Here is a 72089-nt window from a genome sequence, read left to right as displayed (position 1 = left end):
ACTTGCATTTTGCATTTTTAGCAAACTTCCAGCAGCCCTTTTTCCCCACTGTTCCAGCCCATTTTCCCCACTGTTCCAGCCCAACTCCACCTATCTTCCAGCCCTTTCCAATCTTCCCAACAACAAATTAATTTCCAGCCCATTCCCAGATTTCCCTAACCCGGCCCACTCCCCTCTTCCTTCACAAAATAGAACCCAGTAGGCAATTCCAGCTCCAGATGTTCTTAGACAGAACAGTGAGCAAACGGAAAGCAACACAGTACATCGTCAAATTCCAACAGCAATCTCACGGCATCCAACTCCAATTCTCTCCAACGTTCACAAGCCATCAGCAGCGGCGTTAATTTATACGGAGACAGACGGAAAGTAACGAGGAACAGAGAGGGTACGCTGTGATTTTGTCTCCTTCCTCACGTTCCTCTCGATCCGTACGTTAGCAGCAGCATACGTTTTCTCCCCTTTCCTCTTTCGGAATGGGGTGAAAAATTGGAGAAAAGTATGTCTTCCTTTAATGGTGAAATAATTTTCGAGTTTGAAATTTTGGAATTGGGCCCTTGAGTCCGTTTTTCATCGATTTCCCTCCCAAATCCGAACCCTAGCGTCCCTCTATATAAACTCTCTTCTTTCTCAAAAAAAGGGGAGGATTTTTTGGCTTTTGTTTTGGGAGTGAACAAAATTCTGCTTAAGAAAATTTAGGCATCTCTTTAGTTGAGAAAGTTTGGTGATTGTTCATTAAAAGAGAGATAGAAATAAACGATATAGCAAGGGATAAGAGAATACAAGTATATAAAAGGTTTTAAGTTGCTGTTGGTGGAGGAATCTCACTGCTCTGCTCGTTGCTTGTCCAGTCGCTGCCCATAGAAAAGTAATACTTCTTCCCTGCACAATACTCTCTTCGTCTTTGCTGTTTCGATACCATGTTGTTAGCTTTAATTATGCTCTTTTGTTGTTTGAGTTTTGGCGTCTTAACAAGTTTTGTTTGTCTCGAATGAGCTCTGTTTTTTATGCTTAATGCTGATGCTAAAGTCATATTGTGTCGTAGTCAATGCTGTCATTCCTCTGTTCTTTGTTTGGGGTTCATCTTGCCTTTCTAAATCTGTTATTCAGACATCGTCAACTCTATATTTTTGTCTTTCGTTTTAGCATCCTGAATATTAAAGTTCCATTCATTTTACTACTGTTGATGTTCTCTGTTCTTCCTTTGAGATGAGGGAAAATCTTGGAATCTTTAGTATGAAGTTATATGTTGTCATAGCTGTTGATCGGAGAGCATAAGTGGTCATTTTCTTCTTGATTAAATTCCATGGCCGTCTTGTTTTGTATTGCGAATGTGTAACCACCTATTTGGTTTTTATTCCTCTTCGTCTTTAGCATGTTTCCATAGTTCTGTTGAGTGTATTTGCCGTCTGCTTATTCTAGTTTGAAGCTAAATGATTATAATGATTTCGTTGGGTTGTTTTGAAAGGGGTTCATGTTTCTTATATATATATATAAATGCGGACTGAGCATCAATACTACTCTTTTCAAATGTTAAGTCATACTCGTTTTTTTTTCGAGGATTTGCTTTCGACTATAGTTTTGTTTTTTTTTGTGCGTGTGTTTGGAGGTCGGCATTTGGTTTTATACCAGCCTAGTTTTACATATCTCTTTCACTTTCATAGAAACCTTTGATGTTATAGCTCTACTTATCGGATTAAGTTTAAAAAAAATAAAATGAAACGCATCTTTGGTCTTCTCAAATTTGTTCCATGTTTTCTTGGTTTCTTTTTAAATGGTATAGCTGATTAAAATAACATTAGTTTAGTTCGAGATTTCCTTAATACCGTGTTGCTATTTATTCCATCTCGCATCTTATAACTCGATATTATTTGTCTTGGATTCTTTATGGCTTTTATTTCGAAAGTTTTGCCTTGCTATCGTGCCAATTTCGTGCTTGTTGTTTGTAGCTGCTTGAGAAAACACAAACGACCACTTTATATATAAAAAAAAAAAGAGTTAAAGTCAACAATGGGTTGTTGTTTGAATAATTGACCTTTAGCTTATTTTGCTCAAATTTTAAGTCACGTATGTTCCCTTCTTTTGTCATATTTGTGGGGACCTCTTATTCCTATACATTGTTATTCATTTATCATTTATTTTGGGCTAAATTCTACCTGCTATATTTTGTTTTAAGAGTTCAAAAGGTATTAGGAGTGTTTTCTTTCCAAGCTACTGACTATAGGATAGTTAGCAAGTTTCATTAAAGTCATCTAGATTCTTGCTTAGCGTAGCTTATTTTGAGTGTATGTCGATTACATGAGAATTTTAAATTATTTACTTAGTTATAGCTTTGAGACATTATTTTCGAATACTAATCCTTACCATCATTTTGTTGCATGTGATACCATCCGAGTCCTCTTGGACTCCGATCTTCTTTCCCTCATATTTTGAGAGAGCCATAAAGGCTCAAATTCCTTTGTCAAGTCAACCGGCCATTTAAAGTCGATGAACAGGTCCCGGAGTTGAAAGGACACGCAATAATTTGGAGAATTGAAAATTGGGCCAATCTTAATTTCAGAAGATTGTATTTTGTTATTTTTGGGCTTAAGCCTTTGTTATTTTAATTTCATCTTATTAGTATTTAGGACAGGTGGAAGACGGGCCTGAGGCCCAAAGAAATAACTTTTATGTTAGTTTAGGACAGGTGCAGATAACTCAAATGGGCCGGAGGCCCAAAACAAAAATGGACCCAAATACTGGTCCAGGCGGACAGAAACCAGATTTGGGTCCAACTCCCTTTCCCTCTTTATTTTATTATATTTGTATACTTGTTAATATTTGCCGTTGACCTTAAGGTCGAAAAATTCAAATCCCCGAGAGACGTTCATTTTGATTTAACAATTTAACTAAACCGATCATCTCTTACAAAACTTAAGTATAAGTTTACAAAATATTTCGCTTAGATGAATATTTCTGCATTTTATTTAAAATGGTCCTAACTAACAAATAGTTCAAATTTTGCAAGTTAAACTAAGTTAAAATTATTTTAGCCAAATAAATTAATTGTCGGATAACCGCATTAGCGGATATTCTAGGTGCTTTAAAAACCTTCCTAGATTATTAATAAGAACCTCGAACCCCTTTTTTAAGTTTTCATTAGATTCCTGTTTTAGTCTTTTGAAAACAATAGTTTTCTTGATTTTTCTTAAAAATTAAGTGGCGACTCTTAAACCAGTCTAAAATATATTTTCCAAATAAAACAGTCTATATGCTCCATTTTTTTAGATTATGGTAAGATGGTCAATAGTATATTCTCTTTTCTTTTCCAATAAAGTGTCGGTGGCTAGTTTACTATATGGTTTGTGTAGAAATTAACACTCTGTTTGTCTAACATGCATTTTTATTGTGCAGGTCATTACAGTCAATCAAATGGTAGAGATACTTCTGAAATACCCGAGAGGTGGAACATAGCGGATCTAGTTGAGGCTGTTATAGGAGACACTCTTCTAATTCCGGGGCACCTCCAAGATACCTTTTACGATGTTCTTTCAAAAGGCTGTTCTAGCTGGCTAGAAATCTGAAATCCTTTCAGTCAACAAGTACGGATTTTTAGACGGGCATCTTAGAATAAGAAAGTATTGTTCCTACAGAAGACTGAAAAAATTCATTATTTGAAATGATTCCACAAAGGAAAAGATGTGAGGGTGATAATGATGTTGAACGGGAAGAAGAAACGGAAGGAAAAGATGATCATGAATTTAAAAGACAGTGCATTGGGAGTTGAAGTTTCTAAAGCTTCCATTAGATACTATCAGGATAGCTGTCGGTATCATCTTGTTCTCTAGAACTTAATTATCCTGGCGAAACGGCAGTTTGTCTTTTTGAGAACATATTTGGCTTTAATTTTCTTTTTGCACTAACTGACTTTATAGCTTCCTCCTGTTGTTCCTCATATTTTTGGGTACATAAGCCTGTTGGAAAGGATAATTTTGTTGTGTTATGCTTCAGCAAACTTGAGATGGCAAACAGATAACACGTTTTTTTCTGGTAGATCTGATCAAAACAGTCTGTCCTAGCTAAACGTTCATCCTGCTAACATTTGCACTGTGTGATCCGCTGCAGCAAATTTATTAAGGCCCGGAGGGATAGTATACTACATAGATTAGGCTTGTTGCAACACTATTACTCCATCTGATGTTTGAATCCTTCATCACTACATATACTCATGAATGGAAAACTTGGTGTTTGATTGCTCTCAAGGATTTAGCATCAAAATATATACAAGTACCAACATTTGTATTACTACAAACTAAGAGCTACATTTTCTCTCTCCTACACTTTTCTCTCCGTACATATTCTATACTTAATCTATAACGGTTGTTTCTTAGAGAGTGAACTACATGCTCCACCCTATGGAGCCGCCAGATGGGGCTCCATCAGCGCGTGCTACTTCTCAGATTACTCTCCAGCTGCGACCATATCTGGCGAAGAAAACCAAGGAAAACCAACTTATGCCGCAACTGTTACCACGGCAAATCAATCAGCAAATGCTCCTAGACACCCCAGAGAATCAGTAATTGCAAGAATCACTACTCATAATGGGATTCCGGCAGTAATATTCAAGGCAAAAGACTACTATGGTATCATGGCGGAGGAATGTAATTTAACAATCGTTGGGAGATTCTTAAAAGTGAGACCCCAAATCGATCGAATTAGGTCAATTTTAAGGAATTAATTTCAATCAGGGGCTCATTCAAAATCGATGTGTAGGATAATCACAATGTATTCTTAGATTTCACAAATGAAGATGATTTTAACTTGCTATGGTTCAAAAGGGTTATCGAGATGGAGGGGCTTCAAATGTGGCTACAAAAGTGGACTCCCGATTTCAAACCGGAAGAGGACATCCCTATTGCACCCGTGTGGGTTCTTCAACCAGGTTTGCCCTTCCATATGCATTCATGGCATTATGTTAAACAAATTGTCAGCTCTATTGGAACTCCCTTAGCTATGGATGTTGCGACAAATGGAAGAACTAGACCGAGCATGGATAAGGTTCGAGTTGAAATCGGCTTGTTGAAATCTCACCCGGAAAATGTCTGGGTAGGTCTTGAGGATGAGGAATCACCTCTAAGGGGATACTATCAGAAGCTTGAATACGAAAACATACCCAAGTATTGTAAGCATTGTAGAAAGTTGGTTTACAATGTGATGAATTATTGGGTACTGGAAAAAATTAGGATCAATGAGGCTAAAGAGGAGGAGGATAAAAAGAACAAATCTGTCAATATAACTCAGGGGGAAGTAGACGCCAACAGGGGAAAATAGAAGCAAAATGAGAACAATCAGAGAACGGAAAGGAATGGTGAAGGCAATGAAACAAAAAACAAGAACAAGAACAAGAACAAAGGCAATCAGAATCTGCAAGACAAGGCCAAGGATCAACAAAATGGTAACACACAAAAGGATGATGATACTGCTGATGATAAATTGTTAAGGTATGAGATCACAGTTAGCTACTTGTGAAAGAGGACATGGTCAGTTAGCTACTTGTGAAAGAGGACATGGTCAGGCCGATAGGGGGAACTGGTGAAAGGGGAAAGAAGGTGAATAAGTTTGTTACCACCAAAACTTTGGGATCTAACAAGGGACCAGATCCAGGAAAGACTCGGTCTTCTGGTTTTGCGATTGATGACAGAGGAAATGAATGAATAAACTCAGTGTGAGGAATGTTTGTTTGTCATCATCAAAAAGGGGGGAAATGTTGTATTCTAGGTGTTTTGATGATCCTCACAAATGCAGGGACCTGGTCCCTGACAGAGTGCTGTCATCCAGGTTTAAAATGGTGTACAGCTGTAAAGCTGTCTTGTCAAGTTGGTTGGTAAAAAGTACAGCGTACTTCACCAATAGGAAGGGCAGACAAGGTTGTTTGTTTCAGTGGTCAAAACTCTTGTTGGTGATTGATATATTCAACAATAAACAAACAACATTATTCATTCAAAAGAGAGAGCTAGCAAGTCTTTTCAAGAACTCAAGCATCAAAGAACACACTGCAAGGGACCTGGTCTCGAAAAAACTGCGTACATGAAAAAGTCAAAAGACAACTGTCTAAAAGCTGTCACATCTGACATGGTTGGTGCACAACTTTTCAGAGTAGCAGGCTCTCAGCCAATGGCCTTGTCCGAAGGTTTTGTGTCCATTTGAATATATTCTCTTCTCCAAAGACACAATTTAAGGTTTGACAAACAAAGTTTTGAATTTCTGAAAATTCAAAAGCTCAAAAAGAAGAAGCCATCTTCAAGGAAGAACACTGCTCATGCTCAACAAAGGGACCTGATGGAGTGCTGAAGTGTCTTTGTTGTTTTTGAGCTTTGTGTCTTATGTGCTTATATTGTAAATCTACTCCTAAGTTATAATGGATAGTGGATCCGTTGCTTGTCTAAGCTTTTAGTTTGAGTTGTATTAACTAGAGTTAGTTAGTCGAATCATCTACGTTTTAGTCAAGCCTTTTTACATCATTGTTTTGATGTTTTCTTGGGTAGAGTTACCTAGGAGTGTCAACTAGAGTTAGGTGATGTCCGGTGCAACAGAGTTGATGCTTGTTTAGCTCTTATCGTCGAGATCGGAGTTGGTGGCTAGAGTTAGCCTTGTTGGGTTCTTAAAGTCTAGATCAACTAGAGTTAGTTGGTTTAGTGGGCAATAGAGTTATTTCTTAGGTTCTTTTGTAGTAGAGTTGCTACATTAAGGGGGAAGGGATTAATGAGTTTTAATTCCTAGGTTGCAAGAGTTTGTAATCTGAAACTTTGCTTCGTTTGAGTGAAATGGAGTTTGGGTTGAAATCCTATGAGTACAGGTCGTGGTTTTCACCGTCCTTGAACAAGGGGGTTTCCACGTAAAATCATTGTGCCTGATTTACTTTGAGCTATTTATTTTTCGCACTATTATCTGAAAGCATAAGAAAAAGAATAAAAATGCTCCAAAAAAGAAAAGCAAGGTCATGGTCAAACCGGCTATCTCTAGCATTAAAAAAAGAAAGAAACATAGACAAAATAAACAGGATCACGAGAAGGAAGAGGAAACAGGGAAGCAACAAACTCCTGAGTCAGAAAACGAGAGCTGAATTACAATGGCACCAAGCAGAAAAACACTATGTCTCCTAATAGCTCTGAGGAAAAAGTGGAAAACACCTACCCAAATGAAGAACTTGTCGAAAAAGTGTTGCCAAGGATCAATCTTATAAGCAAGTCTACTAGCTTACCTACTAAGATTAAAAATCAAGAACCTTTACAATTAACGGTGGAGCTGAATAGTGAGAAGGTAGTTGATCAACCCCCTAGGTCTCCAGACAACAATTCGAAAGATATTATCAACTGCAGAAAGGACAAAGATCTCACTGCATCCAGTTCTACAATCTCCAACAGAGAAAAACAGGGATCACAAGCACAACGAGAAAATACTCAGTACAAGGATGATGATACTGCATATACTAGAGGAAGAAGCAAACAAAGAAGAAGAGGAAAAAGATCCAACGCAAAGACTCGTTCTCCCAGTAAGAAAGGAGAGCAGAAACAAAACAAAAACCCCTCTGCTAGTATTCCATGATCAGTGCTATTTTTTGGAAAATTAGGGGAATGAGATTAAAAAAAGCAAATCACGGAATTAAATACTTGGTTAACATTAACAAAGTGGTCTACCTTTCTATTTGTGAACCACTTGTTAATATAACTAAGATTGAGGGATACAAGAGGTTTCTTGGATTCAAATATTGTATGGCTAATACAAATGACAAAATATGGTGTTTTTGGAATCACATTGATCAAGATGAAGTCATTGCGAATGAAGATCAACAAATTACTATTAAATTCAAGGACAAGAATGGCACCAATGGTAGATACATATATGCTATCTATGCCAAATGAACTTCCTTGGAAAGAAGAGAGTTATGAGATAGTTTGGAAAGTATGAGCAACTCCATAGATGATCCATGGTGTATTGGAGGAGACTTCAATGCAATAATGGATCCTAATGAGAAACTAGGGGGCATACCCCACAGGGCTAGCAGATGTTTTGACTTTATTAGCACCATGGAGACATGTGGACTATCTGATATTGGTTTTGTTGGTCCTAGGTATACTTGGTGTAATAACAGGAGACCCGGTAAAAGAATATGGAAAAGACTTGATAGAGTGTTCGTTAATGATCTATGGGCTAAAAACTATCAAACTAACACCATCAAACATCTGGCTAGAGTTGGATCAGATCACAGACCTTTACTGATGAAAAACCACTCTGATCAGAATGATTTCATCAGATACTTTAGGGTTTTAAACCTATGGACTCAGCATCATCAGGACTTCCTTCAGGTAGAGCAAGATTCTTGGAATATGAATGTCATTGGTAATGCCATGTGGAAATTACAAAGTGAGTTAAATGCTCTCAGCAAAAGATTCAGTCAGTGGCCTAGAAACACCATTGGAGATATTTATGAACAGGTTAACACTTGGGAAGCGAAGGTGCAGCTTGTGGAAGAACTGAATCTTGTCAATAATACTGAACAAAGCAGGGAGGAATTGAACAAGGAGCATGCGGAGTATGTGAAATGACTCAGTATGCAAGAGGCTCTTCTTAGGCAAAAGGCTAGAATCAGTCGGTTTAAAGATGGAGATTGTAATAGCAAGTATTTTCACAGTGTTATTAGAGACAGCAGGAAGAAACTTCACATTCACGGGATCAAGAACCACAATGATAGATGGATTCAGGGGGAAAACAAAATTGCCAAAGCTGCTATTAGGCATTACAGGAAACTTTTTAATTTGGAGCAGCCTGGTATGAATAACAACTTCCTGGAGTGTCTTCCGAGTGATGATAATGAAGCACTTCACAAAAATCCTATGGAGGAAGAAATCAAAGATGCAATATTTGATATGAGTGCTGACAGCAGTGCATGACCAGATGGCTTCAATGGTAAGTTTTTTCACACTTGTTGGGATATTATAAAATATGATATCTGTGAATTTATTGTTGAATTTTTCTCTGGTAAAAAGCTTACAAAATATTTCACTCACTCTTGTCTGGCCTTGATTCCTAAGGTTGACCCCTTCCAATTTCTCTCACCTGAGACCTATTAGTCTAAGCAATTTTTCCAACAAAATTGTTTCCAAAATTTTAGTGAGAAGACTGAATCCTATCCTGTATAGACTCATTTCTGTTAATCAAAATGGCTTTATTACTGGTAGGTTGATTACTGAAAATGTTATGCTTGCTCAAGAAATTGTTCATGGCAATTAGACATGGCTAAAGCTTATGATAGAATGGACTGAAATTTTCTTAGAGAAGTCTTTAAAAGATTTGGTTTTTCAGACAAATGGATCACTCTTATATGGAATCTTATTTCTAATGTTTGGTACTCCATTTTGATTAATGGCACTAGATATGGCTTCTTCTGATCCTCTATCTCCCTCTATTTTTATTTTGGGTGGAGAGTTTCTTTCCAGAACTCTGAACAATTTGCTCATGACTAATGATAACTTTACTCCTTTTTCCATGCATAAAAGAGGCCCCCAAATCAATCACCTTGCTTATGCTAATGATATTGTTATCTTCAGTAGTGGAAATAGTAAGTCTGTTAAACTTATTATGAAACAGGTGAAGAATTATAAAAGTGTCTCAGGTCAAAGAGTGAACAAGGACAAAAGTTACTTCCTCACTAGCCCTAAAGCTGGTGCTTACAAGATTAATAGAATGAGGAGCTGTGTACTGGTTTCATGGATAAAAACTTCTCTTTTACATACTTGGGTTGCCCCATTTATATAGGGGAAAAAATTCTTACTTTGATGACATGGTCACCAAGGTAGTCAAAAGACTCAACGGCAGGCAGGGTAAGATGCTCACCAATGGTGGAAGAATTGTTCTGATCAAAAGTGTTCTTCAATCTCTTCCTATTTATACTCTCATTTCCCTTAACCCCCTGATATCACTCTTAATCTGTTAGAAAAACATTTTGCAAGATTTTTCTGGGGTTTCAATGAGAATAAATTCAAGACCATTGGATATCATGGAAGAACTAATTATGTATCTCTAAAGATGAGGGTGGCGTGGACATTAGAAGCTGTATAAATGATATTTCTAAAACATTGTCCATTAAAAGATGGTGGAGGTTAAGAACTCAACCATCTCTTTGGGCTAGGTTTATGATGGCTAAGTACTGCTTCACAATCCACCCTGTATCTAAATCTTGGATTCGGGGTAATTCGCAAGCTTGGAAATGTTTACTTAAAGCTAGAGATGATGCAGAACACAACATTTGTGGAAGATAAATTGTGGCAATTGTAATATGTGGTGGGATAATTGGTGTGAGAAAGGCCCTCTTGCTAAACTATAGCCTGATTGTACGTACAATGTTGTGCATTCTGTCAAGGAGTACATTTCTAATGGTAATTGGAATATGGATATGCTTAAAGATGTGCTCCCTGATAATATAGTTCATCACATTGGTAACATCTCAATCGGGGATGAGAATCATTCTGATTATGTTATATGGAACCTTACTCAAGATGGTCTTTATTCTAACATCTCTGCTTGGCAAATCATAAGAGAGGTTAGACAGAAAAACCTCTTCTTAGGCAACGTATGACATAAAAATCTCCCTTTCAAAATATCCTTTTTCACTTGGAGATTAATCTTTAAAAAAATCACCTTATGATGAAGTCCTTCACAAGTTTGGAAAATGTTTAGTTTCTAATTGTATGTGTTGTACAACTCTAGTTGTATGTGAATCCTTGCAGCAGTTTTCAGTAATAGTGATATGGCCAAATACATAGGGAAATTTTTTGGAAACTCCCTTGGAATTAATCACCGAGGGGGAGATGTTCAAAGAATTTTCAGAGTTTGATGGAACTTAAGCACCACCAACAGTGTATAGAGTATGATGCAACAAATTACCGCTATTTGCATTTCTTGGGAAATCTGGAAAAGCTGGACAACTTATAAATATGGCGGTATAAAAATTTTGTGACTTAAAGTATGGAGGTGCATATCCCGTGGAATATCAAGGCAGCCATTTCCACTGCCTTGCCAAACTGTGACACTACAGGTACATGGGCTGAATTTTGTGCAAGAATTGAAAGGTATAAACCTATTGTGAGATGGAGACAAGTCAGGTGGATGAAACCTGAGATAGGTAAGATCAATGCCAACACAGATGGGAGCTTCATCAACGAAAACTCTAGAGTTGGTATAGGAGGAATCATTAGGGATGCTACTGGTAACCTTATCATGGCATTCTCAGTCCCTGCTTGACCAACAATCAAGCTGAAGCTATGGCAGCATTATATGTTACCAGATGGTGCAAGCAAGCTGGATACAACAAATATGACTTGGAACTTAATTCTATGTTACTGGCCAACATGATCAAAGATAAGGATACCAAAAATTTGAAGCCGGAAGGAATTATTCGAGACATTGGCCAGACCATGAATGGGGCAGAAGTAAATGTTTCCCACTGCTATAGAGAAGCCAACCAAATAACTTACTTCTTTGCTAAACAAGCCTCCTCAAGTGGAAGTGGTACTTTTTATTATTCTTTTCGTCAATTTCCTAAAGAGGTGAAGGGACTATTTCTATTAGATAAGTGGCAACTTCCTAGCAGAAGGAGAAGATACGACAAATGTAATTTTTTTGTTAGTTGAACCAGTGTATCTTGCTTATAGTATGAAAGTCTATGTCATCATAGTCTTTCTGTTAATTGTTTAGTTTATCCTCGTTGTTCTTTATCAGAGGTTAGGTCCATGTCCCCCTCTGTTTTTGTAACTCTTTGGATGATATAGACATGGTAGGGGTCAAGCCTAACCCCCCACACCGTTAAGGTGATGGCTTAATTTTTATTTTTTTTTTAAAAGCAATCACCAACTGAATACTAAAAATATACAGGCAGCAAAGTGTACAAACAGCCAATTAAAAGGGCCACCGTTTGGCTCACTTAAATCGAAGGAACATTCCTAAACTTCGCAAAGAGCTATAGTTGATTGTCAATAGGTCGCAAATTAGGTAACAGAGAAAGATAGTCTACTTTTTTCACTAATCTTGAAGTTTCAGCTAAAGCTCAATTCCTTCGGCAGATCAGAAACTAATCACTCCTTACTCTTTTCCGCAGGAGACTCAACGTCACTATCCACAGGAGCCACTGCACACTCATGAGAACTGCTTCCACTTGATGCATCCCCCTGCCTATAACTGTTGCCCATTGGTGGTGGATACACAAAATAACCATGGTGATGAGCCATTGGAAAATTAGGAGGCAGGTGATTGGGCATGAGGCTGTAGCCTGAAGCTGGATTAACCATTGGGCGCTTCAACGGCAAAGGATCTCCTCTCACGGATCCACGCTCACCACCATCCAACTCACGATAACGTTGCAAGTACAAAGTCAAGGGTTCAACGTAGTCATCAAAACCAAGTGCGTTCATGGCCCAAAGCAAGTCTTCAGCAGTGATTGTCTTGCGCTGCTCAAGCTTGCAACGATCGTTAGCTTCGCCTGTTACAAAGCTTATGAACTCAGAGACACATTCTTGGATGACCAGTTTGGATTCATCGGCTATCTTGGCTTGGGGAGGAAGGATCTTGCGCATGTTTCTGACCACGTTGGCTATTGGCATGAATCGGTCTTGCTCCCGAATGGTGCATTCAGAATCTTCTTCATTGGCAGCAATTTCCTGGTTGAGATGAGAAGGCAGCTCCATGCTTCTCTCCATATCTTAATTTCACACAACAACAAAGCATCAGAGTGAAATGAAAAAGAAATGTAGTATATATAATCAAAATATTCATCTAATTTCATCACAACTAGCTAGGCTTTTGTAGTTCAAATGTCCAATTAAACATTAGTAAATCACATTTGCTATTAACTAACTTTTCAAGTATTGAAGCAATTACAGAACTAATGGCGCGCGCATATATATGTTTCACTAATTATTAGCTGCATATGAGAGTAGTACTACTGTAAGACGGCACTATGAATTGTGGACAATATTCATGTAAACACCAAAAGCACATATTATTTCAACAAAAGAGATGGCCAGTGTGAAAACAGACTAATTAAAGTAATATAAAACACTTCATGTATAGTTTTCGTCATCTTACTTATTTTGTCTGATCTTCAACTAACTCTGGCATTTATCAAACCATCCAAATTCACTTCTGATCAAACGCCTTTTTATTTTATCATCAATGTGATAAAGGAATAAGACAAAATTGTATCGTAACGGACACTACACTACCCACTGTTTTCATAAACTCTATATTTGTAGTACTAGTTGTTCTTAAAGTTATATGCAATGCTTCTTAAGCTTTAGATAAATAAATGCTTGTCAGATTTTAATTATTTTCTTAAAATGACTATTTGTTCTGATGATAAATTTGTTCTGTATTTTAATTTTATGGCAAAAACAGGAGTAATAAAAATAAAACTTGTCTAATTTGTGTAATACAACTTGCTTGTTTTCAAACTTGCTAGCTTTACACAGTTTCTTTCTCACTCTCTTTTTATTAATTGCTTTCCACTTGTTCCCCTTTTGTCTTAAAAGTACCAAAATAAAACCAGAAATTGCCGTGTCGATCACCATTACCATGAATTGATCTATTGATCTTTGATATACAAACAACTAGCTTTGCAATTATGTATATGGAAAAAAATGCATATATAGTCCCTAGATAATTAAAGACGGGTGTTTAGTAGATGACGATACAACAAGCTAATAAATGTATACAAGTTGCAGCTCTCCATCTAAAGAAGATAATGAAAAATTCAGAAGAATGAATGAAAATTATTAGCTCTCCTGAAAAAAAAGTATCCTTTTTGCTATCTTTTTGGGGGCTAGTACTGTGTGTGCTTCAACATTTATAAAGCTTCACAAATATATGAATATTCAACAAACCTAGTATATATAAATTCACAAGTGATGTCTGAAAGAGTGATGTGTATGCATTTGTAGCCCTACCTTCTTGTGAAGATAGAGAGATTATTCTTAACAGACGCTCGGCTCGAGTAAGCATATAAAAATCAATTGTACAAAACAGACACAAAGTTTCATGAATGTTCCATGGAGAAGGGGAATGCATTTGTAAAAGTAAAATAGTAGTTAGGTAGCATACCAGGGGAAGGGGAACGGGCAGGGGTTGGTTGCGGGGATCTGCGATAGCTATGAAATCCTCCATTTCCTGAACCAACATGATTACCATTAGCCATCTCTCTGTACAGATATGTATCTCTCTCTAAATTTATAAAGTGGCTCTTGGCAAGTGATATTTATAGCTACAATATTTAGGAGAAAGGGGGGGACACATAGCAGTAGGGCGTAATGAACGAGGTGAAGGTATTCGCCCGGATAAATAGGTTTTCACAGTTGGGCAAATGAGAATTGACCGAAAACAACATAGTTATATACTACTACTTCCTCAACCCAAAATAAGTGTAATTTTATCTCATTTGACGTCCATTAAGGAAAATAATAAATTGAAGGTATAGTTTATTAAGCTACCTTTATTTATTAGATGTTCTTGAGAATTGAATACTATTAAGGAGTAGTTCTTTAATACGAAAGTATAGTTGGAAAAACATACAAATTTTTGCCTTGAATTCCTACGATATTTTGGGAAAATTTATTGTTGGCTAAAGCGACACTTATTTTGGGAAAGAGGGAGTATACGTTACTTACAGTTTAATTTTCAGCCATTTGGCCACTTAAAAACCACCCAAAAACAAATAAAACCCCGAATATGTCTGAATAGCAACTTTGTAACCATTTGTGAAATTTACCAACACTGAATGCAAACTTTTATCATCCACAATAGAACATCTTACATATGACAAAGCAAATCTGACTATAAATGGGACAACATCAAACACATAAAATAAGTAAATTTTGTGGCAACTTCCAATTCAGTTTAAGTATGACATCAACACACTTTTAAAAAAGAAGTCGTACGTAATACGCCACTGGGAAAACAGGTTGTAAATGAAGCTTAGCAGTTCCCTCAAATTTTCCTTAAAGTTTATGGGATTGCCTAATTTCTTGCACTGTTCAATGATCATCCTCACAAGTTTTGGAGAATGAGAAAAGAGGACTCTTATTAAGTACATTCCAGTACTTGATCCCTTGAATTTCCGCAACCTCACTGTTTGAATCAATCTCATAGCTTCATTCACATGGTCTTTTTCCATTGATAAGTAAGATAACAGTTCCGTTCTCTGACTCAATGTCTCATCAATCTGAAGACAAAGTCTCTTAATAGTCGACCTACATTACCAAAGTTAAAGATATAAAGTGTAACAATAAAACTTAATGGCAATATGAAAGTTTTAAAGATTTCGAATAAATAAAGAAAGGTGTTTATACATAGGACTGTCCTTATTAGGTAGGGTATGTCTTACCTTTACAACCTCGTCTATTTCAATTTCGTAAAAGTTAGGAGAAGTCCTAAGCAGGCAAACTACACAAGAAAATACTTTCAACTGAAATCTTAAAGTCACAAATTTTCAGGCTTTGCAGTTTTAGTGACTGGCGAGACCTGTCTGGCACATCAACCGAGCAATGTGTCTGAAACAAAAGATGCCAAAAAATGAAATTATGGAGTGTTGGTTAAAACAGCTACGAAAATAAAACGAGGCAGCATAATTTTGTTACCTCTAGGGATGTTCCATTCAAGCAAAGATGCTTAATGATTCTAAAGATTGGGTTCACATTAAAACACTCAAATGTAATTTTATAGCTGCCAAGGATAGACAAGTTCTCAAGTACTTGGAGAAACCAAATAAACGGAGTCAATATCAACACAAAATCTCAACTCCAAAATCTCGAGCATTAACTGATTAAGTGTTTTTTTTAATCCTATAGTACAGGCAATTGCAGAATCCTCGAACTGAAGACTAACATGATTGGGGAATTGAGTACCAACATGCTTAAGGATACATCTCAATAGCTTCAAATATGTCAATGTTTCACAAGTAAATATGCTATCAGGCAACACATATTTTTCATCATTGGCCATATCAAGATTAAGCTTCTAGATACCATAATTTTAGACAAAGATGTCTATCCCGGAGAGAAGATGCAATCCCAGAATATTTCCAGTATGTTAAGCATGAGAATTTTATGAATTATGCTAGCAGCATATAAGATACGTACTTAAAAAACAGGGGATCAAACACAAGATTAGGTTGTGTAGACCATAACAGCCTCTAATGTTTTGATAAGATTCTAGCTCTTGCAGCGTATTTGATGGACATTAGCTCTAGTACTCTATATAGTGTGTCAGTTGGTAATTCAGAAATAATAGAGAAGGGTCAACTATATGATTCGTCATTACATTTTTTTCTTTGATCTTCAAAATTCGGGGATCGTCACTACATTTCACTGACTATGAAAAGTTGAAAACAAATAATTACTGCCATAAGATTGTAGTTTATCTGCTTTAGTCATATCCTACATTGTTACAGTGATGTGCTTTTTATACGTCAGTGAGTTTGAATAAAGGGTATATTGGTACTGGACTAATGTAGCAGTCGGTAACAGACCCTCTAATATAGATATTAACAGTAAGCCTGTTTGCACCTGAATTAATTCATTAGAAGAACTGATTGGGATGAAGAATCAGTCGTATATGCTCTTCACTAGTGGAAGATCAAGAAATAGCATCCATCTCGGTGATATACAACCCTTTCAGAATTCATATTCATAAGTTGACAACAGATAGTAGTATAAAGTATAAAGTTGCCAGTAGAATGAAAGGAACGATGTGTTTTATTGATTGTAAACTAAGTATATATAGATTCTGTACAACTTCTACAACAAAGAGATAAACTAAGAAAAAGGTAAGACTTATCTATAACCTATATATAAGGAGGAAGTTACAACAGAGTCCTAAAGAGAAGACACTACTAAATCTGATCCGTTATTACGCTCGCAAGTTGGTGGTGTCAACAATACCCAACTTGGAAAATTACTGGACAAAAGAAGCTTTGGGAAGAGGTTTTGTGAGTATGTCAGCCACTTGATCAGCCGAGTGAAGGTGGTGAACTTCAATATCCTTGTTCTGAACTTGTTCACGAACAAAGTGAAAATCAATGGTGACATGCTTCATCCTACTATGAAAGACTGGATTGGAACAAATGTAAGTGGTGCTGATGTTGTCACAGAAAACCTGTGGAACTCCCTTAAGTGAAAGCCGAAGTTCATGAAGAAGATTTGTGATCCAGTTGGTTTCTGCAACAGCAACATCCACAGCTCTATACTCAGCTTCTGTAGAGGACCGAGATACAGAGCGCTGTTTCTTGGAGGCCCAGGAAATTGGTGTGTTGCCCAAGAAAGTGATATAGCCAGAGGTAGAAGTGCGATCATTTGGATCACCAGCCCAATCTGAATCTGAATAAACAACCAAACGGAAATATGGAGCTTTGGCAATCTGTATGCCATATTGGCAGGTGTGACGAAGATAACAAAGTAATCGCTTGATTGCTTTCCAGTGAGAGTGGCGTGGATTGTGCATAAATTGTGAGAGCTTGCTAACTGTGAAGGCAATATCAGGACGTGTAAAGGATAAGTAGTGCAACTTTCCAAATACCTGCCTATAAAGAGTACCATCAGCTGGAGGATCATTCACTGAAGGTGTCAAAATGGTAGTTGAGGTCATAGGTGTAGGGGCTCCTTTACTGTCTAGCATGCCAACATCCTCTAAAAGATCCATGATATACTTGTGTTGTGACAAAAAAAGACCAGCAGTAGAAGAGATAACCTCAACACCCAAAAAATAATGGACCTGTCCAAGGTCTTTCAAGGAGAAACGAGTGGAAAGACCATCGATTATATGACGAACCCCACAAATCTGATTGCCAGTGATGATTATATCATCCACATAGATAAGAACATAAACAGTGAATCTAAAATTATGTAAAATAAATAAAGAAGAATCAGATTGGGACTTGACAAACCCAACAGTTAGCAAATAACTTTTGAGCTCATTGTACCAAGCTCGGGGGGCTTGGTTCAAGCCATAGATTGCTTTATTCAACTTACAGACATGGGTGGAGAGACTTTGATCTTCAAAGCCTGGTGGTTGCCTCAAATAAACTTCTTCCTCAAGGCTTCCTTATAAGAATGCATTATTGACATCAATCTGATGGATTGGCCAGTTGTACTGCGTCGCAATGGTAAGCACCAACCGAACAGTAACTGGTTTGACTACCGGGCTGAATGTGGAATGGAAGTCTAAGCCTGGACACTGGGTAAATCCCTTTGCAACAAGACGAGCTTTATACCTGTCAATGGAACCATCAGATTTATGTTTTATACGAAATAACCACTTTCACTCAACCACATTCATCGAAGGAGTAATAAACCAAATCCCATGTTCGATTCCTAACAAGTGCATCAAATTCAGCTTGCATCGCTTCTCTCCAATGAGGGTGAAGACATGTTTGTTTGTATGTATGAGGAACAAAGGACGGGAGTGTTGAACACTGACACTAAACTGCTTGGGTTTGAGGCTATTTGTTTTGGAGCGTGTGACCATGGGATGACTTGAAGTTGTCACCACGGGTGAAGGATCATATGGAGTCAAAGCAAGTGCAGGTTGGGAAGGGTTATTGGCAGATGACTAAGAAGGTAGGTTGGTGGGAGGTATAGGGGAATGGAGTGGTAACACTGAGGTACTTAGTTGTTGGTGATTTTTGCGTTGATAGGTGATTAATGGTCTGGGTGACGGTGGAGGCTGAGTATTATCTGGTGGTGGTGTAATGGTGTGTGGAAATTAAGGAGAGGATAAAATCTGAGAATTACCTGATGCAATGGAGACACCTTCTGATCTGGCAGGCATTGAGTTGGGTAGTGGAGAGTGCACGGGTAGAGCATCTGGAAGGGGATGACAAGAATCAAAACTTGATGGTTTATTAGTCACAGGTAGAACATCAGAACAAATTTCCCAAGTGATATCAGTGCTCTGTTGGATTTTTAGATTCAAAAAAAATTTATGAAAAGGATAGGTGTCTTCCAAAAACTGAACATCCCTAGATAAGTACAATTTATTTTTGACTGGATCAAAACATTGGTGGCAGTAATGTTTATTAGAAAATCCTAAATATACACAAGGAGTCTATTTTGGCTCTAACTTATTTTTGGCATATGGTTTAAGCCACGGGTAACATAAACAACCAAAAACTCTAAGTGATTCATACTTTGGGGCCTCGTGAAATAAAATTTCATAAGGACATTTATTTTGTAAATTTGGAGTGGTTAGATGGTTTATAAGGTAGACTGCTTGGTGACAGCAAAACTCCAAAAAGATGAGGGCAAGGAGGCATGATGCAACAAGGTTTTGGCAGTCACAACTACATGCCTGTGTCTACGTTCAACTGATGCCACTCTTTGAGGCATGTATGGTGGTGTCACTAAGTGTTCAATACCATGAGTTTTGAGATATGAGGATAAACCTTGGAACTCACCACCACCATCAGTATAGAGAGACATAATTTTGGTTTGAAACCAACGCTCAAGTAAGGGATGTAAAGCTTGAAAGACATCAAGAACTTCCTTTTTTGATTTTATAGTGAACAACCACATGTATTTCGAGTACTGGTCAACAAATAAGGCATAATATCTCTTGTTATCAATTGACAAAACAGGAGATGGCCCCCATAAATCAGTATAAATTATTTACAATGGCCGTTGACTTTGTAATGAATTTTCAGAAAAAGGTAACCTGTGCATTATATTAGAATAACACAAATTACAAATGGAAGTGGTTCTAGAATGTGAAACTGGAACAGAAAACTGATGTAAAATCATGTTTAAAGTACGATGATTAGGATGGCCTAAACGACGATGCCACAGGTATAGATGAACGATAACATTGCATTGAGGGGTATGATGTGCACTGCCCGACAACCACGCATATAGCCCATCTCGATTCTCCCCGCGAAACAGAGCCGCCTCTGTACTCAGATCCTTCACACAATAAGAAAAAGGAAAGAATTCAATGGATGTATGGTTATCGCGGCAAAATTTGGAAACAGAAAGAAGATTATTTTTTATAGAATGAGAACATAAAGTATTGAGAAGCTTAAATTGCTGATTCGATGTACTTAAGTTAGTGTTACCGGTATAAGATATTGGAATGGTGTTACCATCCCCCATTGCTATCTCCTCTGGACCATGGTAGGTATGCACATCAGTGAAGTTTTACGCATTAGAGGCCATATGATGAGTGGCGCCTATATCTAAGGAGCCTGTTGAGTTGGAGATCAAGCAGCATAGTTTGCCCGGGCTTGTAGGTGATCGTGTGATTGTGATCTGCAAACCTTCGGAGAATGATCAGGACGGTCACACAACTGGCACTTCAGAGCGTGGTCATACCACTGCTGTTGGTTATTGTTGCCAGCACGCCATGGTTGAGCACGCCTTGACTGGTTGGTGTTGGGGGAATTTGCATTTGAACGCCTATTAGAGGTGTTTCCTTGGCGAGGATGCATGTTTGTTTGTTATGCAATAGCAGCAGTTATGGGTGTTGAGAGTGGCTTCTTTGCTTCTTCATGCTTGATGAAATGTTCATGGTCAAGTAACTTCTCATAAAGTTCTGGATAAGAGATAGTAGAAGCTCTTGCACGGATATCAGCTGATATTTCACGGAATTCAGGTCCAAGTCCAGTAGGGATTTTGACAATCAATTCCTCATTGGACACAGGAGCTCCAGCAGTGGCAAATTCATCATAGAGAGATCGAGCCTGGTGTAGATAATCAGAGTAATCAGCGATAGGAAGGATTTCTTTTGCGAGACGAGCCAGACGATCACGCAAACTAAAGATCCTTGTTTGCGATCTGTTGGCATACACAATGTGCAAAGCATCCCAAGCAGCCTGAGAAGTGGATACAGCGACAACCATAGCAGCAAGAGTTGGATCAACTGAGGCCAAGATGACATTTTGAATTAGTTGATCTTGGCGATACCATAAAACAAATGCAGGATTTTTGACATCCTGATTATTTTGAGCCACTGTACGAGCAGGGGCTGGGCGAGAACCGTCGAGATGGTCAAAACGGTTGTGACCACGCATAAGCATGGACACTTGTGCTTTCCAAAGGGAAAAATTGTGGCTGCCAGTTAATTTGATTGATAACTGGGTAACAGAATTACACTGAACAATCATTGTATTGGCATGGAGTTTGTTACAGTGATGTTTGGGGCTATTTTTATGGGAAGGGTGGGAGGGTTTCTCGACAGAAATTTACTCATGAGAGTTAATTGGCTCTTGATACCATATAAAGTATAAAGTTGCCAGTAGAACGAAAGGAACGATGTGTTTTATTGATTGTAAACTAAGTATATATAGATTCTGTACAACTTCTACAACAAAGAGATAAACTAAGAAAAATGTAAGACTTATCTATAACCTATATATAAGGAGGAAGTTACAACAGAGTCCTAAAGAGAAGACACTACTAAATCTGATCCGTTATTAAGTAGCAGTACTAACTCAAGTCTGCAGGTCAAAGCAATATCATACATTTTGGTGCTATACCGACGTTTCAGAATTCATATTCTCAAGTTGACAGCAGATATGAGCAGCAACAACTCAATTCTGTAGGTCAAAGCAATAACATCCGTCTCAGTGATATACCGACTTTTCAGAATTCATATTCTTATGTTGTAGCAACTCTTGAGAATCTTGCTCCACCAGGGCCGGTCACATCAACAGCCTTAGTACGACCATCACTGCCAGACTCAACCTCGAACTCAACTATATTGCCATCAAATAGGCTATGGAAACACTTAGATCTGATACTAGACTAGCGAATGAAGAGATCGTCACTAAGCCACTTGACGGTTCCCTTAGCCCTTTGTCCAATCTCACCCACCATTCTCATCACTAACAAACAGAAACCCTAAAAACCCATTGTGTGGTTCCTTTAGAATTGTCACCATTACAAGAAAACAATCTAATATAAGTAAAATGATGAACGACTATATTAGATTATTTTTTTGTCACGGTGACAATTCCAAAGGAAACACACAAAGGGTTTTTAGGGTTTCTCTTTGTTAGTGAGAATGACGGATGAGAGTGGACAAAGGGCTAAGGGAACCGTGAAGTGGTTCAGTGAGTATCTCTTCGTTCACTAGTCTGGTATCAGATTTGAGGGTTTCTGTAGCCTATTTGATGGCACCACAGTTGAGTTTAAGATTGAGTTCGGCAGTGATGGTCGTACTAAGGCTGTTGATGTGACCGACCCTGATGGAGAGAGTTTCTTAGGAGTTTCTACAACACGAGAATGTGAATTCTAGAAAGTCGGTATATCACCGAGATGGATGTTATTGCCTTACCTGCAGACTTGAGTTGCTGCTGCTCATATCTCCTGTCAACTTGAGAATATGAATTATGAAAGCTCACTATATCACAAATTAAGATGGATGATATTGCTTTGACCTGCAGACTTGAGTTAGTGCTACTCCTATCTATTGTGAACTTAAGAATATGAATTATGAAAGGTCGGTACCGAGATGGATACTTTTCTTGATCTTACACTGATAGAGAGAATATATAACCTATTCCTCACCCCAATCAATTTTTCTAATGAATTAATTCTGGTGCAAGCATGCTTACTGTTAATATATATATTAGAACATCTGTTACAAACTGCTACATTAGTCCAGTAACCAATACACTCTTTATTCAAACTCAGTAATGTGACGGGATTCTTAACTGCTCCAGTATCACTAGCTGGCAAGTAATCCTCATTCTCCAGCTTAGTGTAGTTCTTGAAGGAGTGAACTTCCCTTCAATTGTGTGTACACTCTGAAACAACACATACTAGTAGGCATCATCATCCTTAGCTACAATAGATCATTATCGTCCTTCGCTATGGAACATCACTAAATTCCTATAACCAGACTATGCCAAGTGGCATAGCAAGAGTAATATCAGTACAAACAACGCATACTAGTAGGCATCATCGGTCAACCCGAACCTACTACATAATATGAAGCAGACATTCAGAAGGGAACATACAATATGAAAGTTACACCACCCCAAGTGTCTATCCACATGCTTTCACCATCCTAGGTATAATACCCATAAACTAGTACGCTTTGAACTCAACCTCCTACCTCATTCCACTGTCAGCTCTAATATTTAAGAGTTCGACCCTCTTGTCATTCTATGGCTTCCCAAGTCTACATATTAGGTCACCATAATGTCAAATCATAGTCTAACCCTTCTATCACATTAATATCCACAAATATAAGACCACCATAATGCAAAATAATAGCCTAACCCTTCTACCATATTAATATTACGAATATCAGGTCATCACTAGCCCTATTAACCAACTTACTAGTCCTTCTCAATTTCTCATGCCAACTCCCTGACCCTTTTGGAATAGTACATGTAACTAACACCTTAGACAAACTCATTCATCTTGACTCACATCCCCATTATCATATAAGTTCTAAAACACTGGACAACCATAACCAGTCCCAAAAAGATGTTTCTGAAACAAAAGATGCCAAAAAATGAAATTATGGAGTGTTGGTTACAACAACTACGAAAATAAAACGAGGCAGCATAATTTTCTTACCTCTAGGGATGTTCCATTCAAGCAAAGATGCTTAATGATTCTAAAGATTTGGTTCACATTAAAACACTCAAATGTAATTTTATTGCTTCTAAGGATAGACAAGTTCTCAATTATTGGAGAAACCAAATAACAGAATCAATAGCAACACATATTTTCCATCATTGGCCATATATAAATTAAGATTCTAGATACCATGATTTGAGACAAAGATATCTATCCCGGAGAGAAGATGAACTCCCAAAATATTTCTAGTATGTTAAGCATGAGAATTTTATGAATTATGCTAGCAGCAGAATCCTCAACATAAGATACGTACTTAAAAAAATAGGGGATCAGACACAAGATTAGGTTGTGTAAACCATAACAACCTCCAATGTTTTGATAAGATTCTAGCTCTTGCAGCATATTTGATGGGCATTAGCTCAAGTACTCTATATAGTGTGTCAGTTGGTAATTCAGATATAATAGATAAGGGTCAACTATATGATTAGTCACTACATTTGTTTACTTTAATCTTCAAAATTCGGGGATCGTCATTACAACTCACTGACTATGAAAAGTTGAAAACAAATAATTACAGCCATAAGATTGAAGTTTATTTGCTTCAGTCATATCCTACATTTTTACAGTGATGTGTTTTTCATACGTCAGTGAGTTTGAATAGAGGATATATTGGTACTGAACTAATCTAGCAGTTGGTAACAGGCCCTCTAATATAGATATTAACAGTAAGCTTGTTTGCACCTGAGTTAATTCGTTAGAAGAACTGATTTGGATGAACAATTAGTCGGATATGCTCTTCACTAGTGGTAGATCAAGAAATAGCATCCATCTCGGTGATATACAACCCTTTCAGAATTCATATTCATAAGTTGACAACAGATAGGAGCAGTACTAACTCAAGTCTGCAGGTCAAATTAAAGCAATATCATAAATCTTGGTACTATACCGACCTTTCATAATTCATATTCTCAAGTTGACAACAAATATGAGCAACAACTCAAGTCTGTAGGTCAAAGCAATAACATCCATCTCGGTGATATACCGACTTTTCAAAATTCATATTCTCATGTTGTAGCAACTCCAGAGAAACTCGCTCCATCAGAGCTTGTCACATGAACAACCTTAGTACGACCATCACTGCTAGACTCAACCTTGAACTCAACTGTGTCGCCATCAAATAGGCTACGAAAACCCTCAGATCTGATACCAGACTAGTGAATGAAGAGACCCTCACTGAACCACTTCACGGTTTCTTTAGCCCTCTGTCCACTGTCACCCGCCATTCTCACTAACGAAGAGAAACCCTAAAAGCCCATTATGTGGTTCCTTTGGAAATGTCACCGTCACAAGAAAATAATCTAATATAGTCGTTGGTCATTTTACTTATATTAGATTATTTTCTTGTAACGGTGATAATTCCAACAGAAACACATAATGGGATTCTAGGGTTTCTTTTTGTTAGTGAGAATGACGGGTGAGAGTGGGGGTAGAGAGCTAAGGGAATCGTGAAGTGGTTAGTGAGGAACTCTTCATTCACTAGTCTGGTATCAGATCTAAGGATTGCCATAGTGTATTTGATGGTGACACAGTTGAGTTCGAGATTGAGTTTCGCAATGGTGGTCGTACTAAGGCTGTTGATGTGACCGGCCCTGATGGAGCCAGTTTCTTAGGAGCTGCTACAACATGAGAATATGAATTCTGGAATGTCGGAATATCATCGAGATGGATGTTATTATCCTACCTGCAGACTTGAGTTATTCCTGCTCATATCTGTTGTCAACTTGAGAATATGAATTATGAAAGCTCGCCACATCACCAAAATGGATGATATTTCTTTGACCTGCAGAGTTGAGTTAGTGATGCTCTTATCTGTTGTCAACTTAAGAATATGAATTATGAAAGGTCGGTACAGAGATAGATGTTTTTCTTGATCTTACACTGGTGGAGAGCATATACGACTGATTCTTCATCCCAATCAATTCTTATAACGTATTAACTCTAGTGCAAGCATGCTTACTTTTAATATCTATATTAGAGTATTTGTTACAAACTGCTACATTATTCTAGTGACCAATATACTCTTTATTCAAACTCACTTACGTGACGGGATTCTTAACTGCTCTAGTATCACTAGGTGGCAAGTAATCCTCATTTTCCAACTTGGTGTAGTTCTTGAATGAGTGCACTTCCCTTCAATTGTGTGTACACTCTGAAACAACACATACTAGTAGACATCATCGTCCTCAGCTATCAGAGATCATTATCATCCTTAGCTATGGAACATCACTGAATACCTATAACTAGACTATGCCAAGTGGCATAGCAAGAGTAGTATCAGTACAAACAACGTATACTAGTAGGCATTATCGGTCGATCCGAATCTACTACATAATATGAAGCAGACATTCAAAAGGGAACATACAATATGAAAGTTAGAACACCCCAAGTCTCTATCCACATACTTTCACCATCCTAGGTATAATATACATAAACTAGTACTCTTTGAACTCAACCTCCTACCTCATTCCACTTTCAACTCTAATATTTAAGCATTCGACCTTCTTGTCATTCTATGGCTTCCCAAGTCTACATATTTGGTCACTATAATGTCAAATCATAGCCTAACCCTTATGTTAAGATGTATGCATCCACTAACGATAAATGGACCAGGTCCCTTGACACAACAAGAACAATAATATAGGCACAACCAACAAAGTAAACAACACACGCAGTTTACGTGGAAACGCCCTTGCTCAAGGATGGTGAAAACCATGACCTGCACTCACAAGATTTCAACCCAACTCCATTTCTCTTAAACGGAGCAATGATTCGGATTACAACACTTGCAACCTAGGAATTAAACTCAAAATCCCCTCCCTCTCAATGTAGCAACTCCACTACAAAAAAAGAACTAAGCAATAACTCTATTGACCACTAAGCCACCTAACTCTAGATAACATAGACTTCAACTAAGCAACAACTCTGTTGCCCACTAAACCACCTAACTCTAGATGATTTAGACTTCAACTAAGCAACAACAATGTTGCCCACTAAATCAATTAACTTTAATTGATTTAGACTTTTTTCTTCTGAAACAAACAAAGATCTAATTCATTTATAGCATAGGAATAGATTTACAAGATAAGCACTGAAGTATAAACCCTAAGACAACTAAGACGCGAGCAGCTCTATCAGGTCCATGTTGCTCTAGAGGAAAATACTTCTCGAAATGAGTGGTTTTTTCTTGAGTTCTTGAATATTTGAGGAATACAAAAACTGAGGTTGTGTCTATTGAAAATAAACTTATAAAAGATAGACACAACCTTAGAGGCCAGGTATTGGCCGAGGATTCTGTCATGCTCGGGAGTCGTGCACCAACTTTTATACTTTTTCCAGCTGTCATTTTTCACGTATTGGCACAAAGGATCAGGTCCCCTTAAAAGATCCCTTTGTTTGTCAATCATCAAAACTAAAAATAACATTTTCCCTCTTTTTAATGATGACAAACACATACAACCACATCAATACCAATGCGTTCCCCCTCTTATCAATACTCTTCTCTCCCTTTTATGAACTAGTCAACTTTCTATCCTACGCAACCAATAATTCCCCCTTTTGGCATCATAAAAAAGAAAAACAGTAAACCAGGATTAAGAGTAAGCCTGTAAAGCAAGATCATAGCATATGGCAACACATTATAGCAGAAAAGTAGAGATATAAGATAAATCAAAACAAAACAGGAATCCATTTCATTGCAAAAGAGTAAGCATTCAATACATTAAAAATAAACTACTAACAGAACCCCGGGACACTTCCCACACAAAAACAAAAGGGAAGGAAAGAAAGGGACTATGAGATGGGAGGCTTTTGAGTGAGGGATTGGATGACAAGAGTAAGTCGATCATTGGTCGTGTCATGACCCTTGATCAGCTTCTCTTGAAGATCAACATTTTGAGCCAAGAGACTTGCATTCTTCATTCTTAATTCATTGACTTCTGCTGTACCAGGTCCCTCTGTTTTTTATTTTGCCAACTGAGCCTTCAACAAGGCTATCTCAGCATCCTTTTTGCTCACAGGCACGGTCATCTCCTCCAGTTCATACTTAAGTTGGCTTTGTTCTACCATTAATTGAGACATCTTTCTCAGTTGCCCTGTTTTGCCTTCTATGCATTCACACTCAACCAGAGTATTTAGGGAGAAGGATTGTTTCCCAGTACCTATAGTAGCCATACCCCATGCCATGCTTACCATTTTGTTTCACCACTATTTTATGCATATGCTCCATGAGGGCTGGAAGATTCAGAAGGCCAAACTTGCAAAGGGCTTCCATTAGAAATAGATCAGTCGTAGAGGCAACTGTTCTTTTCTCAGACCTTAGAAGAGTCACTTTACCGACGAACTCAAACAGTAATTGGTAGGCTCCCTTCATGAGTTTCTTTAGGATTCCCGTACAGTTCATCTTTGGGAGTTTGATACACTCATTTGCAAAGCTTTTGTTGCATGTTTGTCCTACCACAGATCTGATCCCTACTCTGGGCACATCCAAGATTTCCCCCAATCTCTCATCATTCAGATGAAAACTTTTGTTCCCAACCAGCATATTGAGTCTTCCATCCTCCGTGAACTCCACATTATAGTAGAATTCCCTCACTTGTTCTTCATCAAGATAGGGGATTTGGTCATGAACAAGTGAGTCCATGATTAAATCTCAACTATATCAGCCAATGTGCTCATACTAGGCTTCCAAATGATCTCAGGATAAAAAATTCTTCCACTTAGAACCTTTTGCATTCTCAGATTTGTAACAGTGTCCTTTTTGGTATCATCTTTTGCAGCTTTCTTCCTTTTGGTACTTGGTCCCTGTTTTGACTTGGGCTCAGAGTCGGGAGACACTTCTCTTTCCCTTTTGGATTTCTCATTTCTTTTCTTCTTTGGTGGCTCTTTCCCTTTTCCCTTTGTTGTAGTGTCAACTTTTATGACAAAAGATTTTCCAGATTTTGGTTTTCTCTTCTTCTTTCTTTGTTCCTTCTTCTTTCTTTGTACTGCAGCCAGAGTGATATCCTCCGACACTGTATCACTTTCCGAGTGCTCATTTGAAACATTCACAACACCTTCCACTGGGATCACAATCTCCTCATCTCCCGTCTCTCTTCTTCTTCAAATTTCAGTAGTGCTGGATTTATTTGCCTTTATGGCATCACTCATAAGTTTATGAGTGGCACCCCTAGTAGAGGGTTTCCTTTTTGGTGTCTCCTCCACGACTTTATCCTTTCCCTTTTTAATGACAGGGACTAATCTTCTTTGTATGGCCTAGCGTAAAGGAGTATTGTCCTCTTCATCGTCCTCTGAATCGCTAGATGGTGGTAGTCCAATATCAGGAGTTCTGTCAAATACTGGTTCAGTATCACCAAGAAGATCCTCTGCGAAACTACTCCCATCTTCATTTCTTGCTCCTTCTCTCATTTCTGTCATACTTTCCACAACTAAGTTCTCACTTGCAGCGAGAATATTTGATTCAGAGTACCTATTTTTTGGAAGATCTCATTCGAACAAATAGTTAGCTAACACAGATGGTTGATGACCAGGTTGAAACGAAGGGGATGGGTTATTTAGGTCTATAGGAGATTGTGGAGTAGGACTATGAGGTTCAATAATGTTGACCGGAGGGATGGTCGACATTTTGGTTGGAGATGGAGCATAAGAGGAAGTGTATAAGGAGCACAAGAAGATCTATTTCATTTAGGGAGTCTAGCATTTGCTTAGATAGAGAGGGTGATTGAGACATATTCGAGAGGAGAAGCGAAAGAAGAATAGGGGAAAAAGTGATTAGGGTTTTCAGAAAGTTTCGGGGAAAGAGTTTGAAATATCTGAGAAGATAAATGGAGGGAATGAGTATAAAAGAAAATGAAAAGTTGTGTCAAGTTCCTGATTAGATGCTGCACTTGGACTTAAAACGATGGGACAACGGTCAAAATGGCCAATGACTGACACGTGGAGGTCGCAACGGTTCTCATTATCAGATAAAAAATAATGTAGAGAGTGCTAACCTTTAGACAGGACTAGGTCCCTATCTGCAAGTTGAGAAAGTTGATCCTTGAATAGTTATGACCTTCTCTTACTCTTGCGATTCCTCGTGAGTGTATACTTGTAAAAGGTACACGATTGATCTTACAAAAGCAAAGCATTACAAATAACGAGGATACCTACCCTTCTGATCATAGCCAACGAGGGTTGGATGATTTGGATAAAATCAGCTTAGTCTATTTTCATGATTCCCAACATCAATCAGTTACTCTCAAACTGATCCTTGCTTAGAGCTTTAGTAAATATGTCAGCAATTTGATCTTCAATTCTATAGTATTGCATGCAAATGTTTCCTTTTTCTACATTATCTCTCAGAAAGTGATGTCTCATATCAATATGCTTGGTCCTTTTATGTTGAACTGGATTCTTCCCCATATTGACAGAACTTGTGTTGTCACACATGAGTGGAATGGTGTGAGCGAGTATTCCAAAGTCTTTAAGCTGTTGTTTTATCCATGGTAGCTGGGCAAAACAAGATGCAACTACTACATATTCTGCTTCAAATATAGAGAGAGCCACTGAATTTTGTTTCTTGGTTCCCAGGATATAAGAGAGGATCCCAGGAAGTGATTATTCTTGTAGTGCTCTTTCTATCCACTTGATATCCTACATAATCAACATCTGCATATCCTATCAGTTCAAAAGAATCTCCTGCTAGATAGAATAGGACCAGGTCCCCTGTCTTCTTCAAGTATCTCAAAATCCGCTTGGCAGCCTTCAGATGTGACTCCTTGGGACATGCTTGAAATCTAGCGCACATATCCACACTGAAGATGATGTCAGGTCTGCTTGTTGTTAAGTACAAGAATGATCCGATGATTTCTCTATACATAGTTTCATTCACCATAGGATCAGAATCATCTGCTCCCAACTTTGAGTTTGTACCCATGAGAGTATCAATAAATCCATCATGTGAAATTTCTTCAACAACTTCTTTATGTACTTTTCTTGACAAATCTAGGTACGACTTGAGGTTTGCTTGATCTGCAGCCCAAGGAAAAAGCTCAGCTCTCCCATCATACTCATTTCAAATTCACTCCCCATTAGTGAGGCAAATTCCTCACATAGGACCTCAAAAGTCGCCCCGAAGATAATATCATCAACGTACACCTGAATGATGAGCAATTATTTGCCTCTTGTCTTCAAGAAAAGAGTATTGTCTATCTTTCCACTTTTGAATCCATTTTCCAGAAGAAATTTAGACAACCTTTCATACTAAGCTATGGGAGCCTTTTTCAGTCGATAAAGAGCCTTGCCTAGTTTCAGCACATGATTTGGGTAGTCGACATCCACAAAGTCAGGCGGTTGCTTCACATAGACCTCTTCCTTCAAGTAGCCATTTAAGAAAGCATTTTTTACATTATTTGAAATAACTTAAATTCCATGAATGCTACAAATGCAACAAGTATTTTGATAGCCTCTATTCTAGCCACATGAGCAAATGTTTCACCAGTCAATGCTCTCTTTTTTATTATATCCCTGAATCACCAATATTGATTTGTTTCTTATGATGACACCATTTTCATCTAGTTTGTTTCTGAACACCCATATGGTCCCTATGATAGTTCGGTCAGGAGGTCTAGGTACCAGGTGCCATACTTTACTCCGCTCAAACTGACGAAGTTCCTTTTGCATGGAGTTTACCCAATCAACATCTTTCAAAGCTTCCTTGACATTTTTGGGCTTAATATTAGATATAAACGCTGAGAATTCCACAAGAATTCTAATTTTGGATATGATTTGCATTCCAGAGTTCAATGGAAATATGAGATTATCAAGAGGATGAGAGGACTGATGCTTCCACCCTGACTTAGCATTCAAGGGTCAAGGTTGATCTACTTACTCCTTTTCATTTTTAGAATCATCATTTCTAGGTTGAGGTGAATCCTCAAGATCGGCATTGTTATAACTGAAAAGTTATGGTGAATTCCGTTTTCAGCACAAAAATTGTCAAACTTTGCATTTTCAAACTCAGTTCCATGATCAGACATGATCCCTGCAATCTTGCAGTTTGTCTGAATCATTTTGACAAAAATCATCAGCACATCATATGTCTCATCCTTGGACTTGAGAAACATAGTCCAAGTGAACCTTGAGTAATCATCCACTACCACCATAATATACTTCTTTCCACCTCTACTTTGAATTTTCACAGGCCCACACAGATCCATGTGGATTAACTCGAGAGGTCTTGAGGAACTTACTTGCTTCTTTGATTTGAATGAGGATCTGGTATGTTTACCTTTGACACACACATCACACACCTTGTCATTACTGAACTTCAGTTTGGGTAAGCCACGAACCAGGTCCCTGGAAACAAGTTTGTTTAACAAATAGGAGCTCACATGACCAAGTCTTCTATGCCATAAGTTGGCTATTTTCACTTTGGGCACTGAGACAAGTTAGATCATCTCCTTGAGCAGTATCTAGGGGTGGCAGTTGGGGTAGGGCAGGGAAGGGTGGGGTAGGGCACACTCTTAATAGGGCAGGGCAGGGAAATATCTATATAGGGCGGGGCAGGTAAAGATTATTTATTTAAAATACATAACGGGGCAGGGCGGGTAACTGGTTGTTTGCGGTTTTCTCGAGAATACAAAAGAGTAGAGATATTTCTGAAAATTGGCAAGCCAAAAATATAGCTTTTGGAATATATTACAATGTAGCAAGTGTCAAAGTCACTACACTATGAAACTGTTTGGTATGTTTTTATTATGAATCTATTTAATTTGATATACTATAATTAATTATGACCAGCAAATAAAGTTTCTAGTGAAAAATAATAATATTAATAGATATTTGAAAAACAATTGCAATACTAGTGTTAAAACTTAAAAAGTTATCAAAAGAAGTTAAACGAAAATTCATTCTTCAAAGTAAAAAATAAATAAGAAAAATGGAAAATAACATAAATGGGGAGAGGCAGGTCTTAGCAGGATGGGTTAGGGCAGGGAAATTTTTTAAATAATGTTAAACGGGGCAGGGTAGGGCGGGTCAAAATCTTGGCAGGTCAAGGCTTGCCCCGCCCTATTGCTATTCCTAGCAGTATCCAGGTAAACCATATACATATTCTTGCGTCTGCAGGCAATTAAAATCACCTCCTTTGTTGACAGATTAGTAACAATGTACTTTTCTGATAGAAATCTAACCTCATTGCCCTTATCACATATTTGAGACACGCTGAGAAGACTATATTTTAGTCCACTTACATAATAGACATTCTCAATAGAGTGTTCAAACGATTTTCCAATTCTTCCAACTCCAAGAATATAACCCTTCTTTCCATTACCAAAAAAGACACCTCCACCTTAAAGTGTCTTGAGTGAAAGGAAGTTTTCAGTTTTCCAGTCATATGCTTTGACCATCCACTGTCCATGAAACAACACTGACTACTACTTCCTCCACTCCCTTGCAACAAAGATCAACTGTTAGACTTGGGAACCCATTTTAGTCTGAGTCCCCAGTAAACAGATAGAGGCATAGAGGCATGATGAGAGAATTTTTTTCCAATGGGGCAGAATAGTCTCTCATATTAGAAGTTCTAGAAATGGGAGCAGGTCCTTTGTTCTGTGTAACTTTCTGTCTTGAGTAGACAAAGAGTTTTTCTTGAGACCTCTTAAAGGTTGGACAATCCTTCTTCAGATGACCATTGCAACCACAATGAAAGCACAACAAATTGTCAGACACAGACACATACTTGATGTGAGGGTTATAGGGAGGACTAATGTTCAAGCTTCCTAAACCCTTCCCATTACTTTGACCTGACTAGTATTGGAAAGTAATTTATAAGAGTTGGTCCATTTCAGAGATTTTTTCAGTTCTTCTCTGAGACCGACTAGGTCCCTCTCCATTTGGTTATTTCTCTCCAAGGCCAATGCAAGTCTAGTTTCAACAGTATTCAATCTGGTTTCTAGCTCTATTTGCAAGTTACTGGCCTCTCCCTTTCCTCTGCCACATTTCTCACTTAACATCTTTAGTTTTTCCCTAAGTTCTAGGTTTTCACTCTCCAGAAGTGTCAATTGTTGTTCCGTAATCGACATATGATAAACCAATGCTACCTTTTCTTCATGGAAGATATCTAGGTTGTTGTTCATCAAGTCCTTTTCAGTTGTTAACTCGATAATAATAGAGTCAATCAAAACAGCTGCTAGATTCCTCAACTTTCTAACAGAGTAAACATTCAAGTTTTGTTTAAGGTCAAAAAGAGTTACCTCTTCCTCAACTTCTTCATCATCAGATTTTTCCATGAAAGCAAACATGGCATCAAACACATCTTCATCATCTTTAAATGCAAGCATGGAAGCATCTTCAGGATGTTCTGACTCTTCTGAGTCACTTGAGGAATCACCCAGACAGCAAGAGCTTTCTTCACAGCATTGTCAACAATAACTTTTCTTCCTTTCTTATCAGGGATTGGATCCCTTCTCCTGTCCTTATCTCCTACGGGTCTTGGGTGGTCTTTGTGTTCGACCTTGAGCATAGGAAAGTCTCTGGTGAAATGCCCTGGCTTTCCTCAATTTCTCACGCCAACTCCTTGATCCTTTTGGAACAGTACATGAAACTAGCACCTTAGACAAACTCATCCATCTTGACTCACATCCCATTATCATGTAAGTTCTAAAAAACCTGGACAACCATAACCAGTCCCAACACTTAAATCATACACCAGACTCCTATCATCTGCCTAACTTAACAACCACCATTTTAATAAACCAACAACATCATGATAAATAGAACCATAATTTACAAACAACTAAAGAATTGAGTCCCTATAAACTCAACCCAGTAATTAAAACAATTATAATCACAAGTATAACATAGTACAGACTCCCAGCCCTCACCTTGGATTCATATGCACGACCCACATGTATCAACAATCACGGATACATAGACTTGCCGTCACAATATCTTGAAATGAACCAATACCTAGAATCAACCATTGCATAAAACATGTCACACATGAGCACAAATGCAAATACATGGTCCTCCCATGGAACCAAAACATATATACCTGGTCCTCTCTGTTATACCTCATTTTAACTCACGTCAAATAGGGTACAACATATTGGTGATTCCTAAATTAATTAACTTAAGGAGCTGCCACCTAATTATTTTTAAGGTAAATTAGGACACCTAAATATTTAACTAATGTAATGCTAAAGTTGAATCCAACTTATGGTCTACTTAACTTATGTAATTCTAAGTAAGAGTTCTAGTTATCATAAATGAAAGAGGTTAAGCATCCTTAAGATTCACTAAAAATGATTACCAACCAAACTTAGGTTAATTATTAAAACTACAGATTGAGTTCTAAGAAATTGGACAAAGAATTACGTTGGAAAAACACGTCAATGTTAAATCAATTAGCATACTTGAAACTTGAAAACTCTTTGCATTTGAAGCAAAACAACAAAGACTTAAAAAAAAGATTTGTTGCAACTAAAAATAAAGACTCATTGCTTTAGAACTCTTATTTTTGTTTCAAAAGAAATCTAAGTAGAAAAAACATGAATAAGACCAACTCCTAGATATTTTAACTTGGACATTGCCATATCTGAACAAAATTTCAAATGCTCTTCGCATGAAAGAGATAAAAAAATATTCTTTAAGAAAATAATTTCAAACTCTATTTAAAATGTTCGCAAGTCAAGTTATATACAATTAGATTTATAAAACGACTCAAAAAGAAACTAAGACGGATAAGCTAATATAATCTTAAAAAAAATATTCGCTGAAATAATACTAATTACCCCCCTCTAAAGGCAAAGTGTCTAAGATGGATAAGCTAATATAACGTAAAACAAACAATCACAAGAGAAAAGAAAACGATTAATTAACCTTAAAGCGAGCTAACAATGATCAGGTCGATCCTTCTTCTCCCTTATTTTTTTATTGCTTCAACTCGGATGCTTTTCAAGAGGGGGTGAACTGAATGAGGAGATAGACGCGGATTTCAAATATAGCGACAATATCGAGTCTCACAAGGAGACTTCTCGTGGCATCATGAGTCTTTTATAAAGACTCCATTTTCTCCTGTTCATGCAAATAAAGAGAGTACGAAGAGATTAGTAAGATGATTCAACTTTATACAATATCAAATAAATAAAAAATATTTCCAAATAACATCATACGACGAATACACTATCCAAAACATTAAATGACGAACGAGACACGTCTTGCAACTGGCTACTTTGAACCGAACTCAAAATTGATTTAGATTATAACATCTTTCTTAAGCATAAGACAAACTCAAATCTCATCATATTTAAGTTATAACTTCCTAAAGGTTCAAGTGAAAACTTAAGCCATAATCCTTCAAATTTTATATATGCCATTACTTCAAACATAGAAGAAACTTATACATATAACTCCAATACATATCATATCATCATATATCATATATTATTAAGAGTGAGAAGCTCCTAACCTCAAAGTTATATTACCATTTTATCTCTATACTATATTAAAATATTACAAAATATAATAATTAATTAAATAGTAAATAATGAAAGTCATTTTTTCCCACCTTTTCCTATTTAATTACGGTTTTTCACATAATTACTCTCTTAGTATTGTGTACAAATAATAGAGAATTGAAAAGGCATCATGAACTTTCAATTTAGAATTCATGCTTTCTTTCTCCTTCATCAATATCATATTTATCTTGTAATTATATTATTGTACTCCATATGATAAATAATTATGATCATGAACTTTTGCTCGCTAATTGGTCTCGCTATTTCATTCCTGGTTCTCTCTTTCAAGCTTCTTTCCATCATGGGGATTTCTTCTCATTCCGTCCGTTCTGCTAGCTAATCTATTCCCATCCATCTTTACCTCTCCAACTCCACTACTCCTTCAAGGCATGATTATTGCGCCTTAAACCTCTCTCTTGAGAAAGAGCATTTTTTAATGGAGCCTTAGCAACTGAGCTCGTAGGAACAGGGCCCTTCTTCTTTGCAGAAAAGCTTCTGAATTATCATCACATCAGTAGGCGCAGAAAGCAAATCTTGGTACTGACTTATTAAAAATCTCAAAGAGATTGCTTAGACAAATCTTTTTGGGTGAGGCCGTTGTTTCCCACCTTTCTTACCTTTTTTTTGGGCTTCAAATTCTGTGACTCATAAGCCCTTCGTATCTAAAGATAGATGGCTAAAGTTCGGGTTTCACAGTTAACTAAAAAGGTGATCGATTGGCTTGGAAAGGAAAGCAAACCCCTTCATTTCCAAGCTTTATTTCTATCTTAATTTTTCCATCTGGGCCCCTATTCATTCTTTTTGGGGTGTATAAAGCCACAGAGCGATTCAGGCATCTATCTTATTGTATTAACGTAATTGGAAGATCAAGATTTCTCCCTGCCGCTCAAGCGAGATCAGATCGGGCTTTAACGATAACAACTGTAATTGAATCAGGAATGGAAAGACTTCGCTTCAACTCAATAAATGACATCAACTTCGTAAGTGCTAAGGCAAAATATATCACCGAAAGGAAAGGTGATAGGGAGCCTAGCCATTTCACTCTACCTGAGTAATAAAGTGAAAACCCCCCTCACGATCGATTAAAAGGAAAGTCACATAGTCCGCGGCGTCTTTCACTGCATTGCATTTGTCAGGGCTGAATCCCCTTTCTTGAGCGATCGCCTTCGCTCGTTGGCAAAACTCCTTGATGCATGCATCTAGTTTGTTGGGGGTGTCCACCTTTCACATACCCAAGCCGTTATAATTTGTGTGGTGAAAAATACTATCCTTTCATCCCTATAAATACACCAACTTAAACCTCAATCACTCCACCCATTTGAATTTTTTTTTCACTTCTACACTCATATGTTGACTCACTGTTGTTCTAAAAAATTTTCTGGTGGCTATAGTTGATCACTTTCTTACAGCAATCTTAATTATTGTAGTGTTGTTAAACTTCGGCTCAAGAGTTTTACAAAAAAAAAGGCAATTGAGATATATTTAGAATTTTGGGAGTTTTTCTATTGTAATTGAGAGGTATTCTTTTGGCAAGAGCCTTCTTTGTTATATATATGATTAAATAATCCAATGTATTAGTTGAAATTTATTTTTTGGCACTAGGTAGCATGCATTTTTTATGGTATAAGTTGTTGAGTTTAAAAGTAATTATACCCTTTATATTAAACATTGTATTTGATTACTCCAAAAGAAAAAAATTATGTATTAGAAAAAGTAAACAATTAAAAAGTATGAATTATCAAGTGTTGTTGGATAAGTTTGAAGAAGAAGACAAGAGAAAAATACTTCAAGTTACTTTTGATGGGCAATCAATCTTTTCTAATTCATGTGTTTGTAATAGAAAGTTTGAGGCTGATAACTCAACTTTCTTCTTAATTGACATATTTTTACATTATTTAAGCATCCTCATTTGTAATATCATTATGGAGTGTATTACAAACTCTGTGGTGATCAGAAAATACTTAGTTCTCTCTAGCTTTTATTTTCTTCATGCTTGTTAGGCAGTAGATGTTAGGTACTTCATTAGGATTAGTAAGGTAAGGCCTAACCCCCTTGCTTGAACTTATCCTATTGGTATTTTTTATGTTTAATAAAAGGTCACTAGACACTGTCTAGTGGTAAATTTGCCGGAAAAAAAAACAATAAAAATAAGACTTTTATTATGTTTTTGTTAGAGTAACCAATATTCTTATCATAAGAACTAATAAATATATGTATTGTATCGAGGCACTTCCTCACTTTCTTCTTCGTATTTCTTTTCAATTTTTAATTTATCATGTGATTTTTGCTACCTATATTGTAAATTGTGTTTACTTTTCTTTCTGTCACGACCCAAAAATGGACATGATGATACTTGTCTATTCTCACCAAGACAAGTCAGCCTCAACCCAAAAGAAAATGAAAGAAATTCGGAAATACAATATAATAGAACAAGATAAAGGCAGAAAACTTATTCATTCTAATCAATTTCCCAAAACCTAGTTATCACGTGTACAAGCCACTAAATACATAAGAGCGGAATTGAAAAATAAATACAAGTCACAATCTTTGTTTCTCAATTAAAAAAGATCAAGAGAAAGGATGACAAACAATTACCTCTCAAATCCTTCACGAGCCTCGACTATCAGGAGAAAGAGAAGAAGATCACACGGGTCCGAGCTCGAAACCTACACAAGTGTTAGCTATAAGAAGGTAGATCTCAAAGATGTTTCCACCCAATGCATCCTATCAATACAATGATGTATTTTATATCTAAAATTCAAAATAAATATTAGGGAAAATGCATAAGTACCCCCAACCTATGCCCGAAATCTCAGAGACACGCCTAACCTTTACTAAGGTCCTATTACCCCTGAACTTATTTTATATATAATTTTCTACCCCTTTTGGGCCTACGTGGCACTATCTTGTGGGCTCAGCGCGTGTTGACAATTTTTCCAAGAGTAGTGCCATGTAGGCCGAAAAGGGGTAGAAAATTGTATATAAAATAAGTTCGGGGGTAATAGGACCTTATTAAAGGCTAGGTGTGTATCAGGGATTTTGAGCATAGGTTGGGGATACTTATGCATTTTCCCTAAATATTAACAAAAGATGTATCAATTATCTGTTTCTTTAATTCTTAACTCAAACACAAACAAAATAGAACCAACATTTTACGAAAACATAAATGTGAAAATTACTATCCTTTTGTAGGGCAGTTAACTAAGGCGTCAACTTCGACTTCTCGAATCTACTATCTAGAGGTCACAACCTCTTTCAAGACCCAAAGACAGACAAAAAACAAAGAGAAGTTTTGCCCCGTTGAGAACAACAGGGATAAACAAACCATAAGGCAGAAGGTGTTTGCAAGAGCAAGCAAGAAAAAAGAATGAACAATAATTTTAAGGGTGCAAAGGCGGCGGCTTCCAAAGCTTCTTGAGGATAAAGCTTAACCAAGTATTTATAGGTAGAAATTAGGGTTTCTTGAGCAGAAATTTGATTTTCAGGTTTTGAAATTGGTCAAAGAAATCAAACGTTGGGGAGAACTGTATGTTCACGTGATTGAGAAGACAGTAGCATAGAAATGGAGTATCTACTCTTTGTCTATAGTTGGTGAAAACTTGTTGCTTTCTGAAAATAGGATAGAAGAGGAGAAGATAGGGTTGTGGTTGCACTGGGTCTTGAAACCCTACTAATTTAAAACATGGTGGGGGGTATTTAAGGTCTTTCACGAGGTTATCTTGAATTTTAATTTTGGGCTTGAATTAGTTGATTTGGGCTCATTTTGAGAGTATAATATGGGTTGCTGATGTGTTAAGAGATTTAATTGGATGTGAGATATAAGCTAAATGGTTGATAATTGTTGTACTTCTTCAAACTATGTTTTTGATCTTCTAATTTAATAACTAGTATAATATATAATTAATACAAAAAAATAAAGTACTAACTTTACAATTTTTTCGGTAATGATTTTAAAAAAATATATTGATGTATAACTAATTTGATAACGACTAAAAAGTTTAGAAGATAGCTTTATTATTATTTTCTGAAAGAAAATGTGACGACGACGACAACAACAACAACAACAACAACAAGAACAAACCTCCAATAACAACAACAACAATAGCGACAACAACAACAACGACAACGACAACAACAACAACAACAACAACAATGACAACAACGGCAACGCCAATGACAACAACAACGACGACGACAACAACAACAAAACACCACCACCACCACCAACACTATCACCACCACCAACAACAACAAGTCGTAAAATGTATTCGTTGATAAATTTTCAAGGACTCAAACTTTTCAACTTTTCCAAGGCTCTTCCATGAGACCTTGTACCGTCCGTAGCTAGGCTTGTACAACATGCACCAACAACTCATTCGTATTTTTCCTTTCCAACTCAACTTACCAACTTTCGAGGTGTTACAATAACCCATTTGCAAAGAATTTTTAATTGGGTTCTATTTAATCTTCAATTTCAACCCAGACTCTTTATTTGTATTGGCTTAATATATATTCTCATATTAAGTATGAATTATAATCTATTTTATATGGATTTATTTATGCATATGTATCTTATTTTTTAATCTACTTGAGTTAAAATTTAATTTGTGGTTATAAAAATAAATAAAAATATGTTAAAATTATTGAGATTAAGCGGGTTAAATTGGACGGGTCATTATCTAACCCATTTTTTAGCCCATTTGAGCCTAAAGTAAATTTAGGCGGGTCATGACCCAATCCGATTTCTATTTCAACCCATTTTATATCCTCAAGTTAAACTAATCCACCCATTTTGCGTGTAGCCCGCTGTAGTGGTCGCGCTATAGCGATTTTTTTCGTGCTATAACGGCCTCAGCTTTTCAGCACGGATAGTCTTTGGTAAAACAGTCACAACTTTTTAGTCCGGACACCAAATGAAGCAAACTTGGTGGCGTTGAAAAGAAGATTCATAGACCTTTAATTTGATAGTTGATGGAACACCTAATTCATTATAGGCTGAAAGATATGGTCTTTTGAAGTTTACCATAGATTAAACTTAAGCCCGAAACTAAATCAGTAAGACACTTTCAACTTAACTTGTGATAGGGGCATTGTACGACCTTAATTCACAACTAATGCACTCCCATATCAAGGAATTGGTCCTAACCCTGTGACGGATAAGATTCGTATATTTTCACCGTAGATATTTTCAGTAATGACGGAATAGGTAGTTACATTAACAAAACAATATATATATATATATATATATATATATAAGTGAGGAAATAGTATATACTTGAAGGTTTGTTTTACTTCATGAATATTGAGTAGGCGTTTTGTCCAAACGGGAAATTCTATGAAATTATTTCTTACCTGTTGTGAAAACAGCATAAAAATTCGTTAAAAAATGAAACACACCTACAATGCTCAAAGAAAACTAGGAAAATTAGAAGTATAATTTTGTGAGATAAATCACTCACATGTCACTGTCACCCAAAATGAGAAGACAAAAAAAAAAGTATTTTTGGGAAAAAATCATTTAATCGATGGATAAGGCTTTGACAAAGAATGCCAAATGATAAAAGTGTAGTAGTGTACTGACAATCTATTCTACAACTAAAAAGGGTAAAATAGTCAATAAACTTTTGATGTGAATTTTTATATTTTAACTTTTGATTTTGTGGCTTCTTATAGTATGACCTCTATTATTATATAAAATTTATATAGACCTAACTCTTGTTGATAATAAGGTACTTAGTACCTTTAATTTGTTGTGTCCTACCAAGTTCGTCCATTGAGTCCATATAACTTAAGAAATTTGGCAAGAATAAATTATATTAAATAGCTTTGAAAAACTCTATTCATAAGTAAAAAAAGTTTCATTACACGTTTATTTCAAATGTGGAAAATAAAAAAAATATATTAATGAGTAATGAAGTACTATAAATATAAGCTTTAGAAGATGAAAATAATGCATTATAATTTAAAAAGATATTCATTTGAAAACGTTACTGCAATAAATTACTTACAATTAAATGCTAAAATAATAAAGTTCAGTATTTTAAGATAAACTTTCAAATATATATAATATATTAATAAATGAAGTAATATTTTCTTTGTACTGGAGGGTTGGATAATTCGACATGATTATCGTTTGGTTTGAATGATAAATTGACTTGAGGGAGTAATATTCATAAGCAACAAAATTAAATTTAAACTTAGCCAGAAATCTTAAAAGTCACTCTTGAAACTTCAAGTAACACTAAATTTTAGTAAGTATTAAAAGGGTAATTATCAATTTATTGTGAGTGGTTTTTACGTTTTTGTACATTGAACTTTTATGAAACTCTCTAACCATTAACAAACTTTTAGTTGATCCAATTATGTCTATCTAGCATTCTAACTACTTTATTGTATTTAAAGCGCTAATTACTATTTTGTAATTATTTTTCATTTAAATTACTCAAATGCATTCCAATCTTTCAATGAATTAATTTAAGTTTAAAAAGTAAAGACGTTCAACTTTTAATTGACATTTTGATAAATTCATTTTTTTAGCATTTAAAGTTCTTACTTAGAATATTATATATATGAGATATCAACATAAATTAAGAGGATGCTGTCTAATAAAATAGCATTTGTAGATGTTGTACCATTTTTATTTGCTAAAAATTTGAATTTTTTTCTAAATTTTAAATGTGGATGATAAGATTTTTAAGGAAATTGCTTTGAAATCTTAAAACAACATTCCATATTTATAGCAAAAAATCTAGGACATCTCTGCTTGAAACAATAATAACATCATGTTAAACTTACTACTTTATTATGTTTAAGAAGTTAAATAACATATTTGAACTGATAAAATAACAAACCAATAATGAAAATGTATATGCTTGAATAATTGGACAATGCAATAAGAATCTTTGTCTATCATTACATGTTCTATTAATTTATCAGTCACAAACTTAAAAAAATTATGAAAAGAAAATTTATAAAAATTAAAATAAAGAATGAAAGTTAAAGAGATAACATTTATAATATCAAATCAAATTAACTTGAAAAAAAATAAAATACACATGTGATCAGATTATACAAAATAAAAAAAAGTTATACAAAGGAAGAAATTGTGTACATGAAAAATTGTGATGAAACACAAGTATAGTGGATTAACATTTTCTATCCAATTTATAAAGGAAGAAATTGTGTACATGAAAAATTGTGATGTGTTTAATTGTAGAAGCTAAATGGTTTAAAAATTAAAGTCAGAAGTGGAAAATGATAAGTTGTAACATCTAACCATGTTTTTGGTCTAGTTTAATTGTCACTATTGATTCAACTTTAATTTACAGGTTAGTAAAATAATTTTTAATTAAGAAAATTACTGAAGGGAATTTTCGTAATCCAACTTTGAACTTTAAACCTTTTCACTATATATGTCCTTCAATTCATCCATACGTATTGTTCACCCTTAATTAGAGGTCTCGAGTTCGACCCTTGGTATGGAGAAAACTGTTGCGAGCGCCACTGTCACGCCCCGAGCCTACACCCTGGGCGGGACCGGCACCCGGAGACCATTTCTAGCCCCAAGCGAACCCTTGGCCTGGCTTTCTTAACTCAGCGGAAACCTCAACAGAATAACTCAATGCAATGCAATATTACAAAACAACTTAACTTATAAAATATGGCCATAAAGGCAACTCGAATCTCAAAATAGAATATTTACATATATATATAGATGAGAGACTCAAAACTAACTGACTGACTGTCTGTCTATGAAGCCTCTAAAATACTGAGATGGATGTTGGGACAGACCCCGCAACATCCTAATAAAACAAAAACTAAGAACACAAAATAATTGAGTCCTCCGGAATGCAAGGAGGCTCACCACTGACTCTGGAGTGCTCAGCTGGATCAACGACGTGCAGGATGCTGATCCGGGGTACCTGAATCTGCATCATCAAACGATGCAGGCCAACTGGCATCAGTACATGGAATGTACGAGTATGCAAGCTGGAAAACTAAGCAACAAAGGCTAGAAGGAAAACTGGAAGAAACTGAATAGCTTACCTGGCTCAACTTAACTCAACCTGACTGACTTCTTTCAATATAAGGCAATTTAAAACAAGTGCGATATAAAGAAAGATTGCTTAAAACATGCTATGAACTCTGTGTGTATACAAGGATACAATAAGCCTGAAATGTGTATAAAAATACAATGAACTGATGTATATAAAAAATACAATAATCTCTGTGTATGAAAAATACAACAACTGCTGTGGGAGTTTCTCTAACCGACAACCATCACATAAGAGCTATAGTGATGATACAGCGATCGACCTCACGCTGCCAGAGCATCTTATACCCGGCCAAAGGTATAAGACCTGAACTGCCTAATGGATCCACTAGTCTAATCTGAAAAGGATTCATCTAAAAAGTATGATCCTTTTCTACCCATGGTGGCTAACATGGTTCTATGGGGGCTGTGGGTTCTTTGAACGCTCCCCCAATTCGGTGCTCGATACTACTCCCAAAAATGTACTGGCTCTTATGTTTTTAAAACATATTTCTTCCTGCTGATATGAGATAATTACTCAAAAACTAGCCCGAAGGCTTTTTGGAAATCTCAGTTTCCAACCTTGTTTAAATGTAAAAACATTTCTTTAAAACTTCTTTGGGAATACATAGTTCCCTAATAACTTTGAGAAAAGAACTCAACTTTAAACTCTTTACTTTACTTGAACTCTTGGCTTGATGTGAAACTCTTAACTTAACATGAAACTCTTAACTTTTGACTTGACTTGAAACTCAATACTTAACTTGGAACTTGAGCCTTAGAATGAAGTTAAAACGCTCAATGAAGACTCTTGGAAAACCTTAAAGACTTGCTTTGACTTACTTACTTCTAAGCTTGACTTCACTTGACTTGGAAACTAACTTCACTTGAATTGGAAACTAACTTCACTTGACTTGGAAACTAACTTCACTTGACTTGTAGTTTTACTTGACTTTTGGAAGTACCTTGGAGTGTTGGAAACAACTAGGAAACATAGGTATAATACCTAGGAACATGTATAAAAAAAGAAATGGTGAATGAAAGGGAAGGATTGGTGTCCTTGGCACTAGGAGAGGTGCAACAGCCCAGCCCCTTTTTCCCCAAAAATCCGACTTTTTCCCCTTGTTTCTTTCCAATTCTAAACCCTCTCAACCTCAAGGTTTCAGCAGCAACACTTAGAATCATAAAGACCCTTATTATACAATAGATTCAACTCAAAAATCACAGCCAGAAATCTGTACTAAATCAGCAAGAACTTCAACACAACACCACTACAACTTCAACAACCAATAAATCTTCTCTTGGAATTAAAAACGAGTTGGTGTGTGGGGGTATGAACCAACCAACACTAAGGATCATAAAATCCCTCAATATACAATAGGTCACAACTCAAATACACAGCCCAATCCTGTCCCACAACCAACAATAACTTCAACAACACAACTAACAACATCAACAACAACTAACAACTTCAACAACTTCAACAACAAATCCAATCTCTTCTCAAATCATAAAAACGAGTTTGGTATGTGGGGGGAAAGGATAAACCCACACTAAAGACTCACATACCTTGATAGGGATCACCCCCGACGAAAATCCACAATGATCTTGACAAATCTTGTTGATCTCCTCTTTCTTCTCTTCTTCTTCTCCTTCTTCTCTTCTTCTTCTCTTGAACCCTAACTCTTTCTCTTTCAAAATGGGACAAAATGATCCAAATATCAGCCTAATACAACAATATAAGCTCAAAAGAAATTATTTGTGAAAAGACCAAAATGCCCTTAAATTTCCGGAACGGAATCCCTGCCAACTGCCCAACTTTCAAAGATCATAACTCGCTCATACGAACTCGGAATCGAGCAAAATCAGTGGCGTTGGAAAGATCGTTCCACAAGCTTCGAAACCATAACTGGAACTACTCCTAAATCATCCTGAGCTAGGAGTTATGACTGCTCAAAGTTGGCCAAAAACTCACTGATTTCCACACTTAGCCAAATTTTCCAGATTTTAAATTTTTCCAAAAATGACTATTTCCAAATTTCAAGCTTCTTCATATTCATTTTTAAATTGTCGGATGTTACAGCCACCCCCGAATGGGCCCTATACTACACAATTCAAATTTAGTCGGGGCTCTAATATGGACTCCGAACACCGGATGGAAAACCAAAAAAAAAAAATCTTCATTGTTTAGTTAGGATTGGCCATGATAAAATAATGATAATTATATTTTTAAAAGTTCAATGTCATTTCCACAATATTGTGTGATCCCTTTTCTCCATCTCACCCTTTAAAGAAAATAAAACAAACCTAAATTCATATATTGGAGCTAATTCAAATTGACTAAGAAGAAATAATTGAACTTTCCTTGCTTTTGTAACCACAAATGTTTCCTCAAGTGATATAACTATCAATTAAAGTATCTTTCCAATTAACTACTTTGTGATACAAACTTAAAATAAAGAGTGAAGATCAATGTGCAACACACGTTCACGATAACTAGTCCAATATTAGAAGTGAAACACCCCAAGTAAAATGTTTAAAATGATAATTTTGTTGTGTTATGCTTCTGCAAACTTGAGATGGCAAAATAGTCGTCTGTCCTAGCTAAGCGTTCATCCTGATAACAATTATGTTGTGTAATGTAATACATTACGTCTAATTGATTAAGGCCCGGAGGGATAGTATTCTATATAGATTAGGCTTGTTGCAACTCTATTAGTCCATTTGATGTTCAAGTCCTTTATCACTGCGTATACACAAGAACGGAAAACTTGGTGTTTGATTGCTTTCAAGGATTTTGCATCACAAGTCACAAGCAATCATCAACTGAATACTCAAAATAGACAGGTAGAAAAATATTCAAACAGCCAATTGGAGGGGCCATCATTTGGCTCATTTAGTTCGAAAGATGCATTACTAAACTTGGCAAATTTAAAACTATCCTAGATTGCCAATAGGTCGCTAATTAGGTAACAGAGAAAAGATAGTCTGATTCCTTAGTTCAAAAGACATATTTTTCACTTAGTTCCTTCAGCAGAGAAACTGATCACTCCTTCCCCTCCTCCACAGGAGACTAAGCGTCACTATCCACTGAAGCCACTGCACACTGAGAAGTGCTTCCATTTGATGCATCCCCCTGCATATCATTGTTTCCCATTGGTGGTGGAGACACAAAGTAACCATGGTGATGCGCCATTTGGTTCTTCAACAACAAAGGCTCCCCTCTCAGGGATTCACTCTCACCACCATCAAACTCACGATATTGATGCAAGTACAAAGTCAAGGGTTCAATGTAGTCATCAAAACCAACCTTGCTCATGGCCCATAGAATGTCTTCAGGGGTGATGGTCTTGCGCTGCTCACTCTGGCAACGATCGTTGGCTTCCAATGTTATGAAGCTTATGAACTCAGAGACGCATTCTTGTATGGTCTGTTTGGAGTCATCGGATATTTTGGCATGGGAAGGAAGGATCCTGCGCATGATTCTGACCACGTTTGCTATTGGCATGAATCGGTCTTGCTCCCGAGTGATGCATTCAGTAATTGCCTGGTTGAGATGAGCAGGCATTCCCATGCTTCTCTCCATATCTTAGTTCCACACAACAACATCAGAGTGAAATGGAAAAGAAGTATAGTATAGTATATATATATATATATATATATATATATATATATCACATCAAATATTGGTCTAATTTCATCACAACTAGCTAGGTTTTTGTAGTCTAATTAAACAGTATTAAATCACATTTGCTATCGACTAACTTTTCAAGTGTTGAAGCAATTACAGAACTAATGGCATGCGTATACACATATGTTTCACTAATTATTAGCTGGATATGAGAGTAATATTACTGTAAGACGGCACTATGAAGTGTGGACAATATTCACATAAACACCAAAAGCACATATTATTTCGACAAAAGAGATGGCCAGTGTGAATACATACTAATTAAAGTAATATAAAACGCTTCATATATAGTTTTCATCATCTATCTTATTTTGTCTGATCTTCAACTTACTTTGGCATTTATCAAACCATCCAAATTCGCCTCCGATCAAAAGCCTTTTTATTTTACCATCAATATGATATAGGAATAAGACAAAATCGCATCGTAACGGACACTACACTACCCACTGTTTTCATATACTCTATATTTGTAGTTCTAGTTGTTCTTAAAGTTATATGCAATGCTTCTTAATCTTTGGATAAAGAAATTCTAGTTAAATTTTAATTAACTTCTTAAAATGCCTATTTGTTCTGATGATAAATTTGTTATGTATTTTAATTTTATGGCAAAAGCAGAGAGTAATAAAAATAAAACCTGTCTAATTTGTGTAATACAACTTGCTGGTTTTCAAACTTGCTAGCTTTAGTCGGTTTCTTTCTCACTCTCTTTTTACTAATTGCATGGATGCCACTTGTTCCCCTTTTGTCTTAAAAGTTCCAAAAGAAAACAAGAAATGGCCGTGTCGATCACCATTACCATGAATCGATCTATTGATCTTTGATAAATAACTAGCTTTGTAGATATATATATGGAAAAAAATATGCATATATAGTCTCTAGATAATTAAAGACGGGTGTATAGTAGATGAAGATACAACAAGATAAGAAACGTACACAAGTTGGAGCTCTTCATCTAAAGAAAATAATGAAAAATTCAGAAGAATGACTGAAAATTATAAGCTCTCCTAAAATTTCGTTCACAAGTGTTGTCTGAAAGAGTGATGTGTATGAACTGTACCCCTACCTTGTGAAGGTAGAGAAACTGATGCTAGGCTTGAGTAAGTATATCAAAATCAAATATATAAAACAAATACAAAGTTTCAAGAATGTTCTATGGAGAAGGGGAATGCATTTACAAAAGTAAAAGAGATGCTAGGTAGCATACCAGGGGAAGGGGAAGGGGCAGGGGTTGGTTGTGGGAATCTGCGATAGCTATGAAATCCTCCATTTCCTGAACCAACACGATTACCATTAGTCATCTCTCTCTCTCTACAAATAAGTATCTCTCTCTAAATATATAAAGTAAGTGGCTCTTGGCAAGTGATACTTATAGCTACAACAATTAAGAGAAAGGGGGGACACATAGCAACAGGGCGTAGTGAACGAGGTGAAGGTATTCGCCCGGATAAATAGGCTTTCAAGTTGGACAGATGAGCATTGACCAAAAATGAAATAACTATATACCACTACTTCTTCCATCCCAAGTGTTACTTTATCTCATTTGACGCCCATTAAGGAAAATAATAAATTGAAGTATAATTTATTAAGTTACCTTTAATTATTTGATGTTTTTTGAGAATTGAGCAATATTAAAAAGTAGTTCTTTAATACGATGAGTATAGTTGGAAAAACATACTAATTTTTGTCCTAAATTCCTACAATATTTTGGGAAAATTTATTTTGGCTAAAGTGCCACTTATTTTGGGAAAGAAGGAGTATACGTTACTTATTGTTTAATTTTCAACCATTTGGCCATTTCCTTTTTACACTTCTCCTTTCTCAACAATTTATAGTTCCAATCCTATTCAAACCGACCCCATTTCATTCAAATTCAGAAAAAATTGTTTCGAGTGACTCGTTATCCAGAGTGTGTAGAGTTACCCACGTCAGTTGTGGATAGTGATAACAAATGCGCGAATTGGTTCTGGTTTTGGAGGATTGAAGATGGATTGGATTGGATTGGATTGGATTTGGATCTCTTTGTATGACCTTGGAGAATGCTCAATTACCTTTTGAGGTTAAGTCCACCGTTCTTTTTATTAAAAATTATTTTATCAAGTGTAGGTAATTCGACCATAAACGCTATTTGATTTCACAAATTATAGGTGAAATTAACATACTAGTATTAAAGAATGTACCAAGTTGTTGTAACGAAATTTTGGTAGATTAAGTATAGTTAGAAAGGAATTAGTAACAATATACTACAGAATCCTTCAATTACCAAGAAAAGCCACACATTTAAGTGATCATAAAACCCCTGAAAATGTCTGAATAGCAACTTTGTAACCATTTATGAAATTTAGCAATATTGAATGCAAGCTTTTATCATCCACAATGGAACATCTTACGAATGACAAAACAAATCCGACTATAAATGGGACAACATCGAACACATAACATAATAAATTTTGTATAGCAACTTCCAGATCAGTTTAAATATGACATCAACACACTTTAAGAAAAGAAGTCGTACGCAATACGCCACTTGGAGAACAGGTTTTAAATGCAGCTAATTAGCAGTTTCCTTTTTCCTTAAAGTTTGTGGCATTGCTTAATTTCTGGCACTGTTCAATGATCATCCTCTCAAGTTTCGGAGAATGAGAAAAGAGGAATCTTATTAAGTACATTTCAGTACTTGATCCCTTGAATAACACAACCTCACTGAATCAATCTCAGAGCATCATTCACACGGTTTTTATCCATTGAAAAGTAAGAAAACAGTTGCGTTTTCTGACTCAATGTTTCATCAATCTGAAGAAAAAGTCTTTTAATAGTCGACCTACATTACCAAAGTTAAAAATATAAAGTGTAACAATAAAACTTAAGGGAAATATGAAATTATGAAACAATATTTTCAGGCTTCGCAGTTTTAGTGACTGGCGAAGCCTGTCTGGCACATCAACCGAGCAAAGTTTCTGAAACAAAAGATGCCAAAAATGAAATTATGGAGTGTTGATTACAACAGCTACGAAAATAAAACAAGGCAACATAATTTTCATACCTCTAGGATGTTCAATCCTCATTAAACCACTCAACCGTTACTTTGTAGCTGCTAAGGATAGACAAGTTCTCAAGTTTTGGAGAAACCAAATAAACACAACCAACATCAACACAAAATCTCAACTCCAAAGTCTCGAGCATTGGCAAATTAATTGTTTTTTTATCCTATATCACAGGCAATTGCAGAATGCTCTAACTGAAGACTAACAAGATTGGGGAATCGGGTACCAACAGGCAGCTTAAAGATACACTTTGATAGCTTCAACCTTCAAATATGTCAATGTTTCACAAGTAAATATACAATTAGGCAAAACATATTTTTATCTAGATTAAGCTTCTAGATACCATGATTTGATACAAAGATGATGAATTGATCCACATCGGACTGTGCTTAAGTGTCTATCTCGGATATAAGATAGAATCCCAGAATATTTCTAGTATGTTAAGCATGAAAATTTTATGAATTATGCTTGCAGCAGAATCCTCAATGTAAGATACATACTGAAAAAACAGGGGATCAAACACAGGACTAGGTTGTGTAGACCATAACTGTTAACTATGGTAAAGAGTTAGCAAGCTGTATGGTTAGGATCAACCAATTAAGTAAAGTTAGTTAGTTAACAAGAATGCTTAGGTGGCGTTAGTTAGTTACAAGTTGTTAGAGATATTTTGTATCTTCCTAGTGTTAGACTAGTATATAATGCAAAGCTGTACAGATTCAATGTATCAATTCAGTTTCACAATCAATACAATTAAATTTATGGAGTTTGCATGGTATCAGAGCTCTCGATCATAGGAAGCTTATTGTCTAGCAGTGGCCATTACATTCAGATTCACCAACAGCTAAAGGTGAATTAAGAGGAAGCATCTCAGAGTCGAAGCAAGCTACAGATGGCCATTGAAACTACAACTGAAGGGACTGGAAATGGAGCTACAAGCACTGGTAATACCAGCTCAGTCACATTTCCTGTGATTGATCACAATCATTCACTCTTTCTTCGGCACACTGATACTCCAGGTAGCTCTTTAATCTCACTTTAGTTAACAGGCTCAAAAAATTATGCATTGTGGAGTCGATCCTTTAGAATTGGTCTGGTAGGATGAAGCAAGTTAGGATTTGTGGATGGAAGGTTTCCTAAATCTATGTTTGGTCCAGAGTTGTCTGATCAATGGGAGAAATGTTGTTGGGAAGTAGGAGAACATATAAAGTAGTTTTGATGATTGATAAAATGAACATGGTTCACTACTTGTTGTCTTATGTGTACTCTATCAGGTAGGACTGTGTATCGGTCAGTTCGGTTCGATTTGGAAGTTAATCGGTTTGACTTATTGGTAATCGGTTTGTAGAGATGTTAAACCGTTATAGAACCATTAAGATATTGGCTTATCGGTTCGGTTATTGGTTTAACCATTAAGATTTTACATAAAAAATAATTAAAAATCACTTAGAAACAAGGTGACAAACCAAATGAACCATGCACATAAGTTCGTAAGTTACATCTTGTTCAAAAGCAAATACTTTTATATTATATAATAACCAAGAGTTTGAGACAAGTAGAAATAAAAGTAGGAAACCAAACTCTAAGTCAAGGACTGTATATACAAAATAGTATAAATATAGTTATTTAATTTACTATCGGGTTATCGGTTAATCCGTTAAGAAAAAACTTCAAACCGTTAAGAACTGATAACCCGATAAGAAAAAAAAAATCAAAACCGTTATCAAAACCGCTAAACGAATAACTCAGTATTGATAATCCAATAACTATTTTTGGTTCGGGTTATCATTTTAGGTTCGGTTTGGAACAACCCTACTATCAGGTGAACCAGGTTCCTAGACGTGAATCTGGGCAACCTGTACAAATATGAGAGATTGCGGTAAAGAAGAAAAATATTAAAGTGCAGAAATAAAGGAGCGAAAAAAGAAATAAAGAAATAGCTGAAACAAAGGAGCGCACAAAGAAGGAAAAAAATAAAGAAGTAGCAATTCAAGTCGAAGAAGGAAGGAAGTAAATATAAACAATTCCTAGGAAGAAAAGGAAAGAGGCAGACAAGTTCAATAAGGAAAAAGATTAGTAATTTCTTTCCTCATAGAAGTTGATAAAGGCAAAACAAATTCTAAAAATGGTTCAAGCCAAAGAAAGAAAAATCGGTATTTGAATAAACACAAATTGAGAGAATTTTCCAACAAATGCAGAGCGATACCTATTGCATATTCCGAAAGTCATCATCTTTAGAGCAATAGCCATTGGAGCAAAACTGTAAGACTTTGTCACAGCAACACTGAAACCAGGTTTATGAGTTGTGTCTGAGTCTGAACTATTGAATGTTGAAGTCTGATCAATTAAAGTCTAGGGTTATAAGTCTTTGTAGATTTGTTCTAGGTTTATTATTAAGTTGTAATAATTCCTAGATTTTGTAACAAGAAGTGGTTTGACTTCTTGGAGAGTAGAATCTTGAGAGATTTGTAACAAGAAGTTGGTTTGACTTTGTAACATACAACAATTTGAAATAACTATGAAGAGACTTAGAATTGGAAATAGTCAATTTTGGAAGGAATTCAAAATCTCGAAAATTTGGCTAAGTATAGAAAAAAGTGAGTTTTTGGCCAACTTTGATCAGTCATAACTCTTAGCTCAGGATGATTTAGGTGTAGTTCCAGTTATTTTTAAAAATTTCGTGGAATGGTCTTTCCAACGCCGCCGAGTTTGCTCGATTCCGAGTTCGTATGAGTGAGTTATGCCCTTTGAAAGTTGGGCGGTTGGCAGGGAATCCGTCCGGAAATTTGTAAGGGTATTGTGGTCTTTTCCCTAGCCTTTTCTTTTGGATATATATTAGTGTGTTAGACTTATTTTGATCAGTTTTTCTCATTTCAAAGAGTGAGAGTGAGGTTTTGTGAGTGAAGAGGAGAAAGAGAAGATCAAGCAAGGTTTCGTCAAAGATCGTCATGGATATCGTCGGGGGTGATCCCTATTAGGTATGTGAGTTCATAGTGTTGGGTTTGGTCCTTTCCCCCACACGCCAGACTCATTTTATCTTCAAAAAAAGATTGGTTGTGTTGTTGAAGTTGTTGGTTGTGTTGTTGATGTTGTTGATTGTGTTGTTGAAGTTCTTGTTGATTTGAGACATGATTTGGTTGTATTTTTGAGTTGAAATCGATTGTATGTTGAGGGGTTTATGATTCTAAGTGTTTAGGGGCTGGAACCATTGAAGGTAAAGAGGTTTAGAGTTGGAAAAATGAAGGAGAAAAGTCAAGTTTTCGGGGAAAAGGGCTGGGGTGTCGCGCTAGCCAGCGTGCCCCAACTGGGCCTTCTGAAGTTTTTGGTCTGGCGCTCCGCGCCTTGCAGAGCGCCAAGGACGCCAAGTTTCCCCATTCTTTTCACCCTTTCTCATGCATGTTCCTTGGTATTGTACCTATGTTTCCTAGTTGTTTCCAACACTCAAAGGTACGGTTAAACGTCAAGAACTCATCCATAACATGTGATCAAACACCTTGAATCCATAATTCCAATTCAAGGAGAGTTAGTTTCCAAGTCAAGTGAAGTTAAGAGTTGAGTCTAGAAGTTAAAGAAGTGAGTCAAATCAAGTCTTTAATGTTGTTCAAGAGTCTTTATTGAATGTTTTAACTTCATTTTAAGGCTCAAGTTTTAAGTCAAGTAAAGAGTAAAGAGTCAAGAGTTTCAAGTTGAGCAAAGAGTATAGAGTTGAGTTCATTTCTCAAAAGTTATTAGGGAACTATGTATTCCCAAAGAAGTTTCTAAATGTTTTTACATTTGAGTAAGAAAGGAACTATGATTCCAAAAGAGACTTTGGGCTAGTTTTCAAGAAAAAGGAACATCGTTTCCAAGTGAGCCTTTGGGCTATGTTTTGAGTAATTATCTCAACTAAAGAAAGATGTGTTTAAAACACTTAAGAGCTAAAGTATATTTGGGAGTAGTCTTGAGCACCGAATTGGGGACACGAGTTCATATTAACTCAACTCTCCATAAGAACCATGTAGCCAACATGGGATTTAACGGGTCATACTTTTTAGATGATCACGTAAAGTTAAGCTAGTGGATCCACTTGGTAAAGTTAGCTTCCTATATCACAGCAAGGTGTAGGATCGTCCCACAAAAGTTATATTACTTTTATATAAGTAAAGTTGAGTTTGTTATCATTTTATCCTTAACGAACTAAGTTGTTTTAATATTTTTACAAGCTTTATATATTGCATGTGTCTTATTGCTTTATATAATGAGTTCAATTATTCATAAGTTGAACAGAGCCCGGGTAAGAGTTCCTTTGTACTCTTTTCAAGCTTAAATTGTGGTTTAGCTTTCCAGCTCGCATACTCGTACATTCAATGTACTGATGCTAGTTGGTCTGCATCTTATGACGATGCAGACATAGGTACCCAGGGTCAGCATCCAGCACGCCGTTGATCTAGCTGAGCACTCCAGAGTCAGTGATGAGCCTCTTTGTGTTCCGGAGGACTCGATTATGTTGTTCTCTTAGTTTTGTTTTATTAGGATGTTGCAAGGTCTGTCCCAACATCCATCTCAGTATAATAGAGGCTTCATAGACAATCCGTTAGTTAGTATTGAGTCTCTCATCTATGTATATATGTAAATATTCTATTTTGAGACTCGAGTTGCCTTTTTGGGCCAGACTTTATCAGTTAAGTTGTTTTATGTCCTTGCATTGCATGGAGTTATTCCGCTGAGTTAAGAAAGCCAGGCCAAGGGTTCACTTGGGGGCCAGCAATGGTCTTCGAGTGCCGGCCACGTCCAGGGTGTAGGCTTGGAGAGTAGAGTACTCTTGACAGAATTGTAACAAGAAGTGAGTTTGACTTCTTGGGAGGGTAGAGTTAAGAGATAGTTTTGAGAGAATTGTAACAAGAAGAGAGTTTGACTTCTTGGAGAGTTGAGTCTTCAATTATAGTTAATCGTTGAAGAGTAAAAGGTACCAGAGTTAGTTCCTTTTGACTTTTAAGTTGTAATCCTGAGAAGAACGTGAATCTTGAAGTAAATAAGATTGTGGTGTGGTTTTTAACTTCCTTGAGGTAGGAAGGTTTTCACGATAAATTCTATGTTTTATTGTGTTGCATTTGTTTGTCTCGACAAAAGTACAAGAACTTGGTTCTTATATAGGGGTTGTTTTACCCCATTTTAACCTGTTTTGGTGATTCCTAAGTTAATTACTAAGTCAAGGAGTCGCCACCTAATTATTACAGTGAATTAGGGTACCTAAAATTGATTAAAGTCATTGTCTAAAATTAACTTCATTTGGACCTACTCGTTTAATCGAAACTCAATTTTGTGCTCGTTTACCGATACAATTATTTTTTTTCGATAAACAATTATTTCATATGCGATAAAAGTCCAATCTCGACTTAGCAAAAATACACCAAACTTTATTGATTTGACCTATAATTCATGGTCAAACTTTCATAAGTTCCAGAATAGTTTTTTTATCTTTAAAACTAATAACGAACCTTTTAGTTGACACAATTTGCTGAAATAGCATCAAAGCACCCAAAGAGCTTATAAACTCATCTGGAACCTCCCGAACACAAATCAAACATGCTACTAGCTTGGAAATGATACTTCTGACTCAATGAAATCATCAAAACATCCAAACAAGGTTACCTTAACCCGATGTTTGCCCAAAGTTAACTTTAACTTAAGAATCTCCAAAGTTCCAATAAGGACATGAAACTCATCCAGAAGCTTCTGAAATTGAACCAAACATTCAACAAGACCAAACACCACCCTTCAGACCTAGTGAAATCATCAAAACTTGAAAATGACATTTCTAACCTCAAACATTACTAAAGTCAAACTTTAGCCTTAATTTTTTCCACGTCTAATGGCTCAAAATCAAGTAGAAAGCCTTGGGACCCAAACCAATAGTATATCTAGACCAAAAACCATATTACAGAGATAACATAACTATCGGAATTTCATTCTGAGCTTGCTATCACCAAATGTTGACCTTGGTCAACTATCTTATGCTTTCAACTTTCAAAACACAAAAACTCTTTAAAAAATTATCTAAATACCTCAGGATCTGATCCAATAATCCTTTTAACTCAAAAGTCACGTTCCGGAGCTGAAGAAACTGACAGAATTCCATTCCATTACTCGGAACTCCAAATGTTGACTAAAGTCAACCATTTCAACTTTAAAGCCTTCAAACACCAAATCTTTTTCAAATCTCCCAAAGTTTCACTCTAGTTCCCAAACCAACCATACTAATGGATCAAAAATGACTCGGTGTAATTTTCAGGAAGGGTAATACAGTAATTTTTCAGAGAACTCCAAAAATGGCCTTCGGGATCATTACACTTGCAGCACAATACGAGTGGAAAATCTTCCATAGGTGAAGAAGACAGGGTGTATTAGCTTAAAAAAGCTTTCTATGGTCTTAAACAAGCTCCAAGAGCTTGGTATAGTAGGCTGGATATTCATTTTGTTGTCACAAGGCTTTAACAGAAGCCTAAATGAGCCTACTTTTTACTTCAAAAGGCAATCTGATGAGATGTGGATTGTGATTTCAGTTTATGTTGATGATCTGTTGATAACCAGTGAAAATCCTCTTGCAGTCCAAGAAGTTAAAAATGAAATGCTAAAAAACTTTTGAGATGTCTGATCTAGGAGAGAAGAAGTTTTTCGTGAGAATGGAGATTTCTCAATCTTGTGAAGGAGTTTTCTTGTCCCAAAAGAGGTATGCCTTGAATATGTTGAAAAAAGTTCAAGCTTGACACGTGCAAACCTATTGCAACACCACTTGTTGTGCATGAAAAATTGATGAAGGATGATGGTGAAGAGAGGGCAGATCCAATACTTTATTGAAGTCTTATTGGATGCCTATTGTATCTGACTGTATCTAGTATAGATATAATATTTGATGCCAGTTTGTTATCCTAATATATGCAAAGTCCCAGCAATAGGCATTTTGGAGCCGCTAAAAGGGTGTTAAGGTACATTAGAGGGATGATTGATAATGGAATTTGGTATAGAAGTGTGGAGAATGGATATCTTCTTGGCTACTCAGATAGTTATTGGGGTGGATGTTTGGATGATTACAAAAGCACATCCTGTTACATTTGTTTGCTTGGTCCATATTTTTTCTTAGAGCACAAAGAAAGCAAGATATTATAGCTCAATATTCAGCAAAAACCGAATATGTGGCTTCTTCATATGCTACAAATCAAGGAATTTGTTTTAGAAAGATCTTGTTTGAATAATGATTCAAATCCGAACATATGAAAAATAGAAGGCAGTTTGTATCGGGTACCAAACAGAGGTTTAACAACAAGATGTTGAATGGCATTCCGATAAAGGAAATTAATATATCAAGTGTTCATTATTTGGACACGTTTCCAGATTAGGAATGTCAAGGGTAAACTTGGTAATTGGTCCTGTAAGAAGAACAAAGAGGTGGCAGAGACTGATATCAATTCCTCTGTTGTTTTCCAAAGTGTTTGATCAAATATGCTCAATTAGAAATATCATAATAAGGACAAGTAGCACTTGTTCATGTGGTTGAGCACCACACACAAACATACACATACACATACACACATAAGTAAACAGCAAATTGAAGGGGCCCCATTTGGCTCACTTAGTTCGAAACATACATTCCTAAACTTCGCAAATTAAAAACTATTCCTAAACTTTCTTTATTGCTTATAAAGCTTCAACAACAGCTTAATACCTTCAATAGATTGAGAAATTGATCACTCCTTATCCTCCTCCGTAGGAGATTTAACGTCACTATCAATTGAAGTCACTACACACTGAGAAGTGCTTCCATTAGATGCATCCCCCTGCAAATCACCATTTCCCATTGGTGGTGGATATACAAAGTGCTGACGAGCCATAGGAAAATTAGGAGGCAGGTGATAGGGGGTGATGTTGCAGCTTGAAGTTGTATCAACCATTGGACGCTTCAACAAAGACTCCCCTATAAGGGATCCACGTTCGCCACCATCATCCTCACCATGACGAGGAAAGTACAAAGGAAAGGGTTCAATGTAGTCATCAAAACCAAACTTGTTAATGACCCAATGCACGTCTTCATCAGTGATGGTGTTCCGCTGCTCACTCTGGCAATGAGCGTTGGCTTCATATGTTACGAAGCATATGAACTCAGAGATACATTCGTACATGGTCCGTTTGGCGTCATCGGATATCTTGGCATGGGGAGGATGGGTGCTATCCATGATTCTGGCCACGTTTGGTATGAATCGGTCTTGCTCCTGAATGATGATTTCAACAACTTCCTGGTTGAGATGAGCAGGCAGTTCGGGGCTCATCTCCATATCTTAATTTCACACAACAAAAAAGCACCAGAGTGAAATTAAAAAGAAGCGTGGTCTATATCATCAAAATATTCGTCTAATTTCATCACAACTAGCTACACTTTTATCGTCTAATTAAACATTATTAAGTAACATTTGCTATTACCTACCCAAGTATTGAAGAAATTACAAAGCTAATGGCACACAGATATATATGTTTCACTAATTATTAGTTGGATGTCAGAGTCGTACTGTAAGACGGCACTATGAATTTTGGACAATATTCATGTGAACACCAAAACCACATATTATTTAATCAGTGTGAATACAGACTGAGTAAAGTACCATAAACGCTTCATATTTAGTTTTCATCATCTATCTTATTTTGTCTATTCTTCAACTAACTCTCGCATATATCCAAACTTGCTCGGAACAGAAGGCTTTTAGTTTTACCATAACCGGGATTTAGGAATAAGATAAAATTTTATTGTAACGGATACTACCCTGCCTACTGTTTTCATATACTTTATTTGTAGTACAAGTTGTTCTTAATGTTATATGCTATGCTTCTTAAACATTGGATAAAGAAATACTTGTAGATTTTAATCAACTTCTTAAAATGCTTATTTGTTCTGATTTTTTAATTTTATGGTAAAAAGCAGAGTGTAAAAGTTAATTAGCTGACACTTTTATATAAATATAGGAAGATCTCCTCGAATTGTAACGGACACTTTAGGCAATTTTTATGCCATAATTAAAGCCTTTAATTTGTGTAATATTGCTAGCTGTTTTTCAAACCTGCTAACGCTAGACGGTTTGTTTCTTCCTCTCTTTTTAATATTCTTTTTAGAGGAAATACACGTGTAAAAAAAGGGTAGAGAGGACATACACAAGATTGCATGCATGCCACTTGTTTCCATTTTTTCTTTTGAAGTTCCAAAAGAAAACCAGAAATGCCGTGTCGATCACCACTACCATGAATTGATCAATTAATCTTTGATATACAAACAGCTAACGTGTCTTATATATATGGCCGCTAGCTAATTAAAGACGGACATACAGAAGATGATGAGAAGAAAAGCCAAGAAATATACACAAGTTGCAGCTCTCCATTTTTATTATCTTTCAAGGATCAACAGAGCTAAAGAAGAAAATGAAAAGTTCAGAGGAATTAATGAAAATCATTAGCTAGCTAGCAGCCCAAATTAACTCTTCTGAATAAAACTGTATACTTCAGCATATACAAAGCGTCATGAATATTCAACAACAACGACGACATATAATTCCATAAATAAAATCTGGAAGTGTGATGTGTACACAGTCTTTCCCCTACCTTGTGAGATAGATTTTAATAGAAACGCTCGGCTTTAGTAAGTATATCATTAGCTAGCTAGCAGCCCAAATTAACTCTTCTGAATAAAACTGTATACTTCAGCATATACAAAGCGTCATGAATATTCAACAACAACCACGACATACAATTCCATAAATAGAATCTGGAAGTGTGATGTGTACACAGTCTTTCCCCTACCTTGTGAGATAGATTTTAATAGAAACGCTCGGCTTTAGTAAGTATATCAAATATAAAAAATTCATGAACATTCCAACCATACATATATATATAGAGAGAGAAATCCCTGTGCAATCCATTTGTAAAAGTAAAAGAGAAGCTAGGTAGCATACCAGGGGAAGGGGAATGTGCAGGAGATCTGCGATAGCTATGAAATTCTCCATTTCCTGAACCACCAACATGATTACCATTATCCATCTCGCTCTCCCCACAGATATATCTCTTTCTCTCTCTCTATGTATAGTATGTGGATCTTGGATAGTAATCGGTCCCCATATATATAGTTATAATATTTAAGAGAAAGGGGGGGACACGTGGTACCAGGGCGAAGTGAACAAGAAAAAAGTATTCGCTGAGATAAATATGATTTCACAGTTGGGAAAATGAGTATTGACTAGAAACGACATAACTATATACTACTACTTCCTCTGTCCCAAAATAAGTGTTACTTTAGCTCATTTATCACCCATCAAGGAAATAAATAAATTGAAGTTGTAGTTTTCTAAGTTGCCTCTCTATTTATTTGATGTTTTTGATAATTGAGCACTATTAAGAAGTAGTAGCTCTTTAATATAAGAATATATATTATTGAATTCCTCCGACGACACTTGTTTTGGGACAATTTTTTGAGCTGAAGTGATACTTATTTTGAGACGGAGGGAGCATAGATTACTTACAGTTTAATTTTGCCTTCAGTTAGAACATTTTGCAATTGACAACTATGTAAGATAAAAAAAAACTACTATTATATATCTCTTGAAAAATGTCTTACCTATGTTAAGAGAAATTCAAATATGAAATTTCATCTAAAACAGAGTTAAAATCAACCTTGAAATCACCAATTTATCAAACTTTAACTTTACCCTTGAAAACCCAAAATCTTCAAGCTTATATGCGGTTAATATAATTAAAACGATTGATAAATCAATAAAATTATGCCGAAATTAGTTTACTCATAACATAAGGATCATAATTATAAATTTCTCATAAAAAACTAAGTACAAATCAACAAAACCTAATTCTTCCCTAAGAAATTCACAGATAAGTAAAGAAAACAGATGAGGAAATCATGAGAGAATTCCAAAATGAGGATCTTACATTAACCCCCATATTAAATCGAGAAGAATGCCGTAAGAATTACTCTATTCTGAGCTCCAGAATTCCCAATATGCACAAATATCAAATAAAGACAGCCTGAAATCTTAAATACTTGTTCATCAGAATTCACATCAGAAACCAACCACTTTGATTTCACTAGAAGAGCCGTAACTTTCTCATACGATAGCAAATTGCTCCGATTCTTTTTCCTAAATGTCTTAAATAATGATACGGACCTATTCGTTTAATCAAGACTCAATTTCGTGCTCGTTTGCTTAGTAAAATATTAATTTTGCTTGATAAATAATTATTTCATATTTCGCAATAAAAGTCCAATCTTGACTTAGCTAAAATACACCAAAGTTTACCGTTCCATCCTTTATTCATGCTCAAGCTTTCAGAAGTTTCGTAATAATACTCTATTTTTAAAACTAATAACATGTAATGTAACATCCGACAATTTAAAATGAATATGAAGAAGCTTGAAATTTGGAAATAGTCTTTTTTTTTGAAAAATTTAAAATCTGGAAATTTGGCAGTCCAGAATCTGGAAAATTTGGCTAAGTTCAAAAATCTGGAAATTTGGCTAAGTGTGGAAATCAGTGAGTTTTTGGCCAACTTTGAGCAGTCGTAACTCCTAGCTCAAGATGAGTTAGGAGTAGTTCCAGTTATGGTTTCGAAGCTTGTGGAATTATCTTTCCAACGCCACCGAGTTTGCTCGATTCCGAGTTCGTATGAGCGAGTTATGATCTTTGAAAGTTGGGCAGTTGGCAGGGAGTCCGTTCCGGAAATTTAAGGGCATTTTAGTCTTTTCACAAATCATTTCTTTTGAGCTTATATTGTTGTATTAGGCTGATCTTTGGATCATTTTGTCCCATTTTGAAAGAGAAAGAGTTAGGGTTCAAGAGAAGAAGAAGAGAAGAAGGAGAAGAAGAAGAGAAGAAAGAGGAGATCAACAAGATTTGTCAAGATCATTGTGGATTTTCGTCGGGGGTGATCCCTATCAAGGTATGTGAGTCTTTAGTGTGGGTTTATCCTTTCCCCCCCACATACCAAGCTCGTTTTTATGATTTGAGAAGATATTGGATTTGTTGTTGAAGTTATTGTTGGTTGTGGGACAGGATTGGGCTGTGTATTTGAGTTGTGATCTATTGTATGTTGAGAGATTGATGATCCTTAGTGTTGGTTGGTTCATACCCCCACACACCAACTCGTTTTTAATTCCAAGAGAAGATTTATTGGTTGTTGAAGTTGTAGTGGTGTTGTGTTGAAGTTCTTGCTGATTTAGTACAGATTTCTGGCTGTGATTTTTGAGTTGAATCTATTGTATAATAAGGGTCTTTATGATTCTAAGTGTGGCTGCTGAACCTTTGAAGTTAAGAGGGTTAGAGTTGGCAACATGAAGGAGAAAATGCAGGCTGCTTTCAGGGAAACAAGTTTGCGTTGCGGCTGTGTTCCCTCTGCGAACAAAATCTGCCCTGTTTCCAGAATTTAAATTTGTAATTCCTCTTAAGTTTAGCTGTCCAAAAATGTTTCTAAACATCATGGGGTCCTTCCAAACACAAATCATTACCCTTGAATTCGTAATTCCAATTTAAGGAGAGTAAAGTTAGAAGTCAAGTGAAGTTAGTTTCCAATTCAAGTGAAGTTAGTTTCCAATTCAAGTGAAGTTAGTTTCCAAGTCAAGTCGAGTTAGAAGTCAAGTGAAATTAGAAGTCAAGCTTAGAAGTTAAGAAGTTAGTTCAAGCAAGTCCTCCAAGCTTTTCAAGAGTCTTTATAGAACGTTTTAACTTCATTCTAAGGCTCAAGTTGCAAGTCAAGTAAAGAGTAAAGAGTCAAGAGTTTAAAGTTGAGTTCATTTCTCAAAGTTATTAGGGAACTATGTATTCCCAAAGAAGTTTTAAAGAAATGTCTTTACATTTAAACAAGGTTGGAAACTGAGATTTCCAAAAAAAGCCTTCGGGCTAGTTTTTGAGTAATTATCTCATATCAGCAGGAATAAATATGTTTTAAAAACATAAGAGCCAGTACATTTTTGGGAGTAGTATCGAGCACCGAATTGGGGGAGCGTTCAAAGAACCCACAGCCCCCATAGAACCATGTTAGCCACCATGGGTAGCAAAGGATCATACTTTTTAGATGAATCCTTTTCATATTAGACTAGTGGATCCATTAGGCAGTTCAGGTCTTATACCTTTGGCCGGGTATAAGATGCTCTGGCAGCGTGAGGTCGATCGTTGTATCATCACTATAGCTCTTATGTGATGGTTGTCGGTTAGAGAAGCTCCCACAGCAGTTATTGTATTTTCATACACTGAGATTATTGTATTTTTATATACATCAGTTCATTGTATTTCTATATACATTTCAGGCTTATTGTATCTTTGTATACACACAGAGTTTATAGCATGTTTTAAACAGTCTTTCTTTATATCGCACTTGTTTTAAATTGCCTTATATTGAAAGAAGTCAGTCAGGTTGAGTTGAGTTGAGCTAGGTAAGCTATTCAGTTTCTTCCAGATTTCCTTCTAGCCTTTGTTGCTTAGTTTTCCAAATTGCATACTCGTACATTCCATGTACTGATGCCAGTTGGCCTGCATCGTTTGATGATGCAGATTCAGGTACCCCGGATCAGCATCCTGCACGTCGTTGATCCAGCTGAGCACTCCAGAGTCAGTGGTGAGCCTCCTTGCATTCCGGAGGACTCAATTATTTTGTGTTCTTAGTTTTTGTTTTATTAGGATGTTGCGGGGTCTGTCCCAACATCCATCTCAGTATTTTAGAGGCTTCATAGACAGACAGTCAGTCAGTTAGTTTTGAGTCTCTCATCTATATATATATGTAAATATTCTATTTTGAGATTCGAGTTGCCTTTATGGCCATATTTTATAAGTTAAGTTGTTTTGTAATATTGCATTGCATTGAGTTATTCTATTGAGGTTTCCGCTGAGTTAAGAAAACCAGGCCAAGGGTTCGCTTGGGGCCAGAAATGGTCTCCGGGTGCCGGTCCCGCCCAGGGTGTAGGCTCGGGGCGTGACAAACTTGGTATCAGAGCACATAGTTCAAGAGTCCTAGGGAGTCTATGAAGCCGTGTCTGTAGAGTCCTAGTTATCGGTGTGAAGCGCGCCACATCTATAATAGGGAAGCTGCAACATTTAGAAAGATTTCTCATTTCTTTCACACTCATTTCATGCGTTAGAGTTGATCTCTAAAAAGTTTCTTTCTAATCCGTGCTTGCGCATATTTCAGATAGTCATGCCTCCACGAAGAGTTGGTAGAGGGCGTCTTCCTAGACGTTATGTTGATGAGCAAGAGTTACCCTATGCACCGGGAGTGCAAGATCAAGGGGAAGTTTCTAATGCCGAGTTCAGAGAGGCAATTAGAATGTTGAGTCAAGCTGTAGCAAATCAGATTGGTCAGCAAAGAGGAGCTCGACATGAAGGAGCTGACATTTCAAGGATTCGTGAGTTCTTGGGGATGAATCCTCCGAGTTTCGTGGGTTCGAGCACTACTGAGGATCCAGAGGATTTCATTGAGGAGTTGAAGAAGATTTTTGATGTGATGCATGTGGCAGATATTGAGCGGGTTGAACTAGCTGCTTATCAATTGAAGGATGTTGCTAGAACTTGGTTCGACCAGTGGAAAGGGGGCAGAGCTGAGAATGCACCACCTGCAAGTTAGGCCGGTTTTGAGGAAGCTTTCTTGGGGCATTTCTTTCCTCGAGAATTGAGAGAGGCCAAGGTACGTGAGTTTCTTACACTTAAGCAGGAGTCCTTGAGTGTTCATGAGTACAGTTTGAAGTTCACACAATTATCCCGCTATGCTCCGGAGATGGTTGCGGACATGAGGAATAGAATGAGCTTGTTTGTTGCTGGGCTGTCTCGGTTGTCGAGCAAGGAAGGTAGGGCTGCAATGCTTATCGGGGACATGGACATATCAAGGTTGATGGTTTATGTGCAGCAGGTTGAGGAAGAGAAGCTGAGGGACAAAGAAGAGTTCAGAAATAAGAGAGCTAAGATCGGGAACGAGTCCGGGCAGCAGAGAGGTAATTCAAACTGTTCCTCCTTTCAGCAAAGGCAAAAGGGACCTGCTCCATCATTTGCTAGAGCACCTGCACCCAGATACAGAGGTGAATTTAATGTTCAGAATTCGAAGGACTTCAGGGCTAGACCAGCACAATCTTCGGGTAGTGTGGCGCAAGGGAGTAGTAAGCCTCCTGTCTGCGCCAAATGTGGTAGGAACCACTCAGGTATTTGTCGAGAGGGCTCCATTGGTTGTTTCAGGTGTGGTCAGAATGGACATTTCATGCGAGAGTGTCCAAAGAATAGGCAGGGTAATGGAAGCAATAAAGCACAGTCTTCTTCAGTTGTTCCACCAGACAGGACGGCACCTAGAGGAGCTACTTCTAGTGTAGGTGGAGGAGCAAACCGCCTTTATGCTATCACCAGTCGCCATGAGCAAGAGAATTCTCCGAATGTTGTCACTGGTATGATCAAAGTCTTTGCTTTTGATGTGTATGCTTTGCTAGACCCAGGAGCGAGTTTATCTTTTGTAACTCCTTATGTTTCAAATCAGTTTGAGGTTCTTCCTGAAAGACTTTGTGAACCCTTTTGTGTTTCTACACCTATTGGGGAGTCTATTCTAGCGGAAAGTTTATCGTGATTGTCCTATTTCTATCAATAACAAGAGCACCATGGTTGATTTGGTTGAGTTAGACATGGTAGATTTTGATGTCATTCTAGGTATGGATTGGCTTTATGCTTGTTATGCATCGATAGATTGTAGAACTCGAGCAGTCAAGTTTCAGTTTCCGAATGAGTCAGTCATAGAGTGGAGTAGCAGTTCAGCAGTGCCTAAGGGTCGTTTTATTTCGTACCTTAAGGCAAGAAAGTTAGTTTCGAAGGGTTGTATCTATCACTTAGTCCGAGTTCATGATTCTAGTGTTGAGATACCTCATTTCCAGTCAGTTCCTATAGTAAGAGAGTTTCCAGAAGTGTTTCCTGATGATCTACCCGAAATTCCTCCTGAGAGAGAGATAGATTTCGGCATAGATCTCATTCCAGATACTCGTCCTATCTCTATTCCGCCATATAGAATGGCACTAGCAGAGTTGAAAGAGTTGAAAGAGCAGTTGAAAGATCTCCTAGAAAAGGGTTTCATTCGACCGAGTGTCTGTCCCAACATCCATCTCAGTATTTTAGAGGCTTCATAGACAGACAGTCAGTCAGTTAGTTTTGAGTCTCTCATCTATATATATATGTAAATATTCTATTTTGAGATTCGAGTTGCCTTTATGGCCATATTTTATAAGTTAAGTTGTTTTGTAATATTGCATTGCATTGAGTTATTCTATTGAGGTTTCCGCTGAGTTAAGAAAGCCAGGCCAAGGGTTCGCTTGGGGCCAGAAATGGTCTCCGGGTGCCGGTCCCGCCCAGGGTGTAGGCTCGGGGCGTGACATGTAACATCCGGCAATGTGAAATAATTGAAGAGGCTTAGAATTGGAAATTTTCATTTTTGGAAAGGATTTGAAAATCTGGAAAATTTTGGCTAAGTATGGAAAAGGTGAGTGTTTGGCCAACTTTGATCAGTCGTAACTTCTATCTAATGATGAGTTAGAAGTATTTCCAGTTATGGTTGCATAGCCCTCGGAACGATCTTTCCAACGCCGCCGAGTTTGCTCGATTCCGAGTTCGTATGAGTGAGATATGCCCTCTGAAAGTTGGGCAGTCGATAAGGAATTCCGTCCGAGAATTTTTAAGGGAATTTTGGTCTTTTCCCTAGCTATTTCTTGTGAAGATATATTGTTGTGTTAGGCTGATATTTGGATAATTTTTCCATTTTAAGAGAGTGAAGGCTAGGGCTTGAGAGTGAAGAAGAGAGGAAGAAGAGAAGAAGGAGAAGAAGAAGGGAAGAAAGAGGAAGATCAAGCAAGTTCCGTCAAGATCATCGTGGATTTTCGTCGGGGGTGATCCCTATCAAGGTATGTGAGTTCTTTGTGTGGGTTGATCCTTTCCCCCACACACCAAGCTCATTTTTATGATTTAAGGAAAGATTGGATTTGTGTTGAAGTTGTTGAAATTGTTGGTTGTTGTGTTGTTGAACCCTTGTGATTGTGTTGTTGAAGTTCTTGTTGGTTTAGTACATGATTTGGCTGGGATTTTGAGTTGAAATCTATTGAATGTTGAAGGACTTTATGTTCTAAGAGATTGAAGGATGGAACCCTTGAAGTTAGGGAGTTTAGAGTTGGTATCGTGAAGGAGAAAGTTGGACAGCTTGCAAGGGGCACGTCCGCGTCGCGGACTTGTTCTCTCTGTGAACAAAAATCTTCTCCGCGTCGCGGACAGGACGCGGACTCCACTATTTTCAGAATTTATGTTCGAAGATTTTCTTTAGTTTGGCGGTCCCAAATCATTCCTAAACACCAAGAGGTCCTTCCAAATATCAATCAAGTCCTTGAATCCATAATTAAATTTAAGAAAGTTAGGATCGAGTCAAGTGAAGTTAGAAGTCAAGTGGAGTTAGAGCCAAGCTTAGAAGTTAAGCAAGCCAAAGCAAGTCTTTAAAGCTTTTCAAGAGTCGTTATTGAACGTCTTAACGTCGTTTCAAGTCTCAAGTTGAGTTAAGAGTTTCAAGTCAAGTCAAAAGTAAAGAGTTTAAGTAAAGTAAGGAGTAAAGAGTCGAGTCCATTTCTCCAAAGTTATTAGGGAACTATGTACTTCCCAAAGAAGTTCTAAATGTTTTTTTACATTTAAGTAAGAAAGGAGCCATGTTTTCCAAAAGAGCCTTTGGGCTAAGTTTTGAGTAATCGTCTCAATCAAAGAAAGAAGTTATTTTAAAAGCATGAGCCAAAGTATTTTTGGGAGTAGTATTGAGCACCGAATTGGGGACACGAGTTCATATTAACTCAACTCTCCATAAGAACCATGCGCCAACATGGGACTTGACGTATCATTCTTTTTAGATGATCACGTAAGATTAGGCTAGTGGATCCACTAAGCAAAAGTAAGGTCCTATATCGATGGCAAGGTATAGGATGGTCCTTTGGCAACGTGAGGTAAAACGTTGTATCATCACTAAGGCTCGTAGTGGTGGTTGTCGGTTAAAGAACCTCCCACAAAAGCTGTAGTATGTTTACAAAAGAAAAATTGAGTTTGTTATCATTTTATCCTTAACGATCTAAGTTGTTTACATTCTTTTACAAGCTTTATATGTATGGCTTGTGTCTTATTGCTTTACTTTGAGTCCAGTTATTTATATGAGTTGTTCAGAGGTAAGTGATCTCTTGTTCTCCTTTCAAGCTTAAGTTGTGGTTCAGCTCTTCCAGCTCACATATTCGTACATTCCATGTACTGATGCCAGTTGGCCTGCATCGTCTTATGATGCAGATACAGGTACCCCGGATCAGCATCCTGCACGTCGTTGATCCAGCTGAGCACTCCAGAGTCTGTGGTGAGCCTCCTTGCATTCCGGAGGACTCAATTATTTTGTGTACTTAGTTTTGCTCTATTAGGATGTTGCGGGGTCTGTCCCCACATCCATCTCAGTATATTAGAGGCTTCAATAGTCAGTCAGTCAGTCAGTTAGTTTTGAGTCTCTCATCCATGTATATGTATATATATGTAAATATTCTATTTTGAGACTCGAGTTGCCCTTTGGGCCATAATTTTATTAGTTAAGTTGTTTATGTCTTTGCATGACATTGAGTTATTCTGTTGAGTTAGGTTTCCGCTGAGTTAAGAAAGCCAGGCCAAGGGTTCGCCTGGGGCCAGCAATGGTCTCCAGGTGCCGGTCCCGCCCAGGGTGTAGGCTCGGGGCGTGACATAACAAAACTTTTAGTTCACCCCATTTGCTGAAACAACGTCAAAGCATCCAAAAAGCTTAAAAACTCACTCAAAACTCATTTGGTACCTCCCAAACACAAACCAAATATGCTATTAGGGTGAAAATGATATTTCGGACTAAATGAAATCATCAAAACACCCAAACAAGGTTACCTTAACCCGATGTTTGCCCAAAATCAACTTTAACTTAAGAATCTCCAAATATCAAATAAGGACATGAAACTCATTCAAAAGTTTCGAGAATTGAACCAAACCTTCAACTAGACAAAATATCACCCTCCGGACTAAGTGGAATCTTCAAAACTTGAAAATGACCATTCTAACCTCAAAGGTTGACTAAAGTCAAAGTTTAGCCATAACCTTACCGCATCTCGTCTAATGGCTCAAAATCAAACCAAAAGCCTTGAGACCCAAACCAACAATACATCTAGACCAAAAAACATATTACGGAGTTAACAAATTTTTCGGAATTTTATTCCGAGCTTGCTATCACCTGTAGACACGTAATTTTTGACCGAACTTGATGTTTTACACAAATTTTAGTGGTTAAATATTTCTTTTACTTTTAAATTAAATATTTTGATTTTTATCATATTTTAGTAAGTTTAGTGTAAAAATATTCGAAAACCACAAAAATAGAGTCATGTTTTAAGTTAAGTTTTGTTTTCAATTTATTCAAAAGAGAAGAAAATGTTCAAAAAATATATGTTTTCTTTTAATGTATATTTAATAAATAAACTAGTGTTTCTTAATTATATTTTTAATTAGCTATTTAAGTTTTCTTAAATTTATAGTAATTTAAAATAATTAGTTAGTAATTTTAATTATTATATTTATATTTATATATACTACACACTACTCCATTAACCCCTTATATTACTACCCACCCCACTACACCATGATCCCCCCACTATACACACACATACTCACACGTCTACACACTACACCACTACTGTCTACACACACATTACAATATATAGACACAACACAGCAACACAAAGAAAAAAAGAAGAAAAAGATCAGAAAAACAACACACAAAACACAACAACACACGAAGAAAGGGAAAAAACAACAACTCATATTTTATTTATATTTTTTCTTTCACTCACAAACAAAAGTTGAGGTCGAGGTTCACTTTCGTGGTTTCGAGTCGGTTCCTTATTAGGATTGCTTCTTTTTCGTGAATTGAATTTTCGCAAGAGGTACTATTTAATTTTTATTGTATAGTTTGATTTCATGATTATATAATATTTGATTCTAATATGATATGAAGTTGCTCGAATTTTATGTGTGTTTAATTTTTATATTATAATGTTGAAATATAATTATTTAAATCTTACATATCGCTAACAATGAAGATCTTTAGAATGTTGAAATTATTTATTCTAATATTTAAGGAAATATTTTTAATCTAGTATATTGACAACTATTATAAGAATAACTCATTGTATGTTAATTTTTTTTTTATTATTTGTTAGTTCATTGTGACGGCATACTATATCTTTGACGTATGCTTTAATTTTTGTTTTATTTTTGTGTTGAATTTGTTCATTAAAAAATATTACAAATCTAGTTAGGATATTATCATTTACTGATTTAGTGTTTATAGTATATGTACATTTTCTTAAGAATATGCGGATGTCTCTTACCTAATAAATGTTCATAGTGTTAATGTTAGGCAAATTTAGACCATAAAAATAGTTTCAATTAAGAATGTGGTTACACATCTTTTTGAAATACTTTAAAGAAATTTAAGGATGTAGTGATACACCTTTACCAAATTATTCTAACAAATATTTTATTTAATTAAAATCAAGATGTGAGACATAACTAATATTTTCTTATAACGTTATATGAGCTTTATGACTCGTTTCAACAGTCTGTTTCGATTAAGAATGTGGTTACACATCTTTTTTGAGACATTAAAAAATAAACTCAAGGATGCGATGATGCACCTTGTCCACTAATGTAACTAACTTCATTAATTTAAAGTAGAGACTCAAAGACAACATTATTAAGTGTGATGGGAGGAAGGCAGCTATGCATCTAAATATCAAGACCAAGAATGCGGTTACGCATCTAGGTTGAGACCAAGTAAAAGTTCAACAGATAAAAAATGCGAGCAAATCATGGCCTATAAAAATATATCCGAAAGATAGTTAAAATAAGTATAAGTCAATAAAAGCGACCATGCTAAAACCACGGGACTCGAGGGATGCCTAATACCTTCCCCTCGGTCAACAGAATTCCTTACCCGAATTTCTAGTTCGCAAACCATATAAAGAGTCATTTCCTTTTAATTAGGGATTAAACAAAAAGGTGACTTGGAACACCATAACTCAATTTCAAGTGGCGACTCTGAAAAAATAAAATA

General features: G+C 36.5%; 3 protein-coding genes across 3 annotated transcripts; all 3 read right to left on the bottom strand.

Moving 5' to 3' along the window:
• Positions 1 to 12107: 12107 nt before the first annotated feature.
• On the bottom strand, positions 12108 to 14221 carry LOC125811396 (nuclear transcription factor Y subunit B-4-like). Its single transcript, XM_049490876.1, has 2 exons — positions 14128 to 14221; positions 12108 to 12730 (listed from the first exon to the last, which is right to left on the bottom strand). Exons 1-2 carry the CDS (start codon positions 14219 to 14221, stop codon positions 12108 to 12110), a joined length of 717 nt encoding a protein of 238 aa, XP_049346833.1.
• A 33041-nt stretch (positions 14222 to 47262) lies between these two features.
• LOC125811397 (nuclear transcription factor Y subunit B-6-like) lies at positions 47263 to 49178 on the bottom strand. The gene is made up of 2 exons (XM_049490877.1): positions 49085 to 49178; positions 47263 to 47777 (listed from the first exon to the last, which is right to left on the bottom strand). Exons 1-2 carry the CDS (start codon positions 49176 to 49178, stop codon positions 47263 to 47265), a joined length of 609 nt encoding a protein of 202 aa, XP_049346834.1.
• A 9464-nt stretch (positions 49179 to 58642) lies between these two features.
• LOC125811398 (nuclear transcription factor Y subunit B-8-like) lies at positions 58643 to 60974 on the bottom strand. The gene is made up of 2 exons (XM_049490878.1): positions 60890 to 60974; positions 58643 to 59229 (listed from the first exon to the last, which is right to left on the bottom strand). The coding sequence occupies exons 1-2, from the start codon at positions 60972 to 60974 to the stop codon at positions 58643 to 58645; spliced, it is 672 nt and encodes a 223-aa protein (XP_049346835.1).
• Between the last annotated feature and the right edge of the window lie 11115 nt (positions 60975 to 72089).

The sequence above is a fragment of the Solanum verrucosum genome, unplaced genomic scaffold, assembly GCF_900185275.1.
Source record: "Solanum verrucosum unplaced genomic scaffold, falcon-dt-bn FXZP01000687.1, whole genome shotgun sequence".
NCBI lineage: Eukaryota > Viridiplantae > Streptophyta > Magnoliopsida > Solanales > Solanaceae > Solanum > Solanum verrucosum.
The sequence above is the reverse complement of the archived record's forward strand: the minus strand, read 5'-3'. Positions and strand labels throughout refer to the sequence as shown.

Coding starts and splice junctions, on each gene's coding strand:
- LOC125811396 (XM_049490876.1), bottom strand. CDS start 14,221: ATGGCTAATGGTAATCATGTTGGTTCAGGAAATGGAGGATTTCATAGC. Junction 12,731..14,127: donor TGCCCGTTCCCCTTCCCCTG/GTATGCTACCTA, acceptor TGTGAAATTAAG/ATATGGAGAGAAGCATGGAG.
- LOC125811397 (XM_049490877.1), bottom strand. CDS start 49,178: ATGACTAATGGTAATCGTGTTGGTTCAGGAAATGGAGGATTTCATAGC. Junction 47,778..49,084: donor TGCCCCTTCCCCTTCCCCTG/GTATGCTACCTA, acceptor TGTGGAACTAAG/ATATGGAGAGAAGCATGGGA.
- LOC125811398 (XM_049490878.1), bottom strand. CDS start 60,974: ATGGATAATGGTAATCATGTTGGTGGTTCAGGAAATGGAGAATTTCAT. Junction 59,230..60,889: donor TGCACATTCCCCTTCCCCTG/GTATGCTACCTA, acceptor TGTGAAATTAAG/ATATGGAGATGAGCCCCGAA.